This window comes from Etheostoma cragini, chromosome 15 (assembly GCF_013103735.1).
Source record: "Etheostoma cragini isolate CJK2018 chromosome 15, CSU_Ecrag_1.0, whole genome shotgun sequence".
In the NCBI taxonomy this organism is placed as follows: domain Eukaryota; kingdom Metazoa; phylum Chordata; class Actinopteri; order Perciformes; family Percidae; genus Etheostoma; species Etheostoma cragini.
The window spans coordinates 11166647-11238735 of record NC_048421.1 but is presented as its reverse complement, the minus strand read 5'-3'; the positions used below and the strand labels follow the sequence as shown (position 1 = coordinate 11238735).

General features: G+C 39.0%; 2 protein-coding genes across 4 annotated transcripts in view; one reads left to right on the top strand and one right to left on the bottom strand.

Annotated features, from left to right (window-relative positions):
• Window positions 1–454, bottom strand: part of LOC117958156 (G-protein coupled receptor 183-like) — a 954-nt gene extending 500 nt beyond the window's left edge. The window contains exon 1 of the mRNA XM_034894428.1: window positions 1–454. This exon is cut by the window's left edge and continues 500 nt beyond it. Within this exon, the coding sequence (XP_034750319.1) occupies window positions 1–454 (454 nt within the window).
• Window positions 455–11908: 11454 nt separating this feature from the next.
• On the top strand, window positions 11909–51603 carry gcgra (glucagon receptor a). 3 transcript variants are annotated; one of them, XM_034894344.1, is made up of 15 exons: window positions 11909–12223; window positions 37911–38128; window positions 39805–39952; window positions 40434–40530; window positions 41692–41799; window positions 41914–42008; window positions 42192–42286; window positions 42981–43170; window positions 44302–44461; window positions 44641–44701; window positions 45251–45320; window positions 46672–46760; window positions 46858–47002; window positions 47999–48040; window positions 48570–51603. In XM_034894344.1, the coding sequence occupies exons 3-15, from the start codon at window positions 39899–39901 to the stop codon at window positions 48933–48935; spliced, it is 1572 nt and encodes a 523-aa protein (XP_034750235.1). In that variant the 5' UTR covers window positions 11909–12223; window positions 37911–38128; window positions 39805–39898; the 3' UTR covers window positions 48936–51603. The 3 variants fall into 3 exon arrangements, with proteins under 3 accessions (XP_034750235.1, XP_034750233.1, XP_034750234.1); XM_034894342.1 differs by lacking the exon at window positions 37911–38128; XM_034894343.1 differs by lacking the exons at window positions 11909–12223; window positions 37911–38128 and adding an exon at window positions 39161–39448.
• The last annotated feature ends 20486 nt before the right edge of the window (window positions 51604–72089 follow it).

Below are 72089 nucleotides of genomic sequence, written 5' to 3'. Positions count from 1 at the left end.
CCCCAAACATAACTGGAAAGAGCACAGCCACAAAGCGATCTAGGCAGATACAGGAGAGAAACAATGGCCCGCTCGTGTCTTTCACACCGTAGGAAAACTTGAGGGCGGACCACATCTGTTTGCTCTGCCAGTAGTATAAGTTAAGGAAGGATAAAGGGGTCATGGCACTAAAGTAAGCATCCATGAAGGCCAGGGAACCCAAGTATATGTCAGAAGTGGTGGGTTCTTTGCGATTGTGAATGAGGATGGCAATGACAAGTAAGTTGGCCGGGAGTCCCACGACTACATTAATGGATTGCATGGTCAGGTCGAAGAAAATGCCTTCAACCAGATGTTCGCAGTTGTCAAACACACTGAAGGGTTTCGCTGTGGCATTGATGTCAGCGGTGGTGTTGAGAGGTAGTTGGGTTGGGAGAGAGGTCAAGTTCAGTGGTGAAGATACATTTCTCTCCATGATTCTGTAACTGCAAAAGGACTTTGATGGGAGAAAAATAAAGATAGTGGTGAGGTTTTCAACATGATTACCATCTTCTAGACAGCACTCACTTACTCATAGTACACATCAAAGTCAGGATATTATCTAGGGGACTCATACTTCGTCTGGTTTTCTAGCTCAGTAAAAACGATACAGCCAGCGTAGTGTCAAACATACTGTTGTTCATTAGAATCCTTGTTTCTAATCTGCTGAGACTTGTATTCTCAGCAGAGTTAAATAAAACTGCAGATTGAAACTGAGACAGCAACAAAAACACATTACAAACACCGTCCGGGCTTCTCCTCGGGTTGTTTTTTTGTTATTGTGTCTGTGTGGATCTTCCTCTGGGAAGCGTGACCCCCACACACAGGGACATCTAACTCACTTAAGGGACTTATACTTAAAGCCCCACCCTTTCACAGCAGAATAAAAGGGCAGCTATTCCCAAATTAAAATGGCAAGGTTCATGTTCTGCACGTAAACAATTGCCCAAGACTGTTGTTAGTAAGGGCAGCTGTAATTTGATAATTTCCTGTAGCTCTTGAAAGCCTGTTTCTGACATTTAGCTATTTGTAAAGCTAATTTCTGAGCAGAATATGATAACCTGGAAAATAAATGTAATAATTGGTTGGACTGATGGAATAATAACTGAATTCAGACATGAAGGAAACCATTAGAGGTGTCCTTGGACTTGAGCTCAGTGTCTCTGTCTTTGGCCCCTACAGGAGGACCACAAATGGAAGCTTTTTTAAATACATGCCCCAATTTTCTGGTGTTCTTCTGTTCTCCGGGACTATTTGCTGAAGATCTGAGTCAGGCTGATTTGCATGAATCTTCACTTGCAGCACAGCGGAGCTCCTCCCCCCCCCCCCAACTGAATGGACTATTGGAGCCAGAGGCTGTGATTGTTCCTTGTACAGCCATCAACTTGTTTAATGTGGACCTTTTTTGCACTTGCTCCCTCAGTGCACCTCTCTCTGCTGCCGGCTCCACCTCAGGACACACACACACACACACACACACACACACACACACACACACACACACACACACACACACACACACACACACACACACACACTCCTGTGGGGCTAATCCCCCAGACAGAGGAGTGAAGCTGATGATGAAGATGATGCTCCCCAGAGATGGCAGACTTAATTAATTGTTTTTTTCTACAGGCGCACATCTACCAAAAACCAAATTAAAAAAAACAAAATATGAAACAGTATTTTGAAGCATTTAATTAGGTGCAGAATACAGTATAATATACTGTTTTTAATGTATGTGATGTATTCATTGCATAATTCAAAGCTCAGTTTATATTTGGAACATGTGAATTGTTTTGTTAAAAATGTAAATTATTCTGTTCGTTTATCATTACCGTTTAAAATTGTTAACACTGATTAATTATAAAGATTTATAACTATGTTTTCTTGCATTTGAAGTTTAAGTAACAATGAGGATAAATTCAATTTAACAATGTTTGCAGATTTGATAAAGAGATATTCTTACTCAACATTTAAAATGGAAAGTTGTTTGTTCATCAGTCAGAGTACACAAATTCCCAGTTCCTGATTTTGAAGTTGCCACTGGTATGGGTTAAGGGGAAACACATTTAAACTCAATTCATCCACATTGTTTTATCTACAATATTTGCAAAATGGAGTTGACATTAATCTTGATCTGATATATGTGTTGTATAAATCTCAGCAAATAATATCAAACTGATGTAGCTAAAATTCAACAATTAGGCAGTCCTATCCTTCTTTTAAAGCCATACAGTGATTGAAATTATTTGTTGACACAAACATTTTCAAACAAAACCAATTTCCAAAATCTCATTGATCTAATGAGCTTTTTAGATGTTTGAATTGTATTGTTATTACTCACCAGCGTGGAGTATTCTTCTGTGCTGTAGTTTGATGCAGCGTGTGTCAAACATCTGCGTGTGTTTAAGTTGTTCATTTATAAGTTCGCTGAAATGTCGTGACTTTGATGCGAATGGGAGGATCTCGTGGAGTTTGGATTTCAGTGTTCTCAGCAACCGTATTGACAACAAAGGGGGCATGTCTTAAGATGTGGTACTCAAATGTTGAGGCTCTTGCACTTTACCTGAGCATTGCCAGTGCTGCTAGTTTATAATTGTTCTTACTACATTTTAATACTTTAACTGTTCCAAGGCCAATGATAAGAGAAAAGTGGCCTAAATAAAATGAATACAAATTTGTGTTGCAAAGTTGCTGTTTCCCTATTTTCTACCCCACTCATTTCACGACTGGAGAGGGCCCGAAGCTTTGGTTGGAAACCACTCGGCTAAACTCCCTAACTGTACATAATGTCTTTGTTTGCAGTTGATCTCCCAGCTTTCTTGTTTATGCTTCCAGACTGAGTTACCCATTAGCCAATGTGGACGCACAGACCCCTGAAAAGACTTCCTATGTAAGAGGTTTGTACTAGAACTGCAATCGAGTGGAGTGCAAACGTGATAAACAGAGCAAAAGAATGATCAGTGAGAAAGAAACAGAGGGAATTGTAAACAAAATTACATATCAAACAAATTAAAGCCCTTTAATTATCGACTTAACAAATGGGGTATTTATTTTGCAAATTTCAAGTTTTTCAAATTTCAAGACATTTCTTTGTGATATAGTGATTTTTGTTTGATACCGGAAAAGTTGTTCTGTTCCCTTGATAACACACAGACAAACCCCACATGTATCCACTGTCTTATTGATGTCAGAATCCAACCAGATAGAAAGAGAGACGGAAAGATGAGGATAGTTTCATGTGGTTGCTTTACATCTTTTTGGTCCAGGGGGGCAGTAGTGGTCTGCACTTCATTCATAGCTATGGGATGAGGACAGCAGGGTTTCACTGACAAACCTTAAAGCTTTTGCAGCCATGACACGATATTCACATTATGTCAAGTTCCCCAGGGCAGTTTGAGATCTGTCAAGTCTTACTCCCAGTCAGTAAACACTAACTATAATAAGTACTGCCAACCACATATCATTAACTGTGGGTACTTGCTACCAGCTGCAGTTTGGTGTATACTACTGTCTTATTTTAGGTTCTGTTCTGTATTTAGCACATTTCCCTAAAATGCTCCTGGCTTTATGTATGTATGTAAATTCCCTCTGCTTGGTGAGTTGGTACATCAGCATCTTTGAATTTAAAATAACTCAACATAATCTTCATGTATCACCGATGGTGTCAGTGTTTGCAGGGCAAGTATGAACAACTTACACACTGAAATCAAATAATTACATATTCAGTGTAGAATATGTTTTGAATCCAATAAACAAGAAAAAAATTGATCTACTTCAATTTGACATTTTGTTTAGGAATCAAGAACATTCCATCTATGTAAAAAGGCACTGGCACACAGAATGTAGTCTGGCCTGCTTCAGTGGTTAATGTAATTGTAACAGAGTTGAGTCATATCTTACATAAACACATTCTAAAATCATGCTGTTAGGAAGCCTCTCCCTCTTTCTCTTTTTGCCTATTTCAAAATATTAATGTTAGCAAAGGGGCACTGCTGCAGCAGTTAGGGTCATGCATTTGCATATATTCCTCTGTGGGCGGAGAAGATGACAAAACCAAAATTATAATATGCATCGTTGTTGACACTGTCCAGAGACCACTTGCACTCACTGGGTCACCACATAATGAAATCTTTCTTTGAACTTAGAAAATAATATCGTGAGGTTATACCATCTATTGGAATGCCATTGAAATGTAACAATACTATTTGTAAGAATGTTTGCAAATGTGCTTGACAAGCTGCGTTTGTCAATGTTTCAAACTAAAGTAGGATCAGTACTTTAATACCTATACAAGTCATATTTAATGAAAGATATCCACTCTGTAGATGCACTGTTAGCATGAAATACATTTTCCACAGTACACAGGTTTAACAGAATTAGAAATCCAGTTTCATCAGTGTCAAATAGATGCAGTTATCAATTGAGTGAGAATAAAAAAAATATACTGTTGAACTTATAGTTATGGGAAGTCCAAGGTGTGGGTTGACCGTATAAAAAAGCAAATGAGGCGCTCTGATTACAAGTTAAAATCCATTTCCATGAATGTTTGTACAGGCATGGTTTCCACTGAATGCTACTGACTTTGGTGTTCCCCAGACCTTTTCCTCTAACCTTAACGTTGACACTTTTGGTTCTGAATGAAATTTCTTGACTTTATACTAAAGGATAAACTGTAATCACCAGTGGATCCCTTTATTATTTATTTAGCACCACCATCAGGTCAAAATTGGCGCTATAGTTAGCTAATTCTAGCATGCCAACAGGAAACATGGCAAACATCATGCAGGTGTAATGCAGCTATGCATACTTTTAGTCTTGTTGTTAAGTCATTACATATCACATCATTACTGTGTTTATGGCATTCACAACCATGGCTTTTTCTTTGGTTGAAATCAACAGCACTGATTACAGTCGGAAGCTTTGGCCCATCCATGGTTGCTAAAAATCTAGTGTTTAAACAAATCACATGTCAGAAAGTGAAGAGGAATCAAAAGACAGAAAAACTGAAATGTGAGAGATAACTGATCTGGATATACAGTAAATATGAAAGATGGAAACACAACTCTTCTATGTTTCTTTATTCCCTTTTGACCTTCTCTGTAATGGTTGTGAGACATGAAATTGGCTATAACAGAAACCTATGTGTGTCATGGCAGCTGGGAGAAAGAGAGCTGGAATTAGAAACAGGACTGGAAGAAGCAGAGAAAGAAAGCGACAGAGAGAGAAAAGAAACAGAAGAAAAAAACTTCTTTTAAAATGATATATATTTTTGTCCAGCAATCGTTCACAGGGCACCAATTAAAGCATTCAAGTTTTAGTTTATTTTGCATTGCCCCTGATATGAATGTCAGAATTTACTGCATGTGGTGCTGAGCTCCAGAAGATAAACAGACATTTGTGTTGAAAGAGCAGCTACGGAGCTGACTCCTTAATGGGATTTGGATGTGAACATACAGCGGAACTAACTGAATGGTCTGTAGCCAAAATAGGAAGAATGGGCATCCCATCAGCTTTCCACTAATTATTACAATTACGGCTCTAAATACGCCGTAATTGCCATAGTTACGGCCCTTTAGTTTTGAGGCAGCTAACCAGAAACAAACAACCCAGAGTTTCATTTAACAATCACTTCTTAATGGAGTCAATTATGGAATCAAACAACAATATTAAGCATTTTTGAGTTTTAAAAAAGCACAACGAGCAAGAAGACAGTATATGCTTTTAGTGTAAAAAAAAGGGTGCCATAATAAGGGGTTAATATTAAAACTTAATCCAGTTTGTTAATGCATGTCAGAGGAATGACAAGCAGTTTTAAAAAAGCACATTTTCAAGATAGAAAAAACACTACACCCATTTCAAGATGATTTACAGCTTTGTGTAGAATAACAGAGCAGTTGTTTATAATGGGAGTCAATACAGCAGTTATTAAATCATTTTGAATTATGCATGGTAGGAGCTGTTCCTTTTAATGAAAGCAACTGTGCTTACATAAGACTCACAATTTGACTGGATCGAGATCAGAGGCGTGTACTTTTTGAAAAGTGATGTTGTCTGCCTAAGTTCAACCAGTGCAACTCTCTATCGCTGCTGGATTTACACAAATACGTTGGCATTGAAGAGTCACAAGACCTTGGCTCTTGATACACTTTTAAGATATTTTAGATGCATCTTTTAACTGCATCAGCTGGAGCTGTGTGGAAAACACTGCTGAATAAATTATTGGAAATAAAAAACAATAGGGTTGTTGTTTATTTTAAAATATTGTGTATGGTGTGCTTCCTTTATACTTAAATGCATACATAATTTGTTATAATCTCCATTATCCCACGGCAACAGATACACTGAAGGACGAGCTTGGGCCTCCGAGAGCTTCTGAACAGAATTCAGAAGCATCAGTTAAGATGCAACAATATAACACGAACCAGCCATGAACACAGTCGTTTTATGTGGCTCAGGTTTCTCCAAAACTACATAACCTAACTTATGTTTTGCTAAATTGTTTGTTAGAAAAGATACTTCTTTTGCAACTAGTCTGCAATGGACTGTGAGACATTTTGGTAATACTAAAAGAATTTCCAATGGGAGCTGAACGCAGGAATTGTTTTTTGGATGAATTTCAGAGGGAAAATCCTGCTGGGCTGCTTTTTTGTCTCATTTGTATTAATCAATAGAGACTAATAAACCACTCAACCACAATTCAAGTGTGTGACGAGAGATCTGACTTTTTCTGTAATGGGAACAATGCTGGAACTCAGAGAGACAGAGTTGGCATGGCTTTAAGTTTACAACACAAAGGAGGGACAAGGGGGAGTAAAAGATAGTGAGATAACGCCATGCGCCAAATGGCTATTTTTACACTCAGGGACGTGGTCCAACTCTGTGACAGGAGCTGCTGGGCTCTATTGTACCTCCTTAGTCCACAGGAATAAACACCTGTCGCTGTTCTCAGAATAATTATACACACTGTTTGAGCTGCTCTGAGAACCAAACTTCTAGTGTCCACGAACAAGTGTAGTTTATTTCCACAAAGATGCCCTACAATGCAGTGTAAACCTAAAATGGAAATGGAAAGATGTCATGTTTTTACTGATAAGTGGGTTATATTGAACTTCACAGGCCCTGATGTGACCGATGCGGCCCTATATGAACACATTTTTTACGCCAAATTTGGAACAGTTATGTTTACTCAACATTACAGATTTCAATTTGTTAAGTATTGCTCATTTAGTCATGAATATTTAATTTTATTGAGGAAAATGTAGGATTTAGATCCAAGTTTTAAGGGGCTTTAAACTTGCCTGTCCCAACAGACACCAAAGCAGGTCCCTGTGTTTGCTTGTTCCGCATGACAACAATGCTACCAACAAACGTAGACAAAGCCTTTTGTTGTTATTGATGTTTTAATTATAGAATAACACCCTACAATGTAGGTGTAAGAAGATTTGAGGTCTTTTTAAATTGTTTATTGATGTGGATCTGAACCATTTTACCCTCTCCTGTGTTAGGGGGTTAAAGTAATGTTACTGATATGCACATTGACTACTGCATGATGGATAAGTGCAAATAATAATGACGCATTGAAGCCTTTCTAACATTTATGCCATGAACCCTGCATTCAGAAAGGACCCAGCATAGTTTCACTTAGAGTTGAAGTACTGCCCAAGCACACACTTTGGGCCGTGGCCTCCCCTGCATGGGATCATGCTCTGGCCAGCTGGCTGTCAGAGGACAGAGCTGACAGTGTTTTAACATGACTTTACATCTAGCAGCTCCTCGCTGAACAGCCTGCCATACTGCTGGTGGAAATCTGGCTGATGAACACTCAGGTCATCACATGAGCAACATGTAAAGGCTTGAATGGAAACATACACAAACTGGCTGTTCGTATTTTGTCTCAAGTTGCCTAGTTTGGGAATATATGTGTGTTATTTCATTCATTATCCCATCACCTACTTTTTGCCATTACAGTCACTTAACCACTTACACTAATGGCTCTCTCATCCCTCTAAACTTTAACAAAGCCCTAATTGATGCTCCCTCATTGAACTACAAGAATGGAAGACAAGTGTGGTGAATAATGATGAAGTGAAGCATTAAACATGGAATGGTATTTCTACTGTCTGATGTAACCCCACATGTACTGTGGCACAGTAGTTGTCTTTGAATAAACTGGAATGTAAAGCAAATTACTGGCCAATCATTGTATATAAAGAACAAAAAACAAAAACAACAACAACATTATGTCAAAGGCCTCCAAATCAAATTTCAAACTAGGAAAGAATTCCTTGTCTGCCATGGAAAATATGATCCTGCCAAATGCCAGTTGAATGGCCGGACTCAAATAGCGTGACCAGATTCGGAAAACAAGCTTGTCTCCGAGGGACCAGAGGGACCAGAGGGACCAGAGGGACCAGAGGTGAGGTCACAGCTCATCCACGTACTGCACAATCGCCATCACCCACTGCCAGCTAAGAAAAATTTCTGTGACTGAAGTAAACAATGTAAAGCAGAGATTTGTTTTTAACCTTGTCTGAACACAAGTTTATCTCTGAAACAGTGTGTCCCACTGGTGAAATTAACATGTTGCATTTGATTCTGATGTGCACAAACACCTTGACAACATGGGAAGTTATCTTTTATGTGATTTAAATAGTTTCAATAGTGGAAGCCACTTACGGTTAAAACCTGATTTGGGTTCTTCTGTTATTAAGGCTCCAAAGTTTGCTTTTGTAACCTGTTCCAAAATCAGAAAGCAGCTTAATTATCCCAACTATACATCCCATGTTTACATTGCTTTTTGCAGTGGGACATATTTCTCTCTTCAAATATGAACCTTGCATACAGTTGCTGACAGATGTGTGTGCAGTAAGATAGTGGGCAGAAAATGTAGAGATACTAGACAGCAGAGACAGTGGAGAAAGAGAAAGGGAGAGTGTTGTGTTTGTGTATTTGTCTCTCTTTATGCATCAGAAGCCATGTGTCACATTGAAAATATTAATTAAGCGGTCTCATTGTGTTGGCATTGTTTTACTGGCTACTGGCTCCCTCTGGCGGATGGTTTGGAGACTGCTCTCGTGACCCTCACCTACATACTCTACACTAGAGTTGTGTGTGTGTGTGTGTGTTTGTGTGTGTATGTGTGTGTGTGTGTGTGTGTGTGTGTGTGTGTGTGTGTGTTTGTGGGAGAGCGAGTGTTTTGCAAGTAGAAACAACATTTTTTTGTTCAGGGATTTTCTGCAACAACATACAGCCGTCTACAGCTCCTAGTTGTACGCTGGATTTTATTCACGTAGCCTTATGCAGTCAGTTCACTGCAAGGCGAGGTGATTGATTAGTTGGTTTTGGGACTAAGATATTCCCCAGATTGTGAGTGTTAATATACGCTCTCCATAGTGGGGAAAACTATAAGACTTCCACATTCATTCTGAAAACGCTGACATTCAATGCATTTTCAGTGGCTCGCTCAGTCTAATTCTTTGTGAACACATCCATCTGACCTCACCTCACAACAGTCCACATTTCTTATGGGATGGATTCTCAACTTAAAACTTCAAGCAGGGATGAATATCACTAAGGAAAACATTGATTCATTTAACTTAGCATTTCAGTGGTGACCACACTAAATATAAGCTTCATTTGCAATAAATGAAATATATAGAAAATGAAATGGCTTTGCCCAGGAAAAAAAAAAAACGCACAAAGATTTCCCAAAAGGAGAAAATTAATGTTTGCAACTGAGAGCACATCAGAGATATAAGGCATCCGGAACAAAGTTTTTTTTATAAATTGGTTTGAAGTTTGTAGACCTCAGTCTCTCAGGAACACAAGCAAATAAGTCTCCAAATATTATTTTAGGTTTGTTATTGATTTTTTTTTATAGTGTTGTTTATGAAGTCACAAAATATAAACATAGAAATATAGATAAAATAGAAATATTATAAAACATATTGTGGATTTCTCACATAGGCCTATAGATCTCAACAGTCTTGCCCACAGCCGGTTCCGGAAGTAAAAATACAACACAATTTCTCTACTGACAATTGGCGGTATAAGCCATAAAATCATAGACAGACTTAAAACCAGCTACGACATAACAATAAGCAATTGTATAGGCTCATATAGATGCCAAAAGTTCATGGGACACCAAACTTGTTTTGAGATAAATGTCTTGTGTTCGTGATGTCTTGGAAAAGCCTAAGGCATGGTTTAAAACTCTTTATATACAGATTTTTCCAGATGTCAGTGGGAGAAATGAATAAAAAATGTACTGTTCTTCTGGAACTTAAGGTCTCTCGGAGGAGGGACTGTTGACGTCCATACAAACACCAAAACCTACTTTGGTCGGTCTATAGATTAATTATTAAAGGAACATGTTTGACATTTTGGAAAATAGAATACACTTTCTTGTTTTCTTGCTAAGATTTAGATGAGAAGATCGATACCGCTCCCATGTTTGCACAATTAATATGAAACTATACAGCCATCAGCCTGCTAACTTAGCTTAGCACAAAGACTAGAAGCAGCTTCGCTATGGCCAAAGCTAAAAAGATCTACCAGCACCTTTACAGCTCACTAACTATCTTGTTTTTTAATCAATACAAAGTGTAAAAACAACTATTTGGTGTTCTAACAGGGTTTGTAGGTTACCAGGACATTGTCCTATTAACTTATACATTCTAGCTTGTTTCTCTGCTGCCGACTGCAGCGATCTTGTTATATACTGCATCAAAGTCAAAGGAAAAGCTTTCCTCAATAGTTTTTATTGAATCCGATACTCAATGAGCTGTTGCTGACACAAGCCTGAAGCAATGAAGCAAAAGCTGTCAGATAAATGTAGTTCAGTAAACATTACAACATTCCCCTCTGAAGTGTATTGGAGTCCAAGTATGAAGTAACAGCAGGGGCGATTCTAGGATCAGACCTTTAGGGGGGCTCAGCCCCTAACGAGAAGAGCTCCAGGTCTAGTGTCCCCGTTTTAAGTTTTACAAAACTAAAAACATGACATGTTTTGGAGGTATATACTGTACGCTTCTTATTTTCTCTGAGAAATCTGGTCACTTTAGTTTAGCCACAATCTCTATTGGCCAATCAGATTCTTGCTGTCAATATTTAAATGTTGTTCTCTGCGCTGCTGTCAGCTCATATTTCAGCAAAAATCCTCCCAACCCTCCTTCATCCATTCCAGCGCCCAGGGCTGAGCTCATCAAACCTCGCTCCTCTTCTAATCCATCCAGATCTCAGCATCCTCTTTAGTCATCACCATCACCAAGTGTCTAGACTCCATCCGGGAGGTATCCTACGTACTCCCTGCTTCTCCCTCCCCTTAAAATTTGACGACGTCACGATGAGAATTCGATAATGTCACAATGGGGTCTAATCACTAAATCATTTATCATTATCGTGCACAGGTCAATAAATAGCCTTATTGTTCACTCAAAATGAGGTCTCTCCTGATTGAATTGTTTTTGTAAAGATACAAGGTGTTAATTAGTGAGTTTTGGAGGTACTGGTGGCAGACTTTGTTAAACTCAGTTAACTGGCTACTGGTAGGTTATTTGATCTAGTGAATTAGCTTATTTCCCAAAAATATCAACCTTTCCTTTAACTAATGTTTAGCATCACATTTATAGAGTGCCCTCCGTGCACACACAGTGTGTACGCAACAAACTTACATCAAACAAGCCAACAATAAACCAAAGGTCCTTCTTTCAGCAAAAAAAAAAAACGGTCAAGAACTAAACACACACACACACACGCACGCACGCAGGCACACACAAACACAGACACACACACACACACACACACACACACACACACACACACACACACACACACACACAAACCCACACACACACACACACACACGGCATCCCTGGTTTACATGGGGCGCAAGTTAGCAGCAGTGCGGCTCGCGATCACTAGCCACCAGTGCCAACTACGACCACAGAGCTCAACCGTTTACTTTTTAAATTTGTTTTTATTTCCATGCTAAGCTACTGTGTTTGAACCCAGAAACAGTTCCCTTGTCTGCCGGACACTGGACCTTTCTCCGAAGCAGAAGGCAGGCGGTTATTTATTTTGAAAGTTGGATTACAGCGGATCACTTGGACTGAGAGGGAATAGCCTCCTGTCTGCCAGATGCTTCCCAGAAGATGAGCAGCAGCGAAGTGGAAATCAGCGGAATCCCGTGCTGTCAACGGTAATTAGTTTGCTATTTATTTCATCTAGTCTGATAATATTTCCACGTGTGCTTTCTTTTAAATCATACTTTAAGCTGCGAATCTCACAATATAATTTCAACTTTATAGGTGACATTGTAAATATGTTTTAGTTCGAAATGCGACTAGATACGACTTAGTTTACAAACTCATAATTGAGAGCCCTGGTCAGTAAGCTTGTGCTAGTCCCGAGGGGGTATTCTACATGTTAGGACATAGTTTATTATGTTAAATCAGAATTCCAGCAACTGCTGTGTTATCTATCTTTATTTTTATCTTACCTTGATCTTTAGCCTGTGGTCTGCTGCCCCTTGTCTGTGTGTTTTAGTTTAGTGGATGTCCAGGTAAATGTGACCCTCACTGTTCACGAATACTGTAATGCAGTTTATATGCAATGTCCTTTAAAATAAAAAGACGTTTACATGGGCTTCAGAACTGTTAAAAACAGTACCATAATTTAGTTACAAGATCATTTATTCTGAAACATATTCTTCTTATTAAACTAACGCACAGGCACATGTCTGTTTAACTTTACTACATAATTATGTAGCTGCTTAATGAGGAGCAAAAAAGAATCTGGCTGCATAGGGATGAACATACTAATAAACACAGATGATATATTTGCAGAAAATATCACTAATACAATGCATGAGAGGTAAGATTGAACTTCAGTGTCATTTTGATGTTGTAAATTGTGGTCGTTGCATTCTGTGGCAATGTGTTTTTGGTATTGTGTCCACACTGTGTACAACATATAATCAATGCTGAAGTGCACTCTAAAGACCACATTAACTCACATTGGCTATCTTAAATGTAAGATTAGGACTGTGGAACAAAATACTATCTGACAAATAAGAATTGCTTTGAGTAGCTGAGTTATTCTGCCTTCTTTGTGCAGAGTTGCTTCTCTAACACAGTATAATGAAACCAAGTCAAGCCTAAAACAACTAAGACGTGAAAAAAATGTTGAACATGACATGTTTCCATTTTTTTTATACTTTTGTTTTACAATTGACTTCGCAATTTTAAGCCAAATTAATCATGGGCATCCTGTGCTGTACACAAGAACCATCTGCATCATGTGTACACTTTAAGACTGAATACATCAGAATTTAATTGTTTGGGGAGTTAATTGTCTGGGAGGGATTTTGATCCTAATTAGACCAAGTGAGAGAACAACATGTCTCAGTCCCTTGTGCATATTGTATTTCACTGCACAGAATGTGGCTAACGAATGTGCCTATCGTTAGGTAAATAGTGACATAAGAGATGACACTTCTTGCTTAAGCATTGCATACAGATGCACTCTATCACTAAGTGATGTCTTGCTGTATCCTGTACTGGTAATTTGCCAACATAAGCCGGCGTTACAGGTGCTTCAATGCATACCAAATAGAAATTAGTGCAGTTTTGAGATGCATAAAGTAATTGTATACTCTCTGGTCTAAGTGCTACTACAATCATCTGGATGAACCTTTCTTAGTTGTGAGTTCCATAATATATGTGGATGCAAATGTTGAATGATCATTTTGGGATTAATGTTACATTTCTTCACAGGCTACATCTATTTTGACCCTCAAATCCATGCAACACATTTTGCATTTGAAAAGCTGCCTTTGATTTGGCATCAAGGGGCTAAAACTGATAGCAGTGAGTGCTTATGATCTTTTCATTTGTTCTTCTCTCAGTCTGTGTAATGTTTGTGCCTTGAGAAAATAACATCTGTATAATGTAGTGTGAGCTCAGCTGAGATTTGTCACTAAAGTGAGTGTGCTTATGTGGTAAACGGGCATTCCCGTTGGACATTTCTGTCTAGAAAACAAAAGCTTTTCACCTTTGATGTGATATCACATTACTGATAGCAAATGTTGTGTATGTGTACTTTGTTAGAATGTGGCAGTTGTGATCTCAAAGCAAGATCTTCACGTGTATGTTATCTCAGCAGTAAGCCAAAGAGATGAATAATAACAGGTTTTACAGTTGACTTTCATGTGTCATGCATGATGACAAGGCAAAAACTCTCAAAGTGTAGCTCGTCTGACATTCAACTTTCAAGACAGATCTTTCACAACTTTGTCTAGAAAAGAGTGTTCTCACTGTAAAAGGATCAAGAAAATGTTTTTATATAAATATCTTGACAGTACTGGGAAGGATACTTTCAAAACATATTCCATCACAGAATAAAGAATACAAGCCCAAAAATGGAATTAGTAACATATTCCATTACGTTACTCAATCTGAGTATCGCATTCTGAATACTTGGATTACTTCCATATTTAATTGTATTTTATAAGTGTAAGAATGGGGCCATCAAATACTGCTTACTGAACATGCCTATTCTGGTGTGTTCTGTTCCAAAATGTCAGAATGTGTACATGAACAAGCATATAGATCTTTGTATTTGTAGTCCCGAACTGCCTTGCCTACTACAAAAATCTAACCGCAGTCTTGCTACCACAAGCTAATTTTAGCAAACATTAGCCAGCATGTCAAACGGGGCTAGTCAGTGTTCAACGGGTCTGGGGCTAGCAAATCAACACATCGGAGAATGTAATGTTGCACGTCAACTAAGATGGTGATACCACACTACATACAACTATAAAATAGCAAGGTGACCAGTAAAAGTATATCAGAAGTCTACCCTTGGCTAATTAAAAAAAAACTAAGGGACTGTAAGAAAAGGATTATGGTGGTGTTGGCTAAACTTGTGTGCCGCCCCCCCCTCTCTTTCTCCTCCACACTGTCATGTGATGACAACCACACATAAGCATTTTTAGGCATTGAATAAGTTACCGTATTTCCAGACTACATGTCGCATCAGTCAAAAATGCATCATGAAGAGGAAAAAACATATATATGTCGCATTGGACTATAAGTTGCATATAAGTAGGAATGTGTTTCACAAAATCCAAGAACAGACATTTAGCACAAAGAACAACAGGCTCAATATTGTAGGTGTCCGGTATATTATTGTAACACATTAACAGTTTTTCAACTACATAGTAGCACACAGAACAACTGCAAAGACGTGAAGACGTAACTGCACCGTTGAGAAGCCTCTCCCAGCAACATGTTGTACAAGCACCCATCTGTGTACCCGTTCCTCCAGCTCTGGCCATCTTGCTTTCAGCAATTTGCTTCCTTTTTTTTCTTCATTGCAGTAATAATAACCTTTTTCGCTAGTCCCTCACAAGTTTCTCACTCAATCCAAACTTTCTTTCTGCTGCTCTATACCATTTTTGGTTGAATATTTAACTGCAGTTTGTGATCCGCAGAAAATGATTTTTCATAGACCGTTAAAGAATTGGACCAACAGATCCTGTTGCTCTGGACAGAGACCAGTGAAGGATATCAGGAGCACTTTTCCGGTGAGTGCTGAGCGTTACTGCGCTCTCTTTTTGGGGTCATTTTGTTTGTGTTCAGTCTTTTTCAGTTGTCTTTAGGAGCAGCATATAGTTGTCACAAGCCCTCTCGCAGCTGTAGACGGTAATGTTTTCAGTATGAATTAACATTTAAAAACAGGTTAAATGATATATATTTTGATATATGAGTTGCACCAGACTATAAGTCGCAGGCCCAGCCAAACTATGAAAAAAAGTGTGACTTATAAGCCGGAAAATACGATTATTTGATATTTAATCATTGTTTCCTATGTAAGTACATTGCATTTTTTTTCATGACGATATTGAAAAAGATACCATTGCTCTTTTTAAGACCCCACGGGATACCGTGTTATTGCCCAACCCTAATGCACATATATCACAGTGCTGTCTGAAAAGCACTTTAGGGCTTTTCTTGTTTCTTGTCTCCTTGTCTGGCATGGCTTTGATATGTAACTCACTGGGTACTCAGAAGTTTTTCTTTCTGTAAACATTTAGCTTTGTGTCTAGAGTAACTGTAGCTGCTGGAGAAATACGGTGAATGCGTTCAAGGATGACGGAGATCAGTTGATTTTCTGGACTTAAGTGTACTGTACATCTTCACAGTTGATGGCCACTGTTAAACTGTCAAGTAATTAACTCTGAAAAAATGGAAGACTTTCGATCTAACACTTAAAAATGCATTTGGTCGGCCCATGATGATGTTTGCACTAAATGAGTGGCACGTTGGAAGATGGTTGTTAAAGAGAGGTGAACAAAAGACAGACTTAACGCTTGAGAAAGGAAAAAGTATGACATATCTCGCATGTCTCTCTGCCTTTTGTGGTCAACTGAGGATGAGCCATCTAACGAGATGAAAGAGAGAGAGAGAGAGAGAGAGAGAGAGAGAGAGAGAGAGAGAGACAGAGAGAGACAGAGAGAGAGAGAGAGAGAGAGAGAGAGAGAAAGATTTGAATAGATGAGAAGCGAGAAACACATTGGTTTTGCTTCGTGCTTCTGTCTACTTTTCATTGGCTGTGGTAAAGATTATAGAGCTGAAGGAGTAAGAGATATGGAGATAAAATCAAATTGCAGAGACACAAAGAGACGGACTGAGCGATCAAACAAAAGAGACGGAACTAAAGAGAAAACTGGTAAGGAGATCCTCAGCTGGATGATGGCATGTGCGGTGGTGCGGAGGACAGGTTTGACGAGGATTGTAAGTGTCATCAGCCGTCAGTGAGTACAGACGTCCTGTGCTAAACTACAGGCTCCAGTTCCAATGAACCCCCTTGTTGGACCCAGGACCCTAGCTAAGAATAGCTCACACAACAAAGAGCTGCCACTCTGGATTGAGAGGTGATAAGAGTTGGTCTGAATACCGCCACTGGGCTCCACTTAGCCATGTGTGCCATCCAGCTCATAGCACCTTGTCTGTAAACACACACACACATTTGTGTCCAGTTATGTGAGCAAACACAAATTAAATAATAACATGCAAAGACTATAAAAAAGATCCCCTCAGAGATTATGTAGTCCTCTCTTGAGCCAAAAAATTGCACACACACGCACACACACACACACACACACACACACACACACACACACACACACACACACAGACACACACACACACACACACACACACACACACACACACACACACACACACACACACACACTGTTTATATACACAATTGAATGGGAAGGATCAGAACCAATCCCTTCCTGTTAGCAGCAGGAAACATTTACTGCTTATTGAATAGACATTGACTCCCATGTTGCTTCGAGCCACAGTTTGATAGGTGATATTGATTTCCCAACTTCCAGGCACGTGCTGGGTTAAACGAATAAGTTAAGAGTTTATTAAATTATCCCAAGTATACCCAACAGTGTGCCAGAGCAACTCTCAGTTCCTTTAATGAAACCTCTTCTTGAAACAAGCTCTTTACCTCTAAGGGAAAATCTAATTAATTATTTTATTGGGTGATAAACAGATACACTTGCTATAGCAACAGAAATCACTTGGGAAAGTGGAGGATGCACACAGTGGTTACCTTACAGCGTTGTTGGGGATTTTAACGGATGCTTTCAGCGGGATACATCAGGCTAAACGCGTCATATAGAGCGGAGCAGATTGTTCTCTGAGCAGTGCCCTGATACAACACATTCCATCACTCAGATTGGTATGGGTGGCTGCCAACGGCTTACCTTCCTGCCCCTGTGAACAAATCCAGACACTGTTTTGCCTGCTCTGCAGTTGGAAAACGACAAGATTAATCAAACTGACAAAGTCGTACGCCCCGCATGGCAGACAGGCTTAATTGTTTCTGCAGCACCGGCCAAAAGGACAGCGCATGAGCTTTTGTTATCAAAATGAGCTAAAAACTGTTTTTCAAATAGTGATAAATATATGCATATATTTGTGTTTTCCACTGTTTTGATGAAGCATCCCAAGAGCCTCACAAACAGTAATGAATTCACACACACACACACACACACACACACACACACACACACACACACACAAACACACACACACACACTCACACACACACACACACATACACACACACACACACACACAGAACATAAGAAACCTAATATCGTAAATAAAGCATAACCAGAGATTCAGAAACCCAACGTATCTCTGCATTTCATTCCTGGTTCTGTATAAAGTTTGCTATTGCAACCTCACATCACAAAGATTCACCACATTCCCTTGACTATCAGCCAGGCACCCGAAACATTTAAATCCAGCCTAAAACCGTTTGAGAAAGTCCCACAAGGAACAGTTTGAGGATTAGATCGTCCAAGTCTGTATGAGGTTCAGAAGTGACTGTAGTTAAAGCTGGCACTGTTAAAGGAAGTAGAGAAAATAATTTATCTATTCACAGTTTACAGTTTTTTCCTATTTCTAAACATCAGTGGGCCGACTGAAGCTACACTTGCAAAACTCAAAGTACAGTCTGCACTACCAACAGTCACCTGAACCAAACAGTTCACATCTCCTGCAAAACTCATTCCAAGCAACACAACTCTTAGCACACGTCTCAAAACAGGCTCAGTGCACCAAACACTTTGAACAATCCTCACTGAGAATACACACCTGGTCGCGCAGAACACACTGAGAGTAAAAACACTGGTGTCAAACACCAATACAGAAATGGGAAACTTTCATCTTTCCAGTTAGAACAATTTGAGGGATTTCACACTACTCAATAGTATCTTTAAAGAAGAGATATAGATTTTATAATATACTAGTTTTGAGTAAGGTAAACATGGACGAATAAAAATCTGGAGTTTAGTAATTGGTCTCTAGTGATTTATGGAATCACTGGAAAATAACTAAAAAACTAGTGTTACTTATCCTGCCCCTCTCAAGCATCATGTGGCCAGTTTTTTTCACTACATTGGAAATTTGCATCATCTCTAAATACGAATTAATGTGGTGTTTCCATTGCTTTTACCTTCATTACTTTCTGAAAAACCGTAAGAACACAGTTTTACTACAGTAAAGATGTAGTGTTTTTCACTTTTTCGTAGATGTAAATGTGACCTCAGACATCTTACCTGGACATATTGGTATCTTTGCTCTTTTACCTTTTTCTCTCAAACAGACAATTGTTTACAGTTTTTCTGGATTACTAAGACACATTGCTTGAAAGCTGCTCTCCTTTTCTCTAAACTATGAACACAAAACCCCATTTTCAAGCTACATTCACAAAACCTCAGACTCTTCTTGCAAAACCAAACTTTCACCTCAAAACAGTTCAATCTGTACTCAAAACTGAAATATGTTGTCAAATTGTGCCCAGAGTCAAGCAAAATCAACACTACTGAACATTCACCAAACAACATGTAGAACAATAAAAAACAAAATGCTTAGACCAACCTTCCACTACAATACCACAGTACATTGGTACAGTTATGTACTGAAACACATAGTATTTACTTAAAGTATACCATGGTACAGTATATAGTATGTCATACAATAATTGCTGTCAACATTTACATCCTGTACTATAATGTCAAAAAAGGTAATTACCTGTTTTCTTCTATAAATCCTCGGATTATGGTGGAACCAGTGACTCTACTGATGTTTGGTTGTACCCTTTGTCCAGCCTCTCTCCTAATCATACCACGGACAAGAACATGGTCAATCACAGTAGCTCTGATTTCATCGGACATTACTGTTCTTTGTCTTCGCTGACAACCTCGACCACCTCGACTACCTCGACCACCTCGACCACCTCGACCACCTCGACCTCCTCTCACACAAACTCTTCCTCTTAGATTTCTATCCATTGTAGGGCCTCACAAACCAGTGCTCTCTGAACTGGCTTACTGTATATGTTCCCTCACATCATAAGCCACAAGTGTGATCAATTTTTAGTTGTTGTGTTCAAGTGTTGACAGCTGTGCTTTAGTTGTGTTTGACTTTTGTCACCTGTGCTCACCATTGTGCAGCACGGGTGCATCACAATGAAAATGTGTTGGCAAGTTGTGTCTTAACAGGTGAAAAGGGCTTATGGTTTTGCAAAAAGAGCGATTGATTCAATCAGTGGGTTCAGACAATAGGGTTTAATGTTTTAGCAATTGAGAAAAACTGTAATTGGTACTGTATTTGGTGTTTTTATTCATAAAGGCTTTTTGAGTTATTTTCTATATAAATACCATTTATGTTCACTAACAAGTCTAAATCAAGACACCCACTTAGGCTTTCAGCTAAAATTACAATCAGCAGTGTTTGATAGGCACCAGACTAAATGTATTCTGTTTTGAATGTGTGGTTAACATCTGAATAAAGTGTTGTAGCTCCACAGTGTTGTGCAGGCTGTGGTTAAGCGTGTAGAGTTTTGAAAACTGTGTTCTAGCAATGAAAAACGAGCTAGAGTATGCTGCTGTGAAGACTGTGACTCATGTGGACCAAACTCTAGCACAGTTTTGCCCATGTGACTCCAGTTGTGCCCACTGTCATCTAGGAATATAAAAAAACTGTAAATCAATACCTGCTAGCTGATAATATTGTTGTCATTAATAATGGCTCATCTTTTAAAGGGATATCTTGTTTATTCATTATAGAATAACTACAGAGAACTAGTTTCTGCAGAAATTTTGATCAGTGCCAAACAATGCCTTTTTGTATTTAGTATTATTATAGCGTATGCTATATTGGTTCAGACATTGTAACATACAGTACAAACAGAAATTTGTACACCTTAAACGAATGTTTAACTAAATTGGCAGTGCAGTAATTTTGCATATTTTTTTAAAAGAGGATACATTTATGTTTTGCACATATTTGTCTCTGAGTAGGGGTTTTCTTTTGGCAGCGTTAGATTATCATTTGAGGGCGTTGTTAGGAAATGTTGTCAATTTCTATCGTGAGCTATTGACTGAAGCCCACGAATGTTGATAGGTTTTCAGTTATTAGTGGTGAAAGACATTGGGCCACAACATTTAACATTCGGAAGAACCCATAGTGCTGATAACATTGTATTTTCCACAGAAATTAAAAATGTTGACATGGAGTAACATACAGAGTGCTCAAATCACAGATGGCAAAAAGCAACAACCAATTGTTGTGATTAAATTAATTATTTTCAGGACCTCCCTACAAAGACATTTGACCTATCAAATTACAGTACCAGTAAAGTCAGTCAGAACAAAAAACTCACACCCACATACTGATTTCTTGGGTTTTTCTTTTTAATTTCAGTTTGACTGTAAAATTTGATAAACAACTCCCTTTTGAAGTTTTCAAGACACACAGAGCTAATAAGTGTGAAACTTTATTGCAGTCATTGTAGGATGTCATGTTCCAAAGTCTGTGCTGCTTAATTTGGCATAACATATCAGATAGAATGAAACATTACATTAGTTCTTTTAGGAGTGTCGTACCTAGGATTGCATAATAAAAACAGCAACTTTTGTGATATATTGTTAGTGTTTTGAAGTTCCAAATATTAAACTGTCAACTGCCCTTGTTTATTTAAAATGAACATGGTATGGGACTGAGAGTGGAATGCAAAATGCCTTTGATATTTGAGCTCAATAAGGTGGACCAATAATAATGTAGTGCTCCCTCCCATATGTTAATACTTAACCTAACTTCTTTGGGTCTCTGGTAAATAGCCCTCTACAGACGATCAACCTGCCCATTACATTTAATGAGAGCTTATGAGTTGTCGATGGACTGAGATATCTAGCTTCACACTCCAGAGGTCATGACTGGAATTATGTCTGAGGACTCCGATAAGTCATGTTGGCCTGAGAGCAGCCAGTGGGTTGCAATGATGGAACACATCATTTGTGCTGTCTTGCTCCAAGATGAATCACACAATCAGGCTCAATGTGGCTTATATGATTACTCACTAATGACCGACCTACATGTTCCAGTGTTGACTGAACAGGGGCCATGTGCACTGTTCATGGGTCGCTATTGGTCAAGTTATAGATCAGATTTGAGAGTTTGAAAGTGTTCATATCTGGCTCAAATGTCACTTAACCTGCCAGTCCTGTGGGAAGTAAATTCCTCTTTAGTGCACACAGAAACATTTCCATGCAGGGTAGAGTTAAAAGCTGGAACACAGGAGAATCAATACCAGGCAGCCAGAGAAAGATACAAGAACACAAAGGTTTTGTTTTTCTCTAAAACTGCTTTGTAAACCCTGGAGGAGGTAATGGTATTGAGCCATTTGCTGTTTGCTCAGATTCACACTACGAGGCATTATAAAGAACCCCTCCTCTCTCGCAACGTGTGTGGGTCGAGGGTCAATTATAGCTCCTTTTTATCCCCAACACAGCCTATTATCACAGTACAGAGCACAAACAACAGTCACTTTATCTCATCAGCTGCTCAACTGGAAACTGTCGCAACCATGCCTTTATTGTTGGGCCTGGGTCCCGCGCCGTCCACATGACAACTTCCCTCCAGCCAGAAACAAAATATCTGTAAATTCTATTGTGATTGTTCACCTTTTTAAGTTAAATTATTACACATAACTATAAATATAAAGACGCTTCCTCATAAAGTGTTTTTAAAGTCTGTCAAAAACCTCAGGTGCTTTTGTCCCACAATTTGATGTCTCTATGTATTTATTATAATTACAATATTTCTTAAAGTTACAAAGGCTTCACACCACAAATAAAAACATTCAAACAAGGCTTAAAACAAATATTAGGAGGAATAATGAATAAATCTAATATTGTGGTAAAAAGCACATTGTTTTTAGATTATAGTAATGTCCAATACAAAGTACCCCAAAAAAGGAACCCTAACCCTTACCCAGAAGTAGCAGATGGAATTAAACTGATTGTTACAAAGATTTTACGTCTCCAGGTACGGGTTGTTGTGTCTCCATCTGAAGGAGTGTAGTGTGTTAAATTAGTTACTAAAGCATCAAAACACAGCTCATAAAATGCTTCCGATAAAAGAAAGTAAAGAGAAAAGTGGAAAAACACAAATAACCTGCTGATTATGTACCATTTAAGTCAGAAGGAGAGCAATCTTTCAACTACAATTTAAAAATCTAACTGTCAGAAAAACACATTTGATAAATCAAAAACCAAAGGTCTAAAAAGATTATATATTGCTGCAAAGGGTAATTGCTGCTTAGTGTGGGGGCTTTGAAAGCAAAGGTCTAAACCAGTAGGGGATGCAACTGTTGAAGTAAAACTCAGACAATCATTACACAATACGGTGTTGTTACAGTGTTTCTTCTTCTGTTTTTAACACTTCAAAAAATCTGTAAAGCTGAACAACCCTTTCCCTTAATTGCTCATGAAATGAATTGTGACTTTAGAGTATTTGCTTCCAATAGAGCTTTAGATCATAATTTGGCCCTCAATAGCCCTCAACCAGAAAATGTGCCAGTACTTAAAAATGATGAAACCACAGGGGTAGTCTTGGCCTACTTTTCCTCCGGCCTTGGGGAAAAGCTTAATTTGAAAATACACATGAGCTGTGTATAGGCACAGAAGTAACTGTATGTGATTTTGATATAAGATAGGGTGTGTGTGAGTGCAGTTCATGCATGGTGAGTTACTGCAACATGCAGTATCCACAGTGGAGATTTTTTCCACTACTGGGAGAGACGGTCAAAGTGCACAACTTCGGAATAATGCTCTACAGACATGAAATAAGACTATATATAGGACATACAGTATACACGCATCTGGAAGAAACAACTTTTGTTGCATTGATAGATAAAAGAAAAGAGTAGAACGTGGTATATCACATAGTATGGTCTATATCTATATTTAAAGTAGGTCTACGCACAATTCCGTTACTTCAAGATTTCAGTCTTCATGGCCTTTGTTAGGTGATTTTTTAACATATTTTTTGTAATTTTTCCTTAAGAGAGCAACATAACACTTATCTTAAACCTCTACTGCATAACCAATATGCTTAATTGATTGCAGGAGTGAACACTGCTACAGTGCTGTTTGTAGTTAGTGCTGTAACAGGGGGCTGACATAAAGGAAGGGATTTAAATTGCACACAGTGTCCAAGTAATGTTCGATTAATATCTTCCAGAAGAGTGTTTTTGTCCGTTACCTTCTATGAATGAAACCTTTCTCTTCAGTTTTCCGTTGAGGTAATTGTTAGTGATAGTTGAAAAACAACAAGTCCTCCTGCGTCACCGAAGAGACTGCTGATGTCATGTGTTTTTGACCCGAGGGGCAGGACTTGGACTTCCATATGCTGTGTACATAGCGGGAGACATTGACCTCCATCACACATGTAACACAGATACACACTCCTTGCTTAGGGCTGTCACAAAAATACAGGAAACGCCCACACGGTTTACTGTTGGTTTTAGTGATTTAATCAACCCTCTGTACAAAAGCATCTGATAAACATTGAAATACTATTTTTGGCTTACCAAAACCCCCCATCTTTTCCAAGAATAATTTTTACATTATTTTTATGTATGCATCTGTGACAGGAACCCTTCCAGCCATCAGTGCCATGATCCACATATTATAAGGTGTAGTGTGTGGTCAAACTTTCTTGCTCTTCAAATGTTTAATAAGTTATCTATGAGATAGATGTTGCAGTAATGTCAAACCCTGCTCCCAAGATTTCAGTTTCTGTGGAACAACGGGATTTAAGGCTATATTCCCAGGCTGTATGCCATGAAATTAGTTATTGTCCAATGAACTTTGTTCATCCTCGTCAAACCGTCTATTTCTATTTAGTATCGAACACAAAGTTCAGCTGAGGCTGATTTTGGATGTTCTTTTCTTTTTAGAAATCAAAGTACTGCACAAATTGAAATTGTGACCACAAAAGTGATTACAATTCATCCTGAGGGTGACATGAATGTCTACAGGAAATGTCACGGCAATCCATACTGTAGTTGCTGCAGACGGAGACTGCCATCCTTAGAGGCAAGTTAGTAAGAAGCAAGTTTGTGAAGTCTTTTTGGGCCAGGTGATACATTAAAAATAAATGTACAAAAAAAAAACTCTGTATTGTAACTCACATGCTGTAGATGCATGTGAACAGCTTGGGGAGCAAAGTTGTGACACAAGCAAGCAGTGGGAAAGTGTAGTTGAATGACTTGCTGACTTCTTCTTTGCTCCCATCTGATTCCTGCCTAGCTTTAAACTTTACAGCTCTCTCCTGTGTAGGACACGAGCATCTTACATTTTAGATTTAGTACTCAATGTAATGAATTTGGCATTTTGACATGATGAATTGAATCAACCTTGTCATGATGCTAGTTGTTCTTTTGTTTACTTGATCATACATAAGGCAATATAAAAGTCTTGCCATGCCACATGAAGTAAAGAGATTTGATTCATCACATCAACTCTGTAATTACTAAGATATCTAGAAGAATTTCATCAACACCTGTCAAAGCTCCTCTCTGGCTTTAGAGAGCTTCCATTAGCTACGCTGCATTGATGTAAACCAAACACTTCAAATTGTCATTACAAATCAACACACTGCTTCTGTTGTGTATTATCCGTGCTCTCCAGACCAGTGTTCAACTGCTAAGAGTCTTTCAAGAGCTCAAGACAGCATCACAAAAAGCCATCCAAAAGCACACTAGATCTTTTCTGCAAACATGTGAGCAAATGGATGGCAGACACTGTGAAATTCAATCCAAATCTTTACGTATGCTCTTTACAAGCATGTTAGGTTACAGGGTGTAACTTCTCCAGCTAAGCTTTGAGGGAGATAAATCCGTCTACAGCAGTGCTTGAAGCTTTACTGTGTGTGATTCCTCCTCAAAGTATTCTTTTTTTTTACCTAAGTTTGGACGTAAAATAAGACTTGTGTAAATGTAAAGACTCATCGTGAAGCAGTGATGGTTAAGGGTTATATTATTATGTTATTAGTGGATTGGGAGTAAATGTATTCAGTCAAGGGTCCTCATGAGGATAGACACATGCACATGTGTGTGCATGTGTGTATTTTGTGCTCATCTATTTAACTGCTTAATTAGTCTCTGTTTGCTAACTACATTACCTGCATTACAGCACCACCTAAATGTTTCTAACAGGAGTGTTTTGCAGGCTGACATAACTGCAGCTGTCACACACCTCTATTACAGCAAACTGTGCCATGTTGTACTACTTCCGAGGCTCATCATTTAATTTTTAACCAGTTTGTGTATAAAAAAAACAAACAGAAAAAGATAAGTACAACATAATTTTTTTATATCCATCACACATCTAAATCTTGCTTTGCTTCCCTCTTGCAGTGTCCAAGCACAGGTCAAAATGTGCTGATAGAAAGTGAATAAGAAAACGTGTGTTTAATGTTTGATTTGGGCAGCAAATGTTTGATTTTTTAATAATCTGATTTTCACCAAAAGGTTTCTGCTTTAATGATTTTTCTCTTGTTTCTTTGATTTCAAAAGCGGATACTGTTAAATTATTAGATTTCTTTTAAATAATTGTTTTTTTTAACAAAAGTCCTATTGATTAGTCAGTTGACTTTTCAGCAGAGAACCCCCCCCCCCCCCCCCCCAAGATGTAATGAATAAACTGTAGGAGGTGTGGGATTTGTTCATAGCATTCTTGATCTATATTACACCTCAAGCTATTGGAGCTGCTTTCCTTCACTCGCTTTCATTACTGCTCGCTGTTGAATGACATATTCATATCTTGTTTGCCACACTTTCTCATGAATGAGTTAATATGTTGATGCTGCATAGTGCATTCCAGTACTCTGCAGTGATGAGAGGTGGGATGTTACACTGTGTGATATTTTCCATTGTACAGACTTGGGAACTAATACGCTGTAGGTCTTGTCTGCCTAATTAAACGTCTGAAAACAAACCGGGCAAGAAGTGGTGGGCGACATACAGTCCGTGTTCATGGGTCAGCTCTGTGTATCTCAGGCTGAAAATAACGTCTGTTACTGCGACCCCAGAGTATTTGTGTGGTTATTTCATTCATAAGTGGGTTAAGTTGTAACAACTGAACCTGCAGCTCTTCATGGGAGAATACATGTCATTTGAGAGGTCCGCATCTCTGCTGCTCAGAACCGAACACGAGTGTTACCATACTTGCCTTACACTCACAGAGACTGCTTTTTAAAATTAAATACACTGAAGCCTCCTTATTTTTTTGTTGCTAACAGGCATCTGGAGACAGAAACAAAACAACTTAGCTATGCATAACAAAAAACACAAACGAGACACCTCAGGCAAACCAAAATTATTTCAGGAGCATGACAGAACACTTGAGGCAAAGTTTACATAATGATGACTTTAAGCATCTACACTGTAAGTGTGTGTTTGTGTGGGTGTCTTTGAGAGGTGAGTGAGAGTGAGTGGCAGTATAAATGAGAAGATGGAATGGCAGATACAGTATATCGCTTTGCTTCTCTCTGCCAAGCGGTAATGAGGAATTGAGTTAATTTAGATTAATGATGGTACAGATGCTAAGAGGGGGAAATGGAGTGAGATAACATGGATGTAAATTAATGAAGGGGCGGCAACTGTGAGAGCCAAGTGAAATCAAGACAAATCACCTTGATTTACTTTCTATTTCTCAGTGGGAAATTCCCCACATCATACCAACAGAATATGCATTGTGATAATGAACAACTATGAACAATCTTGGATGTCTGCTTATTGCCAGGTCACCTTGTTGTGACGTCATAAGTTTTCAAGATACTTCCTCAGCTCAAGGGAAGTTTTTCAAATATTAAAAGTCCATTGATTAAAGATATAATAGAAAGAGTCTTAATCGAAATTGTCCAAGGTGTCCTGGCAGTAATTTTACAATAGTGGCCTTTTGGGAAAATCTTTTTTGAGCTGCAGGGAATTGTTGCAAAACCGTGAGTGGCCACTGAAAAAAAATGCTGCAAAACTGAGCAGGGGCACCATGTCCAGTTCTTATCATACATCCATGGTCTAGCCCATAGATAGACTGTGATTTGGCCCAAACAACAACCTCCCGTGCTTAAAAAATCTCAAGCCAATGTCTAAGTGCCAAAAGATGCAGATTATCGAGTGGCCACTTGAGGCTGGATCCAAAAGGCAGTCAATTCATAGACCCAATGTTAAAATGCCCAGCTTTACTGCAATGTAAAACATGTTTACAACCTGGCTCATTCTCTATAGCTTATTTCCCCCTTTATATCATAATGAACATGTCTTTATATCCCGTTTCAGCAGGTGATATTGAAAAGGGATGGAGGTCTTTCAGAATAACAGGTAATGCTCATTGTATCAAAGCATGTGGTCATCCAGTGCAAAAATCTTAATAAAGTTTTGGTACAGAGGGGCAAACATCAAACTGAGGCTGCACAGACTTGTAAGTGGCCTACATTCAATTTTTTGGTTATGATCTCTTCAGGGGATTTAGGGGTACTATTAATAACATAAAACAATACCCATATCCACTGCATAAATGCTTTCACGACTGTTTAAAGCTTGTTTGGGGGTTCTCTAACGTCCCTCTTTCCTGATGCATAGGAGGAGATGTGATGTACGTACATTTTTCAGAAAAGCAAAAACAGCAACTGGTTTGACATTAAACTGAAACTGCAGAAGAAACATATGAAACCGTCGTCTGCACTGATTGTCTTTATTGTTTCCTTGGTGTTCTATACCTGATCTAGTGGTGCATTTTCAGTCATGAATGCCAAGCAGGATTGCAAGTGCACTAATGTCAAAAGATACCCAAGGTTATGGTTAGTTACCTCTTTAAGCGTCTGATGTCTGTGTTTCTATTAAGCAGCTTTTGAGCACACAGTGTGAACTCTTCCCCTGCAGCCTCTCCTCTTTTTTTAGGGCTGTACTACCTCGCTTAATAAGGTTTAAGAGATCCAGTGTATCTATGTATGGGGTCCACTTTGCTGTGCAGCTTTGCCACTGTGTATGATAAACCACGTGTTTGATAGGTTCCAGGCTTGTGGCGGAGTGACAGAGCAGGGACGAGAAGCTCAGGGGATTACTACACATAAACACTGGCGGCCAGCATCTATATGAGCTCGACATTCAATAGATGAGTCTACACATAGATGTCACATGGTGTAGGGCTCACAGTCCCTTTCATAATTTAGCAGGTCTATTTAGAGTTATCATAAACAATGAATATTACAGAGCAGGAGGGCTTGTGTAAGGTCTTCTGCTGAAAATATGCATTCAAGATTTAATGACGCTGGTTTTTGTGTGTGAAAAGAGTGCAAAGTGGGGATAGCTCTGAATGTGGCAACATTGAAAGGAAGTCAAGTCAGTTACAGTACATCCTTTACGTCTTTTGTTCTCTATCTCTTTCTATATGTCTTATCTCTATTGTTTGTTTTGTTCTTATTTTCTTGTTTCTGTTCATAGTATTTCTTACAATCCCATCACTTGTACTTGTTGCTTGCACAGTACATACATCATCATTTTTAATCTTTTTTTTTACTCTGTACAGTCTTATTTTACTCCTCATGGTGTGATTTGTCTTGTATAAAAACTTTTTCTTTTCCCTTGGGGAGACATTGTGTCCAGAGAAAGTGAAAGGGATTTTATTTCCTTGAACAGATCCAGTTACCACCGGCCTTAATAAGACAGGTTTATCATGTGGTTCTGATCAGATTTGTCCAACAGTGGCTCGTGTCCCTGAACTCTAAGCAGAGTTGTACAGTTTTAGGGCATCACGAGTAAAGCCCCTGCCAGTCATGTTTGAAAATAAAATTTTTGTCATAATTGTGACTTTTTCTGGAAAGGAATAAAAGCAGCATTACTGAATCACTCAACAGTTGGAACAAACAACGAGTTTGGCCATTTATCAAGCTACATCCTTTCACACATAACATTCAGTTGACACCACAAACAGCAGCCTTACCGACCTCTTTTGGCAAGGGAAAATGAAAATGTCACAGTAAGAACTCTTTTCTATTCCTCGATAGTTGACTCAGTGTGTTTGACTTGTCATGCTTACTTGGACGTGTTGATAGGTGCAATTGTTGTGTTCGTTTCAATCATTGATTGCTGGTGTATACCAAGTCTCAGGTAATTGGTGTAAATGTCACAGGGAGCTTTATAACTGTGACAAAACAGTCCTTTTATTCTCAAGAGACAATTCTGAAATTATGTACTAGTTGTGTGCTTTATATGCTTCGCTTGTAGACATATACAGGCAAAATTCACTGGTTTGCATTTGTTGCCCTGATGAATACAATCAGCAGATTTCCACTGAATTTAAGAGATAATTTGGGTTATACATGGTCCCTAATTTTGATGCTCGGGGGTTGGTTGTGATTATTGAGCTGGTTGCAGTGTTGGAAGAAGTATTCCGATGCTTTGCTTTGCTTCATTCACACATGTTCATGTTTTAAAGTTAAAAGTAAAAGTAGGTAAATTATCAGGAAAATGTACTAAAAGCATCACACATTATGCAAAGTGGACTCTGCCGGTGATATACCTTTGTTACTACCAATGCATTAAAATATAAACAGCGTTTAAATGTTGCAGCAGGTTTAGGTAAAATACATTCTAAGTAGCCTAGTTGTTATCATGGTTAATAGTTAAATCAATAGTAATGTATCAAATTTAATAAAAACCTTACATATTTTGTTATATTAAATGTGGGAAAACGTATACTGTTATCATTCTAATAAGTACATTGAGTTTGGTGACATCATACCACCTTTAACCTGACTAAAGTTCATATAATGCACATTATTTCCCTGAAGCAGAAGTAGAAGTGTAAAGTTGCACATAAACAAGTACCTCTCATTAGTACGAGTACCTCATAATTTCATTCAAGAAAGCACTTAAGTAAATGTTCTCACTGCCTGGGTGGATTACATGCACTGAGCTTCTCTGCTTACACACGCAAAGGCAATGTTGACCATTGTGGCTTTGTGTGACGCAATTTGCCAAAACACTCAAAAGTGGCATGAACAGAGATCTTTCAATTGTACTTGACTTTACTATTCTAAATTAGCAGTTAATTAAGTGCATTCTCTCAATTTAATGAATGCAGTGTTTCTGTCTCCTTTAGACTATTACAACCACTTTTCAGTGCAATTACATTTTCTCAGATTCTGATTCTTGGCATATTATGTCGGATATATATTGTAAAGACTATACTTTTGGCTTGACACATTGGCAGTGACTGAGGTCTGCTGTGTGGGCCAGCTTCATGGCTGATGAGATGTAAATTAAAGGTGGGATCTGTAGTTGGAGCGTGAAGGTTACCACAGAAACTGCAAATTATACAAACTATGCAGAAATTTCCTCAAGTCATTTTCCCTTCATCTTTGTGCCTGCCAGTGAATAATATCAGCAAGTACAAAGGCAGAAACAAAAAAGCTACATGCTGAGCTAAGCTGATACGAGACTGTATCTACAAGATGGCGCTTTGCTGAAACTGGCAACAATAGTGGTCTGTAATTAATCGGGTTGTCAACTCAGGCAACGGATCTTTGTTCATTTTGTGTTAGAAGGCTACGGCACAGCTGGAAAGTGTTGGCGTTTGTTATCAGGAGATGTGATTGCCCTGGCTTGGCTCATGGTCAATATAATCCTTTTTTTAAGAGCAGTGGGCCTTGTGTAATGGAAATCTTAACAGTTCTGTGATGAAGAGGTCACAACAGGTTCTCCCAGGAGGAAACTTATACCTTTGTGTGGGGCCTGAAGAATCCCCTCGTCAATAGAAATCGACTGAAATAAGCAGCTACGGGCAGATAAGGTCAGATTTGGAGGGAGGAACACATTTTCTTGTTATTCATGGAGTAGCAGAAATCAGGGAGAGTTTGATTATGGCCATACAATGTAGTGTAACAAATGGGAGAGAGGATTTATTGTATAACAAATTGTATAGCATGTCATCCGAGACCAAGTCAACACTAACGCTGAATCCCATTTCTCCATCTTACCCCTTACCCCTAGCCCTTGGCCCTTGAAACCAAGTGGTAAGGGCTAGGGGTGAAAACATACCCCAATGAAATGGGACACCACTTGGTTACATCACCATGCAGTATTGTTGATCACAAACTTCCAAGATGCGGTCTGCAAGTGTGTCTATTGCGTGGGTTTTGACAACAGTGTCATATGCATTTATATATTTGTATATTTTTTAGCTATTTTATGTTCATTTTGGTGGTGCAGAGACAGATATTCTTATCTGTGTAGTACTTAGGTCTGTTTGCAATGCATTTGTGTATACACACATGGTCAATTGTATATCTGTTTCAGTTAACACCGTTTTGAATGACATTGATATTCAGATTTCTTCTTAAACAAAAATCTGTATTTATTGCCCAATAAATTAAACATAACAGGCAAAAACAATATATAAAAGATGTTATATTACAGAAACATAATCAACTATTATATCCATAACTTACATGTCACACACATAAAAAGGCACTCAAATGTGTAAAACTAAAAAAAGACACACAAGACCACAAAAAAACAAATAAACTACAGCTTTTCTGATTATTCCATACCAGTCTAATGCCTGTTGGCCAGTACCACCCCCACATTTCTTTCACCAGTGTCCTTTATCATATACAACAACAACGAACAAGTACATGAACAGGAATGAATTACAATTGATTACAATAATACAGTACCAATGCAATAATGAATAGCTACAACATGAACACATGATTTAAGAAACTTCTGCTCATTTTCAGCCAAAGTGGATCACCTGCTATGTTTCAATTAACAACATGGTTGCAAGTATAAATGCGCAGGACTATATAGAGCACAAAACAAGACCTTCATCATTTTTAAATCAATTATTTAAGCCGAAAATACTTACATTTATGGATCTCTCTGATCAATCTGGCAGCCATTATTGCTTGTTGCAACCCTCGGTTTCAAGTAAGTTTGCGTCCTCACTTGGTTCCAAGGGCTATAAACCCCTTCGTCATCCTTTCGTCTACCCCTAGCCCTTGATCAAAAAGAGTATTGGGGCAACACCTACTCTCGGCTGAACGTGCAAAACTTACGGGAAAGGGTAAAGGATAGGGGGAAGATAGAGAAATGAGATTCAGTTTAAGAGTAGATTTTATCGAGACCAAGACAAGACCAAGACTTTGAGAGTTTGAGACCGAGTCAAGACCAGGTTTCTGTTAGACAACCAGAGCTTCTCCTGTCTCCTGCATTCACTTTTTTGGGAGTATGTGTAAAGGGGGCAGGGAGAAGGGCATTTACAATATCAAATTAGATTTAATTCAAGTTATTGGTTGCCTTTGCAAGGTTTAGCACATAGGCATAAATTAGACAATGCACAGGCAATTTGGCAGTTGTGGTCTCGACCAGTCATGAAATAAAATCCTAAATCCTCTTTATCTGAGACAGAGACAAGACCGAGTTAAAATGTGTTTGATTCCGGGACGAGAGCTTCAACAATTTGTCCTTAAACTGGTCTCGAGACTACGACCGAGCTTGAATTTTACAACACTGGTTCAAGCCACAGAAACAGCATGAAGGTATGACGACACATGTAGTTTTGATATTAAAAAAAACCTCTAATGCTAAGCATCAAAACTGCATTGGCCTTTAGACTTTTGTTGTCAAAATACACATTAGGCAACCGCAATGAGAAAAACAAAATAATCCAACTGTACAGCCAACAGAAATGCCATTTTGCCAGCACAAATCCCAGCTTTTGTCATGACTAGTGACTGAATAGTGAGAGGATGAAGTCAGTTAATGTATTTATGATTTTGGGGTAAAAACTGTCTCTTTAATGACAAACAAAGAGCCATTGAATTCAATTTTGGTATTGTTTTTTACTATGATAATACTGGATTTTTCTAAGACTGATAATGACCTTAATCCAAAAACATAACCTCATTGCGGACGTAATACAATAATATTAGTCAATATATTGGCCAGGATAATTTATCATTCACCTATTTCTATAATCTCAAAAAGTCCAATGTGGGCTCATTCTCTGCAGTGAGGATTACTATAAATCTTTAAACTGCACGACAGAAACAGTGTAGGATGGGGAACATTGTAACAGAAAATCAAAGGCTCCCTGTAGGTTTGATGAACACACACCATGAAAGAGTGTATGAATCAACATCCAACTCTTCCCACACACATGTACAACACAGAAAAGCCCCACACACTCACCCTTACACAATACAGGTACATCTCAAATGTTATACAACCATTTGCCATTGATTACCACCCACATTCATCAGAATGCTTTCAGAAGAGGCTTGGATCATTCAGTTGCTGGGTCACTGCATGGAGCCGTGACCCAAACAGGACACAGATGAGTCGCACTCTGCTCTCTCACATTGTACCAGGGTGAGTGGCAAACATTTTGAGCAGTTCATAGGTTAGCCTAATTACACAGATGCTGAAATCTGTACCACTGTATTTCACGTGTGTTTTTTTAGGCTTAACACTATTGCCATACAGTATGTTGCAAACACTACTGTTTTTGTCCTGTTTTGTGTAAAATAGACACAGTACATTCTTCCCGGCCATGTTTAATAATGAAAAATAGCTTGGGTGTGGTAAATGTAAATGCATTTTATATATTGACTAGAGGCTGTAAATACTTTATGTTTTCCTCCCAGTAAAACATCTCTGGAAGCTAGGGAGAGGAGACAGGCGATGAATAATAAAATACTTAAGTCACTGCTGTGTGTTACTATTAACATTAAGTGATCCCTTGTATTTTTTGCACAAATTTTATAATTTCATAAATGTTGGAAAAATTAGACAATGGGCTACTATATACTGGGCAGTAAAATAACTGTGACTAATCAGTTCTTTGCACACAAAAGCACAAAGCATGTAAATAATCAAGTGATGGTGTACCCGCTGACACATTTGACTTGCATACTCATTGAAATACTGTACAATGTCACGTTGTTGCTTTTGAGCATGTTTCTAAAATGCCTGCAGCATGTTAGAGCAGCTTCTGCCCAGTTGTGGAATGTTTCCCCAAGGCAGGGAAAAAGGACACTTAGGCAACCATTTCATCAAAATTCCCTGAGGCACGGAAAAGGTAAAATGTGGAAGTCTACGTAAGAGGCAGAGGATGAGCAAGACCTTCAATTTGACACATTTTCCAAACACAGCTCAGCAGAGAAACGCCAGCAGGCGGCAAACGATTAGCCAAGCAGTGCATGTGATACCCTCTAACAACGACTGAATCCCCTCAGACAGAGTGACCAAATTAAGCTACAACCATGATGAGCATGGTTACTTGGTTATTAGCGTTGGACTAAGCATGTGTATACTATGCAACATTTTTTTTTAACTAGGGGTGCTATCCCTCACAGGCACATCCTGGATTATGCAGACTTAAAAATAATTTTATACAGACATTTAAAGTAACATCTCCCTCAAAAGTCTTAAGCTCTGTTAGCTATTGTTGACTATCATTGGGTTGATTTTGTTGTGTGGTGGTGCATTTCTTTTACTGCTACAGCACAGTTATAATGTAGTTGGAATGCAAAATGTTTTTTTAGCAATATAAAACATTGACAGTTGACTTCAAGACTTGGCAGCAGTGTCTCAGGATCATAGAGCAGTATCGTTTTTATAGATACACATAGAATCACAGATGTTCAGGCACAATGGGAGAAGGCTATTGCATAGAGAGAGTTAAAGTACAATATGTGTTTGGATGATGCAGAGAGCGGCTGCATTCAGTGTTCATGCATGTTTAAGATACACATTGACACTGACACACGCTCCCAAAAATAAATGGATTTTTGCTGTTGAGTTCAGGCAGCTAAAGTAAAGCTTCCTCTTTGATTGTTGTAAAGGTAGTCTTCCCAGCCAAAGGACATTTAGCTACAAAAACCTCCTTAGGAGAATTCAGATGTTTTTTGCAACATTTTTGGGGTGTGATGAAACTGCAAGTCAAACCGCTGATCCACTTATATTTATTATTTGCGGATTTGTCTTTCAATAAACAAAGGATTTATTTTTCCAAAGAAAACTTTATTTTTTTTCTTCTATAGTTTAAGAAAACAGGACATGCAGCATAGGGCTGCGGGTTGGAATCAAACCTGCTGTGGTAGGGACTGAGGCTTAGGACAAGGGGCGCACGCTTAACCAGGTGATTTATTTACTACTACTATTTTCCGTCTTCCCTGCAGCAGCCAAGAAGCATAAGGCGTTACAGCTTTATGCTCCGTCTCCTCTGAACGATGCTTCACCCCATTATCAGATAGTGAGACTCTTATCCAGCAATGTCATACTTCATACATCTGCAGCCCTAAGGTATGAGGCATGGCGTGCTTTGCCAGGGCTTATTTAGTCAGAATACACAACGTGTTATAGCTTTAGAGTTATGCTGCATCTATTCAGTTGAGGTCTCTGTCAGATATTTCAGAAACAAAGCTAGATTAGTGAATGATGCTTCAGTAATGATACATACCCAGAGGCCTTATCAATGGCAAGAAAAGTTGTACACCATGATTGATGCAGGAGATTTTCGCTTTTACTAGCCTTTCTGAATTTGGAAAGTTGCGTGATAGATTGTTGCTCTGGGACAATTTGTGAACTGGACAGTTATTGTGTTTTCCAAGAGGTTTGTTTTTAATCCTGCTCCCCTCAACCTGCATTCATGCACGCATACTCCCCTTTTGTAATTTTATTTGTTAGCCAGTGTAATCAAATTAAAGGTAAGTACTCTCAAACAAACAACAGTAATTGTTAGTGGTCATTGTATTGAGCCATCCAACATGCACTTGAACAAAGAGCAGTTGTTATGTTGTTTGGGACATTCAAGGAATTTGCGTCATTCGTTTGTGATTGTCAGTGAATTTTTTTTAGAGAAATACTAATAAGGCATTATTTAAACAAATAGCTGTCTGTCCTTGCAATTAAACGGAGCAATGACCTTTTAGTAGTTGTGTTGAAAAAAAAAGCATCACACATTGAACCCAGGCAGCGGTGACACTTGGTAACTTGTAACATGATGAGAAACACCAAAGGAAACGTGCCCAAACTATCAGAGAGGTCCCTCTGGCTCTGCCTGACTCGCAGCCGTTGTTCCACCTCTTAAATCTGATGTGCAACAATAGAGATAAGAGCTCCAGGTTATTTCCTGGAACAGAGAGCTCTCGGGGCTAAACAACACATGTTCCAGGGGACCTTGATGGGTCTGTATCCACAAGCCAAGCGATTCACAGCTTACTGGGAGTCCAGAGTTGGAGCTCTAACAGGATATCATAACAGCAAAATATACAAGCCTAATTACTCTCGCACCTTCAAGCCCATTATTTCCATTCCAGCTCCCATCTAATGGCCGATGTGATTCCCATCGTCCTGCATTAAAGGCATCCAAGCAGACATGTACGAGACAAATCTGCACAAATAAAGCACAAGAGACTCACAAACATATGTCCTCAGGGTGTGTCTTCTCTCCTGTTCTTGCTTTTTTTAAAGCAGTGAGCATTTCAAGCAATGAATGCTTATTTTAGGAAATGCCTTTGTTTGAATTTAGCTTTGGGGCATTTTGTGAAGTTACATCAAAACAATATGCAGATACAAAATGAATCAAAGCAGAAATTGGCCACATTCCTGATGTAAAAATTTGAACCATGGAAAGAGAAGGACCTTTGGAGTAATTTAAGGTCACAGAGTAGGATTAAACAGAAATGTTGTCAGTGTGGTGTTAGTGGTTAGTCACTCGATTGTAGGACACGCTTCACTTCAAGAGATTTTGTTTAATTTGGGCTCCATATTTTTGCTGAAAACTTTTCAAATATGTGGCCAATGTTACTAGTGTTGAGACATAAAAATGGTGTCAGAAAGAGTTGAGAAATCTTTATTTTTTTTCTCTGTCTCACGCTCTCATTTTGACAAACCCTCTCTCTGTTTCTCTCTCCTTTTCAACATCCCTCCTGCAGGACTTTACCGAGCACTAAGTCTGGTTAATCATTGCTCCTATTTGGTGCTAAGTTGCAGAAAGTGGTGCAGGCCCACCGGTGTGTTAGAAAATGTGTTTGTGGGAAGCCGTATAATCAGGAGCATGTGCTCACCCACATGCGTGTCAGCCTCTCTACTGTATCCGGACACATGCTTAAATGTCATGCACTCACAGAATGATGCCTAAAAACTTTCTCTGGTAAGAACTTACACTTACAGTACAGAGGTTTGGTTTAACAGAGCTCGATGCCCAGTCTGGTGTGATTGATATAATTTGGCTGTTTGTTATTTTTTTTAATGCAATTTGTGTAAAGCATGAAGAGAATGCACTTTTAACATCCTAATGAGCCATAACGGATCCTGGAGTTCTTGAATCAAAGCTGATATCTCATACCAGATATGCTTCTCTGTTTTCAGCCACCTATGTAACACTGTACATCAAGTTTAACAGCAGTAGAAACTGTATTGTGACTTCAACATGTCTGATGGCGTTAGGAGGAAAAGAGTCAGTGCTGTAATATCAGTTGGACTGGGCCTGACCTGACGTCAGGCCAGACAAGAGTAGTTCTGATCCCTGAGGCGCCCAGGGCAATCAGTCAGAACTACAGCTAATGCTAACTGCATCCTGTGGTCATTACACTGAACAGGCCATTAAGAAAGTATGGCTCTTTGATATAGATATCATCTGGAAGTCTGACTTCCAGTAGAGCTTTGTAATATATAAGGTGGATACTTACATTGTAACTGGAAGCATCTGGTGGCTAGTTCAACCCATACTTAAGAAGCTTGTTGACATGTTTAGTCAATACGTACACTACCGGTCAAAAGTTTGGGGTCACTTACAAATTTCCATACCACTCCATTATAGACAGGATACCAGCTGATCTGAGTGGGTGGCTGATCTTTAAAGCAATATCTACATTGCCCATTATCAGCAACCATTCATCTAATGTTCCAAAGGCACATTCTGTTAACTAATCTGATATCATTTGATATGTGATGTCACAATAAAAAACTAACTAGAAAAACAGTGGAGAACCCTTTTGCAATTACTGTATGTAAGCACACAATGTAATCTGACAACTGCTGCCCTGGTTAAACACAACAATGCAACTGTTCTCAGATGGTATTCTGTCTACAATGGAGTGCAATGGAAATTTCTAAGTTGCCCCACTCTTTTCTCCGGCGGTGTACACTAACAAAACATCTGAATTTTGAATTAAATTCAGACTTTCTTAAGGACATGCATTACATACTGTACATCTGTCATGACACATTGTGCTCTTATCTCTTGAACAAACACCATACCCCCAGTAAACAAAAGCAGTTCCAAACATATCAACATAAGCCCATCCTCCTCCCTGCCACAAGACTAGAACAGAATGGAATTTGAAACGTTTTAGCCAAAAATGTTTCCATGGTCAAGGTGTTTTTTGCAGAAACGTTTCAGATTTCGTTCCGTTCTCTTGCTTCAAACCAAATCTCTCTGTGGGAGTTCGCACCATCGATCAATAGACAGGTGAGTGACCTCTGGCACACGCTGACACACACTTGACCAAACACTGACTGAGGCTTTAGCTGAAGGTGGACAGACCAACGTGAGTTCCTGGGTGAGTGTAGCTCGGCTGAGCCACAGCTGTCTCATCATTGGTACAAACAGCAATTCCTTGAGGCCATGTGTTTGATGTTTTGGACATGTCTAGTTCTGGCTAGCCCTCCTGCTGCATGTTCACCTCGCTCAAATCTTGTTGTAATTATGACACAGCCTTTTCCTGTTTTGGTCCTCCTCTGTTTCGCATGGCCAAGTTGAGCCGAGGTAATAAGTGGTGTATGTGCAATGAACTTTGAAGGATTGTTTATCTCTGTGTCATTCAGGCTGTGTGGCGAGCGTAAATAAGCCCCCTTATGAAGTGAAAACCCTTCCCCCTCCTGCAGTATCCCATCTCAGCACCAACCGCAGGAATAAGGGATGTCACGGCTGTTTGTCTTTTCAGCAATGCTGATTGTCTCCTGCAGCATTGAGGTAAGTCCCGGGAGCATGCACAAACACTCACACAAAGAGGTGCATATACATGAATACCCGTTTTCCCAGAGGCAAACAGCATCCCTGTAAGTCTGTGAACTCCATTAGTCACTGGCCTTAACATTGTGGGGGTGGCTGATGTTTCTTTTGCTCTGCTGCCTCATGAAACAAGCCAGAGAGTTGTGGTGTGGAAGCCTATACAAACTGACCCCCCTTTTTTAATGACATGTTATTATAGTGTACAATAGATCAGCTTGTCCATACAGACAACGCATTAGAGTGGTACATAGCTTCGTCTTAATGGATTATATCCCCATCCTAAAGATGACTTGTTTGACAGCTACATTGGATATATGAAGTGAAGTAAAACAAATGAATACCAATTCAGGTAACACCCTTTTTTGCCTTGGTTTGTGTGAGGTGAATAACCTTCATCGTGTGACTGGACTTTGTTGTTGCATGTGTTCCATCGTTTTCTTAGGTGTCTCCTGCTGTTTCTCTGGATAAGTTGAAGGAGAGTTGGAAACTATACATGGAGGAGTGTGTTCGCAACAACAGCCGAGACCCTCCAAGCAACGGTAAGCTTAACATACTGAAGCTCATTTTCAATGGTAAAACCTACAGTTACTTTTTAATTTAAAATGTTTGGAGCCAGTGGAAACAAGCCATTAACACAAACCTGGAATATTATGATGTTCTACATTTGAAATGTAGTAAAACTTGTTAGCATATAGTCATATCATTTAGAACACACTTTTATTCGAAGTAATGTTTCCGGCCACCTGCTGAATGTAAGTGCAATATTCTCTCCTTTTACCTCTGTTTTTGTTCACCAAAAATTGTCAGTGGGTGTCACCTTTCACACACAAGTAGTGGTGAGCCACTGGTAAAATAACAATTGTTGATTTTAGGCAATGTAGGCATCAAGGTTCTTATAGATACAAAAAACTTTATGATAACTTATGATAACTTGATTTCTGAAAGATGAGATATGAAAGAGATAAATATTTTGTATACATGTACATATTTTATATAATTTGCATTCACAGAGAGAAAATCAGCATTTAGCCTCATCTTGTGGTGCAGTGTCAACTAACCAATGCAGAAGTGCTGACAATGATTCGGTCGCACGCTGTCACCAAACCGTTGAAAAATCACTCTGCTTGCAGCCGCTCCAAGTTTTTAAATTTGTTGCACCGCACTCTCTGCTTTCTGGCTCCACCCATAGTGTTTAACTGCTTGTCAAATGCTGCTCTTCAGTTGCATTATGGTCTGTTAGCTTGTGGAATAGAAGCGAAGACCAGTGACGCTCCAACTTCATCAAACGTCCGCTTCCCACACTGCACACAAAATCACACCACTACTGTAGCACTCATACATTTGTCCTGTCACCCCATAAGTGCATTGAATTAGCGGGCGTAGAGGAGATGGGACGTTACACACCTGAACTTCCATTTGCCCATACACTACCAGCTAGCACTGTTTGTAACCTCTGTTGAGAAGATGAAAGGTATGGTAGAAGCAGAGTGTCATCTATGGAGGACTTTACTCTGAAGTCAGATGAAACACCAGGATGTGTACAGATAATGGACGAGCAGCCATCACTTTAAAGATGTTATTCCATGACCGCAACTCCTCTCCAAGCCACAGTCTTAAACAAAGTATAGCATGTAAGGGCAGTGATTGTATGAAAACAATTAAATTTATTGGCCATTTGTTTTTATTATTATTATCGCCAGGCCTCGTGTGCAACAGGGAGTTTGACAATTACGCCTGTTGGCCAGATGGACTTCCCAACACCACCGTCAGTGTGTCGTGTCCGTGGTATCTGCCGTGGCACCATAAAGGTAAAATACAAGTGAATTAGGAGATACACACTGTATGGCAGGCATGTTGCCCTGTCCACAATGACTGGATTGTCTAGTAACTCACAGAGACCTTGTGTCTGTGTGTGTGTTTAGTTCAACGTGGCATGGTGTATCAGGCATGTGATGTAAACGGCCAGTGGGTAACTATAAAGAATACCAGTGAGTGTGACTCAAATGATCCAAGTCTGGTAAGAAATGTTTCCCTTGTTATTCTAATTGTAAGGAATTAGACAATATATATACAGTAGACTATTATTTTATCTGCTGAACTCATTTAAAGAGCACAGCCCACTGTTAACAATAACTGAAACTATTCCTCTTAAATAAAGGAATTAAATCTAAACTGGGTTTGTCTGTGTTTTAATTTGCAGCAGTACTATGGCCATATTCGGATTATGTACACAGTGGGCTATTCCTTATCACTGGTGGCTTTGGTGTTGGCACTTGGCATCCTTATATTCTTCAGGTAATAAGGATTTTAGTTTGAAATAATTGCTAAGAAAGTATCAGCAAACAATTCCAGCTGATCTGCAACAAACACGGCAGGGAGGGTGAACATTAGATTTGAATGATCATTTTGGGAAATATGCTTCACTTTTTGGTGGAGAATTAGATGAAATGATTGGTCACATGTGTGTCTGTTCATTAATTATACAGTACATAAGAATCATGAGAAAAATACAGCCAGAGCAAACTGTTAGCTTAGCACAAAGACTGAAAGCTGGGGGAAACAGGTAGCCTGGCTCTGTTCAAAGCTAACAACATCTGCCTGCCAGCACCTCTAAATTAACTCTAAATTAACACAGCATATGTATGTATAAAATTACATTTGCTGGCTATTTCTGGACTCTGAACAGTAACTTCCTGGAATCTCTGTTGGTCGCTTGGCAACATCTCCCAGCCAAGAAATACTCTGGATTATTATTCCCTGTAAAAGAGTGACTTTATGTTTTTTTTTTAAAGTCTTCTTGGTAAGCTAAGCTAACCAGCTGCTGCAGTATATTTACCATGCAGACATGACAGTGGTATCAATCACCTCATCTAACTCACAGTAGGAAAGTGAATAACCCTGTTTCCCAAAACCTCAAACTTTATCCGTGAATGATCACGGTGAAAAAAAGACACTATCGTGTAGACCATTGTTGCCTCTCGTTCATCAGGAAACTGCACTGCATGAGGAACAACATCCACATGAATCTGTTTGCCTCGTTCATCCTGCGAGCGCTGTCTATCCTCATCAAAGATGCTCTGTTGGAGGCCAACATCCCATCGCAGGACCTCAGCAGTGACAAGGAGCAGGGATTCCCCCAGGCATCGATGCCTCCAGTGGAGCTGCTGGTCAACAATGAGGTGAGTAGTGATCTGCTCCACTACACTATAAAGGGGAGTGTTTCACAGGCTTATGTGTTTTTCTTTAGGGGAGGGTAGTTTATAAAGTAGAGTGTTGCAATTTTAAAAACTGAAATATAACAGTTACCTTTCCCCTGTATACAATCCCTTAGGACTTAGGACAAGAACACTCGTAGCTGCACAACCCTGCAGCCATTATGTTTATATACCTTATAAATAATATGCATAATAGGGGTAGACGGATACTGTTTTTTCAAGGCCCGTACCAATACCTATTATTAGCAGTTAATGGAACCAATGAGCCTTTACAGTGAAAATGACCATCTCTAAATACAAATTAGGATCTGGAATGTAACAAACTCCAACACTGAACTTTGTTTAAAAGCTTTTTATGTAAAATTTTGAAAATTTGAAGATAATACACAGTAAAAGATAGTCAGATAGTGTTGTGGGCAGGACTCAGTGGGGAGTGAAACCAAAGCAGAGATACAGACAGTTGTGAGAGAGTTGTGGCGGAGACAAAGTAGCACACTTTTCAATTAATTAACTTGATATGTTATCAGGCAAAAAAAACGCTGATACAGATAATCTGCAAAGTACGTCCCAATAATCGGTCAGGGACGATAATCGGTCTATCCCTAGTGCATAATAATAGAATATAAAAACATCATACATTAGGACTATCAAAGCGACTACACATTGACTATGACCTGGATATGTGCTGCCATAACTACGATTTGTAAAACAGTATATATTACAACTCTATGAATAGGTAAATTGTACAAATAGAAATGGAATGGTTTTCCTGTGAAAATGTAATGGTAACCACAAACATAACTGTAGCAGCTAAGTATTCATAACGGGGGGGGGGGGGGGGGGGGGGGGGTCAACCACATTAGTTGTTGTGTAGAGTGGGGGTCACAGCTAGCTGACACTGGGTTTATAGTTGCTGCTGTCTGATTCCTGGTGTCAGAATGAGCTCCCACCTGCTGCAGCACAGATCTCACCATTCACATCACTCTCTAAATAATGTTTAACATCAGACAGCTTGATATTTTATCATGCGTGAAATAAACTTATTTATAAATGTAATTAAATGTATAAATGAATAAAAAAAATGCTGTTTTGCAGACAGTGGTTAGCTGTCGTATCGCCATGGTGATGATGCAGTACAGTATCATGGCCAACAGCTACTGGCTGCTGGTGGAAGGCATCTACCTCCACAACCTCCTGGTCATCACCGTGTTTACAGAGAGGAACTACTTCAAAATCTACCTGTGCATTGGCTGGGGTGAGCTGGGTGTCTATGAGTGTGTATTTGTGTGTGGTAGTGTGTGTTTGTGTGAAGTAATAAGTCAATGAATGCAAGGTGCTCTATGATGATGAAATTAAATGAGAGCAGATAAATGGCTGTAAGGTTGGAGTACAACATGACTGCTTTGCATTTAGACAGCTTTTATTTCTTTCCAGGTACCCCGTTAATTTTCCTCGTGCCCTGGGTGATAGCTAAATACCTATACGAAAACCAAGAGTAAGTTTCCACAGCGCTTTACCTCTCGTCCTCTCTTCCTCTCTTTCTCAAATCCCTCACTCCTTCCATCAGACCCATCAGACAGCTTTGTCTGACAGCACATCATATCATCATATTCCGAAAAATGGCAGATAGTCTTACTCTTGAATTGAAACTCATCAATTTAACGGTCAATTTAACTAGGAGGCAGTCATCTTCTCACACAGGCACTTTTTATCTTCTGCAGGATGCCAAATATGGAAACTGTGTCAGAACAGCATTTGCGTTTGCACGTTTTTAATATTTCATGTTCCCAAACTTTGTTACGTAACCTCTTAGAGTCTAGCCTACACACTTAAGGACACATTGTATTGTTATCTAAAACTTTAAAAAACCCATGACGGTGCACGTCAGTCTCTCACATTTCATCATCCATGGAGAGGAAAGCTTTCTGCTTCTGCAGAATTGCAAAACAGTGAAACAAGTGACAGAGTGAGCCTTGTTTGAAAGCATGTGAGGTGTTTCTGGTTGTCTCAGACTGATCTTTGCTCCAACGCCTTTCTTTTTCAGGTGCTGGGGACAAAATATAAACATGAATTACTGGTGGATCATCCGCTCCCCGATTCTGGTGGCAGTTGTGGTAATTTTTCCTTCCTCACTCTCATTCTGTTGCTGTCTATTTTTTTTCATTACATTCTTTGCAGTATACTGTAAGTTTCTTATTATTTTTGCATTGAAAATACATTGACAAAGAAAGTTGCAATTACCCTAAAATACCAACATATTTACCCACCACTCTTGTATTTCCTGTTTTCATTCCATTTATACACTATACAATATTAAACGCACCTCATTTATTTATGAAGTGTAAAAGGATTTCTGTCCTTTGGGCCAAACATTTGGGAAAACATCTTAAGGGTCAAAGGTGTTTGGATTAAATAAATATGATTTTTGTTACTATGCACTTTAACTAGCCCCTTTGCATACCCGTGACTAGGCCCTATACTGTATATGTGCTATACAAAAGGTCAGTTCTGACCTTTATATAGTCTAATTTTTCACACTCTTATGTCAGGTCAGTTACACAGACATCCTGGCATTTTCCGTGCATTAATCTTCCTTCTAAGTGGCCTGACTCTAACAGGAATTCCTGTGTTTGAGTTGTCGCAGAGATGGGAGGGTGCCTTCCCATTTCAGTGTTTCCCTCGTTTCCATAATCCCAGTATGTCCCAGCTAATTTCACTCAGTAGTAAACACTTGTATGTGTATGTGCCACTGCAAAGGAAATGTAATTTTGCCATTGAAAGATCAAACATCAAAGTCTACGCAAATATGAAATAAAACATTCATACATAAAGATACTGTCACATTGCAGTGTACGCATATACAGTATATGGAGTAGTTAAATCAGTTTTCTTATAACCTTGAGGACATGGAGATAGAGAAAGTTGCATTTCATCCATCATGAAACTTAAGTGGAACATACTGTAATTTTGAGTTGTTCTTTTTGCTAGTAAACAAAACGTAATAATACTACAAATACATGTTTCCATTAATCACAAAATGCCTAGACATATGACTGGACTGTACAAATGAGGTCTTTTCACTTCCTTTGTTCAGGCACCTGCAAATTACCAGTAACAACTTTAATTGTAAACGTTAAGGTCATATAATAAGTGATTAGCGTTTGAGGAATACCCACTGTTTCCTGAAATGCCAGCTGCTGTGAAAGAGTTCCCTTTCACAATGTGCTTTAATAACCATAAAAGGGTTAGTTTACTCAGTAGTACTCTAGTAGTAGTACTCTAAACATTGCTGTTGTGTTTTTCAAATACAATGTTGAGTGTTTTTGGGGGTGGCAGCCCAAGTTTTAGCGCGGTGTGTCTCAAAATCTTTGTTCATAAAACCAAACCTTCTGCATGGCCTTCCAGATCCGTTTGTCATCCAATTAAAACTGTTATTATCAACACCGGTGTCTTTGTCTTTCACAGATCAACTTCCTTATCTTTATCCATATCATTAAAATACTTGTGTCAAAACTTCGAGCGCACCAAATGAGATACACAGATTACAAATTCAGGTGAGTCTAAATGTTAAAACAGTTTTTCTCTCTTTACGTTACATAATTCTCTCCACTTATCCTGTCTCTGTCTCTCATCCCCTTCCTTCCATCTCAGGTTGGCTAAGTCAACTCTAACCCTGATCCCTCTGCTGGGCATCCATCCGGTGATCTTTATCTTTGTCACAGACGAATCCACAAAGGCCACCATTGGATTGCGTCTCACCAAGCTGTTCTGCGACCTCTTCTTTTCCTCCTTCCAGGTTGGACTCTGAATAAAAAACTTTAACAAAATATCTTTTTTCATTTTTGAGAACAAAGACCACATCGATTAAGAAACAACTCAGCATTTCCATTTAGCTCAGTGGCTCTAGTGAGAGCTGAGGCATTGATGAGGCATCTCATGGTTCATAATTCCCCCTGTATTTCCTGTACTGACACAAAATTGAAAAAGAAAGCATATAATGTGTTTGGGGGAGAGATAGGAGAACTGAGCAATGCAGGAGAAAATTAGATAAGGCGTGCCGAAACAGGATAAAAAAGAAAATTTAAAGCACAGCCTTTGTTCTCCCATTGGAGTAAATCTTAACTTAACAAGAAGTGTAAGACGCACTATTCTGTAGCTGAGATTTACATTTCTCTGCTAATCAAATCCAAATCTCAAAATCCACGCTATACCAAATTAACATAAAAAAGTTATTCATCTTGTCTATGTGTCGTATTAGATGCTTGTTCAGTGATCCGTTCAGAAGTTGCTGCATGTCTGAGTTTCCCTTCCCCCAGACAATTAAGAAGAGCTATATTTACTCATGTGTCAGGCGGGATTCCATTAACGTAATGTACTGCTGTCTGTGCTGCTAACTGGCTGTGTCACACTGGGACATAAAGACAGCAACCTTTTTGCTGAGGGGACACAGATAACGTGTGTCGAGATAACAGCCAATCACCAGGGGAATAGCCTTGATAAAGACAGCGACAAGACAAGCGCAGCCATGAGACTTTCAACTTAAGATACTCTAATATACATGTGATTGCACTCAGTGTTTTTTTCCTAAAGCAACAGACTTGCAACTGCCTTATGTAACCAAAAGATGCACTACTACACATGGTGTCAAGTTTTCATAAATTCAAACAATGAATTTTCAAAATAACATATTATATGATATAATATGTATTATATATCCCATATGTAGTAAGGAATATTTTAGCTTCCATGAGTTAATGATAGGTGAGTGACTCACTTTTGCTTGTCTCCACAGGGTCTCTTGGTGGCCATCTTGTACTGCTTTGTCAACAAAGAAGTGAGTCTACTTAATTGCATGACAAAAAAACACTTTTGGCACCCTGGCTTTATCCTGTCATGAAAGTAATGTGGGAAATAAACATTTTAGATTGTATATTGTAGCTTATTACATTAGTGAGCTTTATGAAGTCTGAGGGATTTTAGCTGAGAGACAGAAGATCAAAGTGTCACATTATCAAAGGATCATGTTTTCCTGACAAATAGGTAGGAGATAACACCAGGGGGCAAGTTCTTCTACACAGAAAAGGGAGGTGTAAAGTACATAAACTTGACGTGTGATTTCAAGAAAAGAGCTCAGGAAATGTATGTTGTAAAATGCATGACTCCAACAATCTCCTGTCATCCTTTTTGGTGACTTAAAGATACGTATAGAAACTACTACTCTGAAGAGACACTTCAGATCTTCTTCCGTGCGCACCTATTAAAGAATTGGATTCACCACACAAGCAAATCTATACTTTTTAAGAGAACATGAAGAATTTCTACCACATTGATAACCTCTGCTGTCGTCTCCATCCTCTTCTCAGGTGCAGTCAGAGATCCTGAAAAAGTGGAAGCGCTGGAAGCTAGGGAGGAACATTGAGGAGGAATACCGCCACACCTACAGCAATACCCCCAACACGAAAACAGCTAGCCTGTTGAACCATGTCTCTCGACTGCCTCATCTCCCGGACATCGCCAAAACCTCTACCCCGGTCTGTAGCCCTGAGGAGACGCACATGCTTGTGGCTGGATGCCACAACGGTATGGTCCACAGTAAGGGGGCAGGCCAGTGTGGCTCTCCACTTCACGAGGTAACCATCAGCAACTGCCCCCTACTGGAAGATATCAACCTTAAAGGCAAGGTGCAGTGTTACGAGGGTCAGAGAGAGAACGTGGAGAGTCACCTGTGAAAGAAGTTAGGAACAAGAACTTGAGAAAGAAACTTGGAGGGTGTTGAGCTCTCATCTGGCTCTGACATACTGCCCTGGGTGGCTGTGAAGAGCTGAGCGCTCTTTGCCTAGAAATTGGTGTCACTGGGAGACCGAGCGGTTCTAAGCCAGAGGACAGAGAATAATATGGCAGACTCCCACACTGAGATGTCTAACGTGCTGCAAGCATCGTAAATGGATTTCTGTAGATGTTTGTTGGACAGTGAATTCCACTGCTGCATGTTGAACAATAGAACAATGGCATCTCAAGGCAGATAAATCATGTAAAATGATAAGAAAAAAACCCTGAAACCTCAAATAGCAAACACAGTAACAAAACAAGAAAAAACAACAACAAAAAGAAAGCCTCTGCTCCAATTTTGTGCTGTGTATCAAATGTGTGTTTTATGGTACTGGAGGTCAAAGGCAAACTGGACATTGAACTGCATACACAAAAAAGACCAAACAAGTGACTCAAAACAAGATGGTAGGGAACAGAGGTTTTTTTTCTTGTTTTTTTTTGCTTTGCTCTGATATTGGTAAATGGTTTCTTGTCTATACTGGCTTTGCTGAAAATGTACAGAAAAAGAAGAAATATTCTGCTGGCTGCACCTTATACAGTAATGTGACTACCGTGTTGTTCAAGTGGCCTCATCCAGGGGACATTGGAAATGTGCAGCTGCTCACACCAGGTCATTCCTGGCGTACATGTAGACATTACGGTAAAAAAGGTCAAGAGATGGTATGGGGTGGTTTTAAAAATAAGCTAAAATTATCATCGCTTGACTAGGTGTTTTGAAATAAAAGTCTTTTTTATATACATCCATAAGTCTAAACCTTCGATACTGCAGAGTGCTTTGTTTGTAACTGTGTAAATGTGCCAGGTGTATTTTCAAGAGGAATAGTTGCAATTCTGTGCCATTAAATGTTTTCTTTTCCCTTTGTCATCAAGATGTTGTCTGACTCACATGTGCTGGTGTACTATATGAAATTCTGCCGAGCAGCCCACTCAACCCCCTGAGAGGAAAGCTGATTGGGGAAACTGTGCACTCAAATGAAGGACAAAAATACACAGCATGTAGACATGACCTGTAAAGTTGTTTTGGAGGAACATGTGTACGTTCAAAACTTGTTTTAGGCATGCAACAGAAACTCAGATTGGACAGATAGTCTAGCTAGCTGTCTGGATTTACCTTGCAGAGATCTGAGGAGCATTTTACCATAGTCACATACAATCCACTGGATTTTAGAATGCCAACACAAAGAAAGCTAAAGGTGATGGACATCTGGCTGAAAAAAAGGGACATCTGGCAGAATGTCCAGCAGCACCTGGACAATCCTGGAAAAACATAACTTGTTGATATAAACTGCTTTACAGACAGTGTTTAATATTCAGCCTCATCCTGTGTGTCCAGGGGCTGTGAACACTAAGAACAAAACTCTGCACCGTAAAAGTAGAACAAAAACTTTTAAGCATTCTAGTAACAAAGAAACCTAAATTAGCATCGGTACATCTGCTTCTGACTACATTGTATTTACTTTTTTTTTTTTTTAAAGAAAGCCTGCTGCTGTGGGTCAGTTCCTCTTTGAATTGCTAAAACTTTTGCCAGAACTAACTCAAGTTGACTTTGTATGTATGGCTATTTGCACAATGTTAATTTATAATTGTTAAATACTGTGTTTCTCTATGTGTGTTAATACAGGGGATTTATTTGATTGCTTTAAAAATACGGTATTTCTTGGCATGTATGTGAATGTAAGTGTGTGTGTATATTTTTAGATGGGTGTGAATGTGTGTAGTTTTAGTATATCTCATTGTGGAGTAAAATTAACCATAGGCTGCAGCCGGATAAGAGACAGGTTGATCTAAACATGTACAACTCACTTCACACAGAGCAGAAGTCGTTGGAACTTTCACTCTAGCATAAATTCCCAGATGTCATGCCTATATAAGGCATAAGGAAGACACAGCTCTGTTTTATTGTGGAAGCTACTCTCAGTGTGATTCCACTGCCTCATGTTGTAGTTCAGAGCTAAATTAGAGCACAGCAGCATGTTTGTTGTGAAGATAATAGCTCTGTGTATTTACACTTCAGCCAGGTGCTGGTGTTGAGTCGTGAATAAAATAGCAGGCTGAGGCTTTATTTTAACAGCGTCTGCTGAGGATTGTAATAGGGCAGGTAGATACCAAATACTCAGAATTAAGCTGGGAGCATGACGCATACACTGCACTGCTTGCCCACAGGTGAAATACCATTTTCTTGTTTTCCAGAACCAAATGTTTGGATACTGACACAGTAACAAAGGAATGTTGTCAGTAAAATAGTATTCACTAGGGTATATAAAGTATGGTCAAAGAATTGTGTTTCAAACTAATATGTATTTTAAGCTGTGACCAAACTTTTTTGAAGCCAGCAACTTGGGTCACTCCCCTTTCTGGACCAACGTGTCTGTCTGAATGTATTCTATGAGGGGCCCAAATGCTCCTTTTGATCTTCTCTTTAAGGTGGGTATGTACAGTATTTTTGCTGTGAGGAACCAATCAGTAAAAGCTGACTGGGTTCCAGGTGTATACATTTTATCATATTGTGTCCGGTTATAAAAGTTTGTCCAAATGGTGAAAGAATAAAATAACAGTGTACGTGAAAGAGTATTTTGACTTGGTGTGTCTTTTGTATTGGTGCACGGTCATAATGTTATTAATTAAAAAGAGAATGCATGTGCAGATCGACTTCCTTGGCTTGTTGATGAAGGCACAGTGGCTGGCAGGACCTGCTGGCTCGCTGAATGCTAGGTTGCCCTAACGGAGAGGTGAGTATTAATTCTACCCACGGCTCAGCTGATGTTTCATAGTACACTGTACCTTTTGTGGCCACTGGATAAGTCACCTCACATTAACTTATTAAAAGCACTCAGTTTCAACTTATCATTATCTTTAAGGGCTGCTTGTCAGATGGTTTGAATAGCTTCAGAAACACCTCTCACTACACCTTTCCCATGTCGGAATGGAAATAGTGACGTTGGAAAAGGAACGCTGTGTCCGACCATTTCTGTAAATTTCCCAAACCTTCCCATTGTGCACCAATTTTTAAGAAATTGATAAAACAGTGGTTATATCCTTTCTCTTTGTAGCTCATTTGTGCATCCAAATTTTAATAGGCAAATTAATTGACTCCAGTTTTTCTAATGTCAACCAAAGCTGTGGGCTAACCCTGTCCCATTCGCTGTATTGTCTGTGCTGCTGTTAAACCTTATGGTTTAGAAATATCTGCTTGAGCAACCCCGATCACTGGTGACATTTACATAAATGTAATTAACATAAAGCACATTTTGACCAAAGGATATTAACATGGTCATACTCTCTGAACCTGCTGAGACCATGCAACCTGTTTAAGAGTCTCATTTTTAGAAGGCTGATGATTAAGCACTGTAATGCAAGAAAAGCAGGTGTTTGAACTCTGACGAAATGTGGTTGGCCATTTTACTGCACATCAAAATTAGAGTTGTACATGGAGCCAAGACAGAAACATCCCGTGGCAAATTTGTGATAACAAAACCTAACAAAAAAATCCCTAGAATATTTATTTACAATGACTGGCTTGTCCTTAATTATGCACAGAATGTTGTTTTGCAAAATCCTTTAATAAAAGTCCCCAGGGGCTTATTCCAGCATGAAATAATGTGACGTCCTTGGGGTATGAGAAGATGGTGGAAGTGGAAACAGCATCTTTTCTGCACTCCCTAATGCACATGGGGAAAATATATTAGGGGAAAGGTCAATGGATGTGGTTTTTATGTTTTTTCCCTAACGCCTGTGAACTGGGCATGTGTCCTGATGTGGACATACAGATTGTGTGGGACAGGGCTATAAAGCCGCTTTGTTAACCTCCACCCTGAGCTCTCTGACAGGCTTTCAGGGCAGCTGCGTGGCTCCTGTGCTATCATCAGTTCCCAGGATCCTTAGTTTGACACAGCTGGGGAGCCACAGAGCACCAGAAGGTTTGTAAATGGATATCTAACATCCATGTACTGTATCTAACCAAGTCACGAAGCTACTTAAGTAAAATAAAATTAATATTTTATAATAAAAAATAAATAAATGTCTCAATGACGTACATTAACAGTATGAACTGTGACATGTGCTTTGGGACCTATTAAATTATTGCAGTACAAAGGATTTCAGTGTTTGGTTTTTAAAAAGTAATAACTACTTTAAAGTATGCTACTTGCATTTGTTTGTCCAAAAGATTCTATATCATGCTAATTTTCAGGTTCGTATTTGCAATTCGGTTTCTAGCGGAAAATGCTTGAATTTATGTTATACGCTAGCTGCCTATCCCCTGAACACAGCCTATAACAACAAGAAGGAGTTGGTTGAGTCATGAACGCAGATTGTGGAAGTAGCCGGCACCAGATTTATGGGGAATCTGGACCGGCAGCAATGGCTACACAGACTAGTGAGCACTGTGTAGCTTAAGAAAACTGTGAAATCAATAGAGAGCACAGATGATAGTGTGTTGCTCACAGCAAAGCTAGTTTATTTCTGAAACAATTGCATACAGTTCTCATACATTAACGTTGTCTCTACTGTATTAACTCTCTGACAAAAGTGCATGTTAAAATGACACAAAATGTTTAAAAATTAAATAAATGGTGTAACGAACTGATGATAAATAATATAAAACCGTCTGACAGAAAATAAATGCACAAAAATTCATTAGATTTTAACACTTATTACACATACAAGACTTGGCTTAATTTAAAATACTGAAAGATACCAAAATAATATAACTTCACATTCACTGGACCATGACACCTACATTCCTTCACAGATAACCAATGCTGTCCTGCTAACCCCATTTTAACCGTAGCATAATACACATCCATACAACATTCTTAGGTTTTCTCTCATACATGTGCACTCAATATCAGCGCCCGACAACATAGCGTCGCCATGTTACTAAATTACCGGAAATGTAAAACTAGATTAAAACAGTATTTTTAAATCATAATTTCCTCACTAACAGCTGGCTAATACTGTGAACAAAATACAGAACATGTTTTCTTATGTTACACGATTCTACTATAAACTTACACTTAACTTGCACACAACTAATGTAAAGAACTAAATTGTATAACTGAAGTTCATTAACAACTACTCAGCATGCTGACACTAGTCGGAACAACCAGCTTCAAAGTTACGTGTTTTCACTCTAACACCTTAAAACACCTTAAAATCAACTCACAACATCACACAACAATCACTTGCTAATTATTGCTAACTAAAATGCTAGTTAACATTACTAATTAAACATAAACAGCTTGTGTAAGTCAAAACTGTCTGTGAGCTTCTGCTGACAACACAGTGATTTGTTGATTATGCAACAGGAAGTTGGTTATGACACAATCGTTAGCCTATTTTTTACAAATGTCTGCTACGGAGCCATAACGTAAGATACAAGGTAATGGAGCCTTTTGTACATTGTCGTGTTTCTTTGGAAATAAACAAAGGACAAATAGTGTCTATAAACGCTTCAGATGTAAAGTTACTCACTGTCAAAGGTCGTCAGAATGAATGGCAGTCAATGGGATGCTAACGGCGGGGGATGGCTTCGTAGCATTAAACCACACCGGACCACTCCACCCGTACCGACAGAGTGAGCATGGCTACTGCCATCAGACTTAAACTTTTAAACAATGCAGCTGCAGTTAGATTCTCTGAACGTTTTTCCAGACAAATTGCTCTCTCCTACAGTTTTCACTTGCAGACATGTAACTATTGAGTCCATCGGACTTAAACTTTTGGCTGTGTTCGCACTAACTGCCGATAGAATTTTTTTTTATTCTTCACTGAGGAAATCACCATAGCAACAAGTTCTGACACACACACACCTATCATGGAGACTCTGTTGTCCTCTATTTGCAGGACATGTCACACAGCCGTGTTTAGTTATTTTAGATCAGCTGTTACTAATGATATTAACTATAAACCTGTTGTGACGATGGCCTTTACAACCATTGTCGAATCACTTTGGCATGTACTGCAACAGGAGGAGGAGAAGGAAAGAAGACAACAAGAAGAGGAGAGAAATAAAAGATGAGAGAAGATGAAGAAAGGAGAAGAGGTGTTATTTGTCAACTAACATGTCATAATGGACTAACTGACTTTAGGCCTCATCACCAACAGCTGTTTTCACAGAGCCTAGACTTGAAGAGAGGAGGAGAGGAAGGAAGGAGAAGAAGTGTTATATGTCAGCTAACATGATGTCACAATGGACCAAACCCACCAGTATGTACTTAAATACATTTTAGCATTGTAAAACACACTTTATTCAAACTTGACAGAAACCAAATAAAACTATGAAAAGCCGTTTTTGGTCTTCTCTACACTTTTCCAATTATGCAACTATAACTATGTTAGTTGAAATAAACACACACTTTACCGATTTACATGTGAAAATATGTAAGGTCTATTCACGTTAAAAGTCTTGTTTTTTAAATGGAGTCTGGTTGGTTCAGCACTAGCTACTTCATAGGTGTTTCTTGGAAACAGAAAGGTCTTAAACAGGTTATGAAAAGGTCTATTTCTGAAGGGAGAAGACACGCAACACCTTTATTATTATTTTTTATTAACTTGTATTGCTATTCGGATGTGCACTATGTAGTAGGCACACTGTTGAAATCTATTGCTTAATTTTTTATTTTTATTTTTACTCTTTCGCATGTGTGTGCTGCTGTAGTTCCCTGTGTGTGTGTAACAAGCATAGTGTGTGCGCGCTGTGCACAAGCCTAGGCACATTTTACTAATGCTCTGTTAAAATAACAAGGAAATGCTTTTGCTGTTGACTTTATACCAGGTTTTTGTAGGTCAATGGCGCGATCACTTCCCGCTGCCTCAAGATAACAATACGCCAATAATTCAGCTGAACACACCCCTCTGTAAGACAAGCACGCCCATGGTGCATTTGCTATTTAAACAAAGTGGGCGCAGGATGGGAAATTAACAACTGTGTCGATCTTAAAATAGCAAAGACTAATGCAACGGTATTTGTACCACACTGCGCAGGGTGCAAGGTATGTCTGAAACACTTTGTTTTAGCGCCTGTCTCTTTAAACCAGCGTTTTGATACTTTCACAGTATTTGTATAGCACCTTGACCATTTCTAATAAAAATAAAATATATGGAAATCTCACTTTATATAATATGGGACATCTAAAGTACTAAATGGTTATCTCCTTTTGCTGTTTGGAAACAATCACAGGAAACAATGATTGGGTTGCATGCTTATCTTAACTGTTCTTTTCTAACTTCCTAACTTCTGCTGTTCATCTATAAACTCTACAGAGTCATCATTTGCCAGCCTCTTTTACTGTCAATTAAATCCACTTAACCAGACATCTCCCATTCATCACACCACTTCACCCACAGCAACAGAGTGAGCATGGCCACTGCCAGTCTCAGGAGCAGCTCATGCAAATAAGGCAAAACTGGACTTGTTCGCATTAAACAATTCATCCTTTCTTGGAGGTTAGTCGGCGCATACATAACAGCATTCACTTCACGTTTTAGAAATATTAATAATTATAACAAAAGATCCAAAGGTGCTGGAAAACCATTTGTATATTTTGTTACAGTTTCCTTGGGAATGTTTAAGAGCAGTAATGTGTGTGTGTGTGTGTGTTCCCTTAAAACTGGTGATATTAATTGATCCCTTTAGGCCTGGTAGTCAATTAAAAATGATTCCAATTCTGACATGCAATGTGAAAACTAAAGTGTCTAGGCGAATTATTCTGAAAATGAATGAATACAATTATAATAATTAAATGTAATTGCCTCTTTTAAATGGCCTGTGATGCAGACAGTGCCAAATTGCAAACTCAGCAAGTAGATGTGGGTAAATTTAAATATTCTTCCATTCACAATTCAAAACTACAAATGTGTCCCACATTAATTTTACCTTGGCCTATACGAGTGTGGCACATGCTGATACAAAAACATTGTTAACCTATACAAATACATTTCCTGCTGCAGGTTAAATTATCATATTTACTCTGTATTACAGAAGGTAAAGAAGAGGTGAGCAGAGAGATCCTGATTGATTGGTTTGCTTAATGCACGAGCGTCATCAGTCAGGTTGTTAGAGCTCATTAACTGTGTTGTTATCGGCCCTCTGAAGCACAGCAGAGTCCCCTGGGTACACACACACTGGGTCAAAGCAACCCAATCTACTACATCCCCATGTAATATGAAGAAGACCCTCTCAGTTTACTTTCACACACTCACCACTCACACACACAACCTCATCTGAGAGATCCACCTCACCATGGCCTAATAGTCTAACAACAGCCCAGCACAGCCTGGTTTCAAGCATGCCAAATTAAATCAAACAAATGTGCAATCACATTATCGCCATCAAACACAGAATAAGTTGAATAAATCTAAGATCTCAGATAGTGTGGTGGTCGGAGCGGAAGCACTGAGGCAGAGTGACTGAAGTGGCTATGGGTAAATTTAGAGGCATGGATGGGAGTCTTTGAACCAAAACAAGATGGGAAGAGAGGTAAAAGCAGAGCTTTCAGTGCATGTTAATGTTCTGTGCTCAGCTGTGGGGCTCAAAAATATCTGATATCCTGCAATGGAAATGGCAATTGAAATTTTCCTTTGAAAAGGAAAGGTTTGACATTTCAGGAAATTTGATTACTGCGTAACGTTTCGATATTAATAAACATCCGTTTCAAGCCATTGCCTACATGAGTTGCTACAAAGCTAGTTAAGACCATCGGCTCCACACAACTGTCTCACTTCTCAGTGTGCAGAAGATTGTGTCGTCCGGTGACTTTCGCGCAGTACCTCAAGTGAAGATAAATACCTCTACTGAAGAGCCAATCATGTTTTTGAAATCCTCCGTTTCCTCTTTGGCTACTAGCAACTGTGTGGAAGAGGGGTGGGGGCGCGTGCACGATCATATAAGATTATAGATTAGATGAATTCCACTATCTGCATCTTAAAGATGAAACTAGCTGCCGGTTAGCTTAAATTAGCACAAGAATGGAGACAGGGGAAACAGCCAGCCTTTTTCTCTCCAACAATTACAAAATACAAGGTGTAAAAACGACAATTTCCCATTTTACATTGGTGTTAACTGCTTGACTATTACTTGCCTCTAAGCAGTTGCCAGGCAACTATTGGAAGCATAGCCATTAAACAGCCCAACATGGGCCTGCATTTTTATTTTTTTTTATACTTTGCTAGTGAGCTTTGAGGCAAATTGTGTTACCTTTGGCCAGAGCCAGCTGTTTCCTATTGTTTCCACTCTTCTTGCTCTGCTAAGCTAACCAGCTGCTGGCTTTGGCTTCATATTTGCCGTACAGACATGAGATTGGCACCGATCTTCTCAACTAACCCCAACAGAAAGAGAATTCCCAAAATTATCTCAAAACTTTCAGTCCTAATTTAAGCAGTCGTGTCAGTTGAATAGTGAGAAATGCTTTTGTTGACCACTGTTTGCGTATTGTTTCCAAAGGAGATTGACATAAAAAAAGACAGCCAGACCACTTACATTAATGAACTCAAATCAGGATATAACTGCTTTTGTAATGGCCTCAAAATGACTATGATAGTGTCAGAAAGGCAATATTACAGAGGTCAAAACTCAAGCATCACTTATGGTATAAATTGAGGTATTATGTTATTCAAATCCTTCCTCTACTTCTTGAGAAAGACAATTAAAAAAAAAAATCTATAAAAGATTCCTTCAAACAATTTCATCCTGCTGTAACTTAAAATACACTATTCTTCTAATCTTCTATTCTGTGTCATATTATCTGTCCATGCACAGTTTAACCTACATATTAACTGATAAGTGACTTAATGAATTTGACAGCTTGTGACTTACACAGACACTGAAGTGCATTACAGTAAAAGCAGATGACACATGAGTACTTTTTGAACCACTCACTGATTCATTTACTCTGATGGGCAAGATGATAATACTGGTTATAAAATTGTGAGGAAAACAATTTGACGTAAATGTGGATAATGATGCAGAACATATCCAGTGTGATATTGCTCTATGTATATTGTCAGTTAAAAGCATGGTTTTAAATGGGATACTGTAGTTTATGTTTTTAACATGCCTCACACTACCATCTTTTTTAAGCTATGGTGGACCAGAGATTGGTTTTGTATTAGCCTGATTTTATTTGCAGAGACAACTCTGTTCTGCAAAATAGAAACCAACATCCCAAACACTATTTGGCCAACAAAAAGACAGCATGCAAGATGTGTGCAGACAGATAGGGAACTAAATTGCCCAAGGACCAAATGTGTTGTTTTAGGTTGAAGCTGAAAAGTGTATCAAAGTGAGAACACTGCGAGGGCACCACTCACTGACAAAACTTTGCCCCAAATTAACTTTGCCCTTGTTCTTATTAAACCACTTCACATCTGCTGTGTTTCATCTGAGTCAAAGCAGCAACTCATGCAGCAAAAAGGAGTCAGATTTGTTCATATTGAGTCTCGAGAGAGGCTGCAAGGTGAGGTCAGCAAGAAAAGACCAATGTTTCCCCATGTTTTCTTTCGTCCTGACATAATCTTTACCAAAGGTTACATCCTTTTTTAGCCTGCTTTTTAGTTTTTAGCAAAGTCCAATTTATAGTACTCACAACACATCCACACTTGGGAAATACTGCAGAGTACTGTGGCCCACAAGAAATGTTATCTCTTGTGGCTCAGCATTTCATCACATTTCAATTTAGACCGATTTGGGGTAGTTATTATTACATGCTTTACTCCAATTTACAAAACTTTCCTTCTAGGAAATTAGCAATTATGGTGTATGGCAAACATCCCAAAACATTTGGGAAGCCAAACTTATGCTGCAGTTTTTCATGCTTCTTCATGAAGAAAGCATCTTCTTTCATGGTTTCTCTGCTGAATGATCATCATCGACTGGTCAACTGAACATAGTTTCCTGGAAAGCCTGGTACTGCCCCAAGCAGTGCCAGTAAAACTACAGTACATCAAAGGCTTGTGTATACTTCATCTGTCCTGACCTTAGCAGTGAACCAGAGACTGGCTGTATCTTGTATGACTGAATTGTTCCCATAAGGGTGATAAAGGCAAATTAGTTTGAGTGCAGACAGTGTGAGGTGTTGGTGGCTTACAGACGAACAGGTTTTCCTCTTATCTAAGAAAAAAATCACAATATATCTGATCTACGTCCCTGGAATATAAACAGGTTGTTACTCCTGGCTGTCACATTAGCCTACAAATACCCACATGTAAAATATTACATTTAAGTGGTATTAAACTTTTGACCTGCAGTAACTCTGTGATAAACTAAACATAAAAAGCACTCATTCTATTCAAAAGACAGGGAAATGAGGTCTTAGAGAAAGACATTTCTTTTTGTCAAAGTTGAAAGTTCCTGTTGGAACCATATGTTGTCCATGTAATGGTCCATATAAAATATGGACAATTTATTGGTTTTTCAAGAAACCCCTTTAAAGCCTTTCATGAGAGGCATAACTAGCAGCATAAAAGCTTTTCAAAATGTAATTTCAATGCAGAAAAGGCTGAGGATGTATTTGAAATGAGAGAGAAATAGCAAGAAATAGTTTAAAAAATAAGACTTGATCAACTCGCTATGGCGTTTTTACACTGCATGGTATCTATCTATTTGTCTGTCTATCTATCTATCTATCCTTTTTTGTCCCTGGTACCTGCTAACAGGTACTTTTTTTAGTACTACCTCAGTCAAGGTTCCAAGCAAGCTGAAGCGATACCAAAAAGGTGACGTTAAAACCTGCAGACAACTGATTGGTCGGAGATGGAGCTAGCGACAGACAGGGGCGGGGGTGTCCTGAACTAACCTGCTGTGTTTACCGGTAAATAGTTTGTCCAGCGGATCTTTTTTTTGCTGCCTCCAGGCTTATTAGAAACTAATTTGCCTTCTGGCTATCGCAACACGCTGAGAATAAAAAACAAAACACCTTTGATGTTCTGTGTGTGTGTCGCGTTAGGTCACGCCAGTTTCCTGCTATGACGACCAGCCACGGGTCACCTTGCGCATGATGCTGGAGACTGCAGGTGCTGAATCCTTAATATGGATAATAAAAAAGCAGTACAGCACTCCAGTTTACCTTGTTAATATTACCACATAGACGTTTTGGGGAGAGACAATTTGGGTTTTCCGCAATCAATTTACACAGGTGAGGTTAACTGTGGATGATTGCAACCAGCACAACAAATACGTCCAAAAACAGTAGGGAGCCACAACCTTCATTCACAATGGTATAAATGATGCTTGCTTAATTTTTTTTTTTGGTTAGTCATGTTTTAGTTAGTTTACATCCATGACGGATTTCACAAATGTAGGCCAGACATCTGTTGCCTTGGGTTTCCTTTGTGTTGGCATTTTAAACTTCTGTCGATTTTTGGTTAACCTTTTCTCAGATCTCTGCAAGGGAAATGCCAATAGACAGTTAAAGAAATGGACCAACAGATCCCGTTGCTCTGGAAGGAGACCAGTGAAGGATACTAGAAGCACTTTTCTGGTGATGGCTAAGCGTTACTGCACAGCCTCCAAAGCTTGAAGACGTAGCTAGATGTTACGTGAGCAACCTGTCTGAAAGTTGTAAGTCTTCTGGTAGCTGTGCCAAGAGAAATATCAATCATTCCCAATCTTGCAGAGATGGAGAGTGTAGGTATATGTCAGAAGATAACATGGGCACAGGCTAATTATTGCTAACTTAAATGCTGGTAGTCAATGGAATGCTAAAGGCAGGTGATGGTTTGTTTGCATCATGACAGCGCCAAAGGAGCTACGCTTCGTGAAGGCTGGTTAACCCCCTTGGTAAATCCAGGTAGATAGCTAGACTGTCTTTCCAGTCTGAGTTTTCTGTTGCACAACTAAAACAACTTTTGAATATACACATGTTCCACTAAAACCAGTTCCCAAGCCCAAGATGATTGTGATTGATGTAAAAAAAAAAAGCCAATAAACCACAGTACATTTTTCTCCCATCCCAGAATGCTGTGAGGACTAGCCAGACGGTGTAGTGGTGGAGGACGATCTGGCAAAGGGAGACTATGTTTCAGGATACTACATCATGAGACTTTGTGCATGAAAAGGTTGTGGCTCCCCGTGTTGGAATGTAGTGCTTTCTTAGACTTGCTTTTTTATAATTTAAAAATCAGCACCAAATCTATTGTTGGGTTTGTCACCTCAATTAAAACAGTAAGGAATGGTTGTGAACTCTGTGTATATGCAATTTTTTTTTACTGATAGAATATGTATAATTTCCAATTTTTAATGTCACAGTCACATAATTTTGTCCATCTAACAATACATTTGTGGCAGTTTTAGGTAAAATTTGAGATGGCTCACAAAAACACAATGTCTTGTTGTGACCCAATGATTCTATAGTTGTGGGTACTGGTCAGAAAACCTGTGTGTCTGTGCTGTGTCAATTTTAACCCAGAGATTTTTTTTTCTATGCATTTATCATAGGTATAACTAAATGAAACTGCCGAAGCAGACACTCACTTAAAGTCAGCGTGTAAATTGCTGCCAACACAAAAACATAATAAAGTGACATGATCATAATTTTTGGGTATTGAATTTCAGCTCTATCATAAGAATCAAAGATCCCATCATTGAAAGCTCTGTATTGGATGTGGAAGTACATCACTATAAAATAAACCCCCAAAATTGAGCAGCAATGCCCTGGCTTGAATAGATTTTCCTGCCTGCTGAAATCAATAAGCCATGATCGTGACCAAGAGTGGACAGCTTAACATCTGTATGACCTTCTTAATGGGACTATGACCTTCTTATTACATTGTCACATCCGTGGATACACCCCTTGCCTGAAGGACCAAATGTAACTTCCTGCTCACGGTTTCATGACGTCCTTGATGGTCTTACCAAAGTGTTAGCAAGAACATATATGTAATTTCCGTCTGGCCATGCAGTACTTTGTGAAACTGGGATTTAGCATCACACTTTTCTGCAATCTGCTGCAGCTTCACACAGAAGAAACAGGTCCAGTGAACAGAAGCTGCCGGGAGATTTAAGGTCCCTCCCCAGCTCTATGCACGTTCATTTACCCAGCAGTTTGGTGGGTGAATACTGATTCACGATTCAACACTGAATCCCACCTGGGAGATGTAAACAAAGAAACTAACAAGTTAATTATTACCTGTTGGGAGTTGGACTGTGTGCTTATCCACAAACAGATGGTTTTAAGCGAAAGACAGAAACTTGCCTGCTTTGAATTCATGTCTGCTCATTAATCGTTACAGCATGTACCAGGGCCCACAAGTGCGCTAAATCTCTTGTGATGCTTGCTGCACAGAGGCAGAGAACTGTTGCAGGCAGTGATGGCCTAACTGAGACGCTCCACAGAGAGGTTATTTGCAGACCGATTTCAATCAGACGTTTCATTAGTGTCCTTTCAAACATCCATGTTCTGCTCTACTGAGTGGCACTCACATTCAAAAAACAGGACAGGAAGGGCCTATGAAGAAGTGATGCAGAATTCACTGAGTAAACTATTAAAGTGGAAAAAGTTATATCTGTTGCAAGAGTCAAACACCTACTAAAAAGTATATTATTCCTGATTTGTAGTCAAATTAGAGGACCACACAAGCTGTCTCAGCTCCTCGTTAAGTTGATCAGTGGCTTCTCATGTTTTTCATATTTGAGTGTGAAACTGTTTATTTAGCAAGTTGTATCTCTTTCCTCACAGTTTTATCCTACACACTGGTTCGGAAGTCTTATTCAAGAGGGAATCAAGAAAGCTTGTTCTATGAAAACGAAAAAAAAAATATTCTCTAAGCCATTCATTTTATTTTCTGCGTAGTACATCTAGTATAAAAGCCCTGATTACAATACAAGCAATTACCCCCTCTCCACAAAGCCACATCCTCTGCCCACAGACTCCTCTCTGTGCGTCCTATCAGCAGTCCGCCTTCAAGCCTCTATAATCGGAGGAATAAGAAAGATTAGTCTGCTCATCTGAGACATTACAGGTTTTGTCCCTGATCCCACCTGCAACTTCAGCTGGATACATTAGCACTTCACTTTATCTTAACCCTAACTGCTCTGCCTGTTATCACACATTATGATCACTCAAGTCGTATGGACTGCTCCTCAACAGTGATGTACAGTATGTCATTATTTTGTTCATGTGTCTGCCCAGTTGAAGAAATAAACATGTGAATGTGCATCTGAAGAGCTTGGTATGTAACCACAAGGAAGGATGTATGGACTATAACCAGACATGACTTGGTCTAATGGTTTGCCATTTTGTTTGTGTTATAGTTGAGGGTGAAGTAGCTTACAGGCAAAACATGGTGTGGTGTATAGATGAACTGGCTTTTTTTTTTAAATTTTGTTTGCATGTCTTATCACCAGTGTTTACCTTTTTCAGATATTTCTGATTTTGCCTATTTAACAATGGTACATTTGCAAACAAGTCTTTAGCCATGCTCTGTGAGGCTGTAGTGCTTTATACTAAATGCTAACATCAGCATGGTAACACATGCACAATCACAAGGCTTGCATGCCGACATTTAGCAGGTGTATTTACCAACTGTACCATTTTATTTAAGCACCTTTGTATTGTTACATCTGCTGATGTAAGCACTAAACACACACTACAGCTGGGGCTGATGGGAATGTAAGTAGTTTGGTAGTTAACCAGTCAATAAGCAAAGTATTTGACAAACTTGAATATTGACGTGATGATTTAGTCCGGACCAAAGTGGTGGACCAAATGACCATCATTGCTACATAAAGTAAAGCCACACCACTATCATTGCTAAAATTCTAACTGCTACAGTACTGTAGTTATAGGTATCAATCCTATAGTTAATAAACTAACTGATGTTGCTCTACATCTCTCTATTAGTAAAATAATGGATGCAAGAGTGTACACATTTCTTTTTTAGGGGAACTTATAGAAAACAAAAACAATATTGCCAGCGCAGCCTTTAATGGAAAGAGCACTGCTTGAGGACTTAAGTGACGAAACCAGTATAATGAGCAAAGCAAAAGCAGCTGTGAACCTCCAGGAACCAATTTCTTACTGCATATTGTGAGTACCACATCTCATTTTCAATGACATTAAATCCATGCTTAACCCATGTCTGCCTCACCACCTTTCTTCATCTCAGTATGTGTCCAAGCTACAGAAGCAATGTTCCTGAGGTGAAGCAGAGGCAGAGAGCCTGCATGCAGCCAGACTGTCAGTGGCAGAAAGCAAATGTGTGATGGGAGAAAAAGCTGAGCATCGTCTGTTTAAGGGATGTAGCGGCTTTTGCCCTGAGAGTAAAAGGGTAATCTAGTCTCCTCTCACATAAGGACCGTGTTGATTGCAACATCCATTCTAGCCACACATGCATTTACTTGCTGTTGCCAGAACAGTGCCAACTGACCTTTGAAGGAGATGTTGTGAAAGCATTTTTAGTCCTCCAAAAAATGCATCCATCATTGACAGGCGCCATAAATTGGCACTAAATCAGCAAATCACATTGCGTCTCAGCTGACAGATTCTCAGACATCATGTCTCTTCATTTAAAGACTGTAAGTTTATCTTTGTACTGGACTCATCAGTGAACCCAACACAAGGAAAGTAATTTTACCATGAGGCAGTGCTGGCAACCATATACTTGTGCTGTCTGGGATGCGACTGTATGACTTGCATGTTGAGTTCAGCGACCTGGAGGCTGTTTATTACTTTATCTTTCAAGGAAGGTTTGGTTTGACCTGTGAAGAACAAAAGGGGACTGTTTATTTTAATGAAAGTGTCCCCTCTTGAGGATTTATACACTATTATATGATGCCAATCTTACCCTTGTTGTGTACCCACTGACCCAAACCTGTATTAATTGCTCTCTGGCCATTTGAGGGCAGCGCAGTGTCAACATACCCTATCATCACCCCATTGAATTGATATGCCAAAAGTGGCTAATTTGCACACCAAGCATGAAAGGATCAGTACTAAGCAGAGTTGTGTTTGTGTCCATTGTGACAATCTCTGTTTAGCTTTGTTTTAAGCTAAATGTAGACTCTACATTTAGTAGAGCATAGAGGAAAGAAAGCAATTTCTTTGTGGGTTTGTCCTTACAAGCAATCCTTTTTACACCTATAACTTTGTATTAATTGGATCCATTGCTAATATAAAACTAATGACCACAGCAGCTTTTGCGTTGGTTTTGTCTACATCTTCAGTTGCAGTATTTCCCACTTCCACACCCACAGACGTCAAGCTAAATTTAATTTATTTTCTTACTTTACAGTCACATTTAAACTGAATATTGTGCTAGTCTAATCACATTTGAAGTTAAATAGATAAATCTGAATAATTGCTTACTTTAGAATCTAATTTAGCGTTCATTAACTGGAGTTTCTGACAGCTCTAAAAAGGTCCCTGCTGCGACAAAGGCTTTTATCAAAGGCCATGGGAACCAGTGTACAGTGTAATGGCCAGTGTATCCCACTCTAGGTTGTCTTTGGTTACCTTCATCCGCGTGTGGATGTATGGCTTTAATGTTCATTCTGAGATTCTGCGTTATTAACAGTAAAACACTGGTTAGTCCTCATCCTACCATAAGGGCTGGGTACCGAACTTTGATACTTTCAGACACTGACCAAAATGCTTCCACGAAATCGAGTATCAAAAAATCCCTTCTCATTCGATACCAAATATAAATACCTAAGGAGTAAATTGCATCAGTGAGCCAATAAGCATGCATGCATGCATGCATCTACCAAGCGCTTTTGATGGGTTCCGAGATAGCTCAGTTAGTGCGCGCACCCATATATAGAGGTTTAGTCCTCGACTACATCCTGCGGCACTTTGCTACATGTCATTCCCCTCTATCTCCCCTTTCAATTCTTCAGCTGTCCTGTCAATTCAAGGCCTAAAATGTCCCCCAAAAATCTTTTAATAAATAAAGTGTCTTGAGCAAAGTAAGCTATACGTCAGACAGGTTTTTTATTTGAAAAAAATTAACGTTCTGATCTTACATTAAAAGCTAGTAGGACTAGCGCTAGTTAGTCTTAGTGTCTTTATTGTCACTGGCTATTAGCACAATATCATTTCTTGCCATCAAGTGCATATTTAAAACCCCTTTTACAAGATGTATTCAAAGTAAGTCTGCTTTGAAGGACACAGTGTTTTCAACCAACTCACGGAGCTAATTCTTAATTAGCAAGCTACAGCGCATAAAAATCTGTCATTTCAGCTGACAAAATCAATGGTCTAGCAATTATAAACCTGCTTTTGTTTGACCCTGTGTAAAAGCAAGGAAGTAAGGTAAATTTGCCATTAATCCTTAATTAATAAAAGGGTTATGTGCCATGAAACCTAACAGGCATAGCATCAGTAACTAAGGTGCTTAGCATAACTGATGAGCAACATTTAAGAAGAGTAAATGCAGTCTGTGTAAGTTGGAGTTCTCTAAGTTTGACAGAGTGATGCTAATTACTCTTTGAAATGGCTTTAGGGAGTCTTGCTGTTAAATATGCTTAATGATCCCAAATGTAATTTTAACACAATGCATTGTAATTAGAGTTAACAGTTGTAGATACCATCATCAGTGCTCTCAGATATAGATGGTGAACCATTGCAATTCTCATTTTCTGAAAAATCATTATTGCATTTTAATATGCATCATCATTACCATGTATTTTTTTCCTTCAAGGATGAAAACCTCTTGCGTGGTACGGCTGTTTCCTTACATATCCATGGCTTCTCCGTCTGTTTGCGTCACTCATGAGATCTAACTTTTTGTTTTTATCGGTTTATTAAATGCATTAATAAAATGATATCTATCAAGCACACATATGGTATATTATTCCTTTTACAATTAGGAGTGGTACAGTTTAACATATTCTGTCCTAAAATGACTCTTTACGACGCTGGATTGTCAGAGGAACCCTGTGGTGTGTGAGAAGAGTGGCGCACCGATTAAATAAATAACAACTGTTTTACTCCTCTGCAGTTGTGTTTCTCTCAGATTAATCCTCCGCTTTGCAACATAAGTCCTCCCTGTTGTTCTCTCTGTGAATCTTCAGTTTCATTAACAGCAGGGCTCAGAGTACCAGACTCCCGTTCTGCTACTATGCTCTGAGTCATTGTTCTTCTCTCTAAAGCACTCTAACTGCATGTGTGACTGCCCTAAGAAGCTAAATAAATAACTGGAGCAGAGATTTTAAGATTGACCGGGTGGATTCTCCAGTAAAGTCTCATTTAACATAAAATGTCAAAGTACAACTAGTTTTGTTGAGTTCATTGCCATATTTGCAAACAAGACACACAAAAACTAGAAGGGCACTCACTACCTGAATGTTAACGTGGGGTGAATTTTCCCAGTCGAGAACCAGTTTTTCAGATTTTTCCGACACCTCAAAATCTGTAAACAAATCAATGTGAACAAAGGTAAAAATTAATTGTTCCATCCGCCCCCTGATTGGGATCCACTCCAGTATTTTGTGGGTTCTCCCTTGGCCCATGCTACACCATTCTACCAAGTTTCATCAGTGTTACAGACCAGTCTGTAATACTACTGACAGACAATCAAACAAACAAAGAAATGGACAAAATTGGACTAAATTAAAACCACAATTTGTTTTGCTGTGGTAAAAACACAACGCATAAAAAGATTAAAAAAAGAGATTCAACTGTTAAGATAGGGACAGCTAAACAGATTTTTTATCAATCAACATCTTGTAGACAAGAGTTATGGGGGGGGGGGGGTATTTTTCTACATTTTAACTAAATTGGTTCAAATTTAACTGTAAAGCATTTAGTATTTTTGTTTAATGGCGTGTTGTGAGACATAACAAAGGCCACATCTAATCAAATAAAGGAATACAAAATAATTGTGTATTGAAAGAATATCACCTTGTGGCTCATTACATAAATGAAAAACCAGTCTAGTCCAAGTTCCTTTTTCTGCATCTTTTCTTAATCTGCTTGACAGTGTCAGTTCCCAAGAATCCATTTTCCGAAAAAATAGCCATTCCTCAGACTCTCTTGCTCATAAAGCCGACTGAACATGAAACTGGCATTAAAATACTTCACACTGCCATGACAGTTTGACATTTAAGTTTGGAGTTGGCAAGGCACTTGGCAGTATTGTGGTGTTGAGAGTTAGACGGGAGAGGGAAGAAGAAGGCAGAAAGGAGTTATCTTTGGAAGGCAGGCTGTAATAATCCAGTGCTGGCACAGGAAACGGTGTGGTTCACACCTCAATGCAGATTGAGTGGAATTAGGGAAGCAGCAGTCCAAGAATTGTCTAGTGAAAAGGGGAGAGCAGATAATGTCCAGCAGCTGATCAAACATATCCAGTGAGAGGAGAAGAGGACGGGAGTGCATGGTTGGGTCCGACTCTGCCAATCCACTGCTACACATCTGTCCTCTACTGGTCATCTGTGCCCTCCTGACCATACATAACAACTGGGGTTAATTTGATTAACCTGCTCTAAGCAGGTTCTTAGACATCTACCTATAGCTATTGTAGGGTTTTCTTTTTTAAAGTCATTAATATTACTAAACTAATGTGTCTCTATATCATTGCTCAAACTATCATCATCATTATCACCATAATCATGGCTTTGAGCATGTGAAGCATAATCTCACTTTTTAAAAACCTCACTTAAGGATTTTTTTTCACATTTGAATCACAAATTTTACTGACACTCAGTTCGTACATTTAATGCCAACCTGCATTTTAGATTATGAGATACCCTCTGCAATAACTTAATGATTGGACATCATTAAAAATAATCCTTGTCACGTCGTATGTTTGTCATGGTTTTGGTGAAGTCAATCATTTGACCTGACAGTGGTGCTTTATTAAAGGCCGTGGGGTGACAAATCACTGTGCTGATTGATCTTCTGTCGATGAATATCTCAAACAAATATATATATGCCTGACATACGCTTCTATGTCATCGTTGCTGCTCTGTTCATGTGGAGGAATATTTTAGAAAAGAGTCATACTGCCCAAATTTAATTTGCAAATTAGTCAATGAAATTCCTAAATGCATTTTTATTGTGAGCGTTGTTCTTGACGTAATTCATTTATTATGTAAAGGGCAACATTCTGCACTCCTTATCCTATCACCACATCAGACCCTTAAAATCTCCTTACTATTTTATGAGTTAAAAGGATGATTTTCGCTGTTCTGTTTTCCCCTCAGTGCTCCAGTGTTAACAGTGCCGGTTGTGCCATGGCACCGGCATCATCCCTGAAGAAATGATTGCCCTGTCAGCTTAAGGCTCTGTTTGATTATGCACACTTTCACTTTGTTTTCATTCAACACCATGCATCCTAACTGGCTCTGGGTAATGTGAGGGTGAGAAAGGTGCTGCTGAGATGTAATTAATCTTTTTGACTTGTTGTGGTTGACAGAGTGAGGGGCTCTGCCCAGGGCCCATTGAAAACACTGCACGTGAGAGACACTCATATAAACACGACCTGGGCAGCGATGGAAACAGAAAAGTTAGTAGAGAGTGGATTGGGCTTTTCCTGTTCCCCTTTATGCAAGCGGTGTGATTAAAATGTGTTTTTACCAAGGTTTTTAATGAATATGAGGATTTTTATATGGTGCACACTTAAAAACATTTGGGTTAGTCTATACAATGAAAAAATCTAAGTTGATTTACTTGGCAAACTTTTGTAAAGTCTATGAAATGGCATACTGAAGAATACAATTCACATCAGCCTTGGATTCGTTGAAGCGTGTAAAATATTTATTGCAGATGAAATTCAAAAACCTGATATGCATCAAATACATGAATTTACGCTTACAACAAATTATCACACTGTATTGTTGCAGGTGTAACTGGTCCAGAGTCATGCTACTGTAGTAAGGCCGCGCTTAGACATCGTGTTGGAGGAACAAAATGCTAACATCAGCATGATAATATGCTTGAAATAACAATGCTAACATGCTTAAGTTTAGCAGGTTTAATGTTCACATACCCTGTTCACCATCGTGTAAGCATGCTAATATTTGCTAATTAGCACTAAACACAAAGGTATAGGTGACGCTGATGGGTGTGTCATTGGTTTTGCAGGTATTTGATTCATAAACCAAAGCTTTGGACAAATTTAAATGTTAACTTGGTCATGGCACTAGATGAAATGTTAAGGGAAGACTAAACCCAGAAGGTTTCATCCAGAGGGGATCATGAATGTCTGCACAAAATGCCATTGTAGTCAGTTAAGATATTTCAGTCTGGACTTTAGTGGTGGAGTGACAAACAAACCAACAGACCATCATTGCCAAAGAGATGTAATTTCCGATTCAAGTTTTTTACATTCATACCAACATGTGATCAATTAGATTTAAACAATTTTGGAAGAAATTACTTGTATGTTAATTGCCTTCCAAAGCAAAGTACAGCAGCACAGTTTATGGTGTTTGCATGATCCAGCTGCACATTTGCTGATGTGAAAGGAAACATATTTCCGCCGCCCACCTGCCCACACATGTGTGGTACATGCAGTGAAAGGCAAGAATTTCTGCATGCAACTCTGCTGACTCCAACCAAAAAGACTGTAAATGTCTGGTTTTGCCTGCTGGGAATCAATATCCAGTGCTAGAAGCTGAAAAGAGGCTGAGAAGAGTTAACACCCTGCCACCTTTTCACACACAATCCCTCAGTGGACAGATTTGTCATTGCTATGGCAGGATATTGGGGAGCAATATGTTACATTTACAACTTTACACCGTCAACTGACAGTTAAAAGCCACTCTCACACACATACACACACACACACACACACACACACACACAGACACACACAAACACACACACACACACACACACACACACACACACACACACAAACAAAGAGGCTGTTGCTCATGTTTTTGACATTTTCACTCATCACTCTTTAAACATCTTCTGTGAGAGGGAATCTCAGCGGGGATAATTAATCAATTAGATTTAAGAGGCTTGTTGCGCTCTGTTGAGTGGGTTTAATGGGCCCATTCATTAGATGACGAGGTTTTAACCGGAGCTGGTTAGACGCTGCATGTGAACAAAATAATGGTGGAATCGCATCCGGGTTGCAGTGTTTAAATCTCCACCTTGTTAGTCTGCGAGTTG

Bases quoted from the DNA above. Each gene is read 5' to 3' on its own strand.
- gcgra (XM_034894342.1), top strand. From the start codon at position 39,899: ATGTCACGGCTGTTTGTCTTTTCAGCAATGCTGATTGTCTCCTGCAGC. The intron at 41,800-41,913 runs GTAAAATACAAG...GTGTGTGTTTAG, and splicing joins TCTGCCGTGGCACCATAAAG to TTCAACGTGGCATGGTGTAT. The intron at 46,761-46,857 runs GTGAGTCTAAAT...CTTCCATCTCAG, and splicing joins TACACAGATTACAAATTCAG to GTTGGCTAAGTCAACTCTAA.